Genomic DNA, 72,089 nt, shown 5'->3' on the forward strand with positions numbered 1-72,089 from the left:
AGGCTTAGTTTCATTAGAAATGATAATAGTATAGGATTACATGCACAGTTAGAGAAGCTCAAAACAGCTGCTGAGCCAGATTCTGATGTCTCACCATTGATTTTTCACTGCTGTATTATATCTGATTTCCAGGAATTGTCTTCTCATTTACATGCATCTACATAAATTCAGGATCAAGCCACAAGCTTTTGCTTCTCCCAGTGCTAATAATGAGCAGTGGCTGCTATGGTGTACTCCTAAAGACACTCTGGAAAAGAATGTGTCATCGTTAGTCTAATGAGAGGAAAGAGGGAAAGAGATTGCTAAATGTTTTCTCTCTAGCCCAATTAACAGAGAGAGAGCAGGACAAAGAGAGAGGGAAGGCATGCAAAGGGGAGATCTGTATATGTGACTGATTCCTTCCTGCCTTCAGCTACAAAAGCATTCTTGTTAGGTAGAACTGAAAAAGACAGGAGGATATAGGAGCACAAAGGACAAATCCTTTTCCTGAAATCAGACTATAGCAGCATAGACTTTCATTTCAGGTTGCACATTAACTTCCAAAAATATCTTGCTTGTGAAGAAAATGATATAATAACAAAGTAATGTGCTGTCATCAGGGTTCTTAAAACAAATTATCCCTCTGAAAATGAAGGAGCCAAGCTTATCTGCTTGCTGAGAGCCCCTTTGACCATCCAAAGTCACCTTTCAGGACTGGTCTAAAGGGATAGAGCCACATGTGTATGAAGGACTTGCCCATCCAGGTGTTGCTGAGCTAGCCAAAACCTGCCAACTCACACTTGGTGTGATGAAACTTTGTGCCTCCTAATTGAGCTTAAAACATAAGGCAGATTAGAGGAAGTCAAGGTGCACTGCAGAGATCTGGGAGTGACAGAACAGGAAAGGAGAAAAACAAGAGGAAGACTTCACATGGTCTACTTTTAGCTACCAAGTTCAAGTGTTTGAAATCAGGAACCTTTGTTCCCAGTGTAGTCCATGGTCCTGGTAGACTGAGCCTACTCTAGAATTAAAGTAGTTCACAAACCATTCTCTGGCCCTGAAGTGGTGTGGAAGGGAGTAGCTCACATCTCTGACATTCCAAATTCACACTGTCTGGACCTGAGCATTGTCAGGAAGTGTGGCAGCTCACCTGGGCCAGACCTATGCCAGGCAAATTTCACACTACAGATGACTACAAGGCAATGTTCTGGGCCATATCCCAGGCCTGTTTAGTTTTTTCATGTCTCAGAAGTTTCTGGGGCCATGTTGTTTAGGACTCTGGGGGCTATGTAGGGAATTGAGGCTCCTAGCCCAAGCTAAAAAGTGTGGTGTGAATATTTGCATGAACATCACCAAAACAGATAAGACATTTATTTCCAAACATAGAAAAGATGTATATGCATTACCTCATCTGACAGAAGTCTGCCTGCTCCATTAGGCTGTAGTAGAGATAAAAATGGGCTTGCTAGAAATATTTCTTCCTGCTCACAGCTCTGCTGTCGATTGCACATGCAGCTCACAACACCCTTCTGCTATGTAGTGGCCTCACATTAAAGATACACCCAGTGCATGGGCCTCGATCTGCACACTGCTGATGGACTGCGTATGACCCAAGGTCTGTAACAGGGCAGACATGAGCAGTCATGCAACAGATGAGAGTTCAATGAATGTTCCTTGTGCTTAGACCCTGAAACTGCAGGAAGGTGCAACATCTTTTCCACAGGTGATAGAGACCTGTGACCAAAGCTAACTAGAAAGGTGTGAGTTTCCTTGTCATTGGGTCAGCCACCAGCCCCTGATGGGAGTCTAGGATTATATCCCACACTGCTCGCATGACCTACACAATGGCTTGAGCCATGCAGAGAGCAGAAGAAATTACCTTGCATCTCTATTTATATCTAATGCTCCAGTGCTGAACTGAATGACAAAAAGCAGGCTTGATGTGCCTGTTATAATCCAGACCCCAACAGTTGATTTCCTGTTATTTATTTTAAATCTCCTCGTATTTCTTTGCTGTCTGCATAAGATGTAGCAGCTTTGTGAGCTAAGCTATCTATACCTACCCTTCTACCATTTCAAGTGCCAGATGATTTAGCTGGGAAAAAATGATTTTGTAAAGACTTTCTTTGCTCTCCTAGTCTTATATGTTGCAGTTTCTCCCAATAACTAAAAAATACTTGAGAAAGTTCCTGAGAAAGACTTGCATTACCAGTCTCTTTCTGAATTATTTTTTTAATCTGTCAGTACTGAAGACCTAAACTTTGAGTCCACATCCTAGTACACTTTCTGTCTTTTTCCATCATTAAACCATGACTGCCTTAGATATTTTTCTCCTCCAATGAGACCTATATTCCTTATTGCCACTTACCTGGGCATAGGCAACAGAAGGGGAATATTGACTCCGGCTTCTGGTTGTCCAGAAGGAAACAGAGTGATGTTGCAAGCCTTGCAGTGAGGAGCACAGCACAGGAACAGTTACCTGAACTCTACTACCAGTAAAACAGCCACCTTCCATGGGGAGAAGGGTATGTCTGCCACTAAGACTGGCAGTACCCCAAGCTCATTCAAGTGAGCCCAACTCAGCCTTGTTCCCACAACGGCAAATAAACAGAAGGTGAGAAAAGACCATGATTAGAGTCCAGATGCTTCCTATCTCCTTATGATACTTCTAGTTTATTCAAAGTTTCTTTCTGTATATATATATATTATAAATATTGTAGTTAGCAATGATAGTGTCACAAGATTTGCATTCAAAACTTTAAAAATTCTAGTTACTGTCTCTGGGAGGGCTTTTTGTATCTTAGATTCCTTTCTCTTCTTTTATGGCTTGTTTATTAAGTCCTAAGCTCCCCAGTAAAAAGCTGCCCAACTCACATTTTTAATACTTAAGTTTTCTCTCTTAATTTAAAATTCTGGCCCACTAAATTCTTACTTTCTAGTGGTTCACTCTGTGCTGGGTGCTAGCAAAATTAGTGGACTCATGAATCAGTACTTTCAGCTCCTCTGTCTTGAACTTCAAATATCACAAGATCTGAAATAGAAACATTATCCCTGATGGTTGAGGACATGGTACTAAATTCATTTTGATAATGATAAGCCTGACACTTTGGGAGATATAATGACTATCTAAAGGAATAGTGTCATATTTGCTTACAAATGCCATCTTTTAAAATATCATACATAAAAAGCAATTAATCACTTACTGACATTGATTCTGTTGGGGGTTTAGCACAATGGTAAATGTTAATGGACAAATGTGAGTTCATTTAACTTGAGTTCATGTACAAGAGGCTGAAAACCTATAACGCAACTGGATCCCTCCAAAGTTTACCAGTGGCAGGTCTCCATACCCCAGCTGGAAAACTGGGGCCTTACATTACCCAGAAATCATCTAAGGTGCTGTAAAGAGGAGGGAGTACTATAAATGTCATTATGATACAGAAACTCAGACAATTTCTAGTCACTTTTTTCCCACTTTATCTCAACCACTGCAAAATCTGCCTCACATTAGGGAGTCTGAAGTTATTAACTTCAATACGTAGCAATTTAATTTTTGTATAAAATGCTGTAGCAAATAGGAGAGTTGTCTGCAGAAGCTACAACTAAAAATTCAATCTCAATCAGCGAGACCAACACAAAAGGCCAATCTAGTTTGAATTATCAGACAGCATTTCAGCAACATTCCAATTATTTTCGTCATTTAGAATGACCCTACTAGTATTTTGAAATTATATTTAAACCTGTAGCTGCTACTAATCAGTGAGCTATGGCAAGCCAGCAGAAGGGTGGAGACAGATACTGGGTCATCTTGATCTTACTGCATAAATTGCTTTTAAGCCCAAAATTTCTTGCAGTTCTATCTCTTAATCATTTGGATGTCCGGAATAAAGAGCAGAGTATCTTAGCATGGTTTGGAGGGTTTTTACTACATGTCATGAGAAGAAAAAATGAAATTAAATTGTATCTATTCCTCTATTACCCATCCCCAACACACACGCACGCACACACGCATGCACGCACACATTTTTTATATTACTTTAGATCTAATCTTCATTAAATCTCAATTTCACAGGCTTTAGTAAGCACTGCAGGACATCCAGTTGCCCTGACCATACCAGACCAGAGCTGGAATGAGATGTTAATAACACTTACTCAGAGCTGATGATTCATTACAAAGATAAAGAAAAAAATATCTGTAATTTATGAAACTCCATGGCAGCATTGTTATTTCATTCATAGTTTTACTATATAAAAAGCAATACTGTTAACATTGGTTTAATAATGTTACTTAAATGCTTGTGCTTCTAAGAAGAAAAGCTACATTTATTTTTTCTTTTGAGCAATTTGGTCTTCTACTAGCACCATTTTTTCCAGTGTAGCTAAGTGATGTCCTGATAATGTGGATATTATTAAAAGGAGATGTAATTTTGTTTCATCTTAGTTCTTATTCCAAGCAAAATAGATGGCTAATGGTGGCATCAGAAGTTTCTATTATATTATAAATTAAGCTCCTTTTAAGGAGTTTAAAAAATTAAAACTCCTCCAATGTTCTATTTTCCATGGATCACCAAAATTTTATTAGAACGCTCACTTAAAGAAATAATAATAATAATAATAAAAAATTACAAAATCCAAATTTCCTTCCATTATCAGAAAAAAAAAAAAAAAAAAAAAAAAAAAAAAAGGTCACTAGGGTTATTTCTTCAGCTAATGCTCAGATTTGTTGAGGACCTTAAATATTAAGCATAGCAATTTCTTTTTATGCATTAACAAATGGAACTGTTAAACACATGGTTTATATATGCCTATATATATGCCTGATTAAAGCATCTCACTTAGGCAAGCTAAAAGTGCCAAAACCTGTAGACAATAAAGCATTATCTGAGGAGTATTTTATTTCTCTGAAAAGAAGCAGGTTCAGACAAACCTGCTCCATGTCATTATTCTCACAAAGAGCTACTGGATTCTGTTTCAGTTAAAAAAAAAAACAATCAGAAAAATCTTTAAAGCTTTTCTGCAGCCACAAAAGCTTTTTGCAGCCACTTCAATGCCTATAGTACACACTGAATAAAGCCATGCAAATGTGTCCTAGAAGATCCGTAATTCTGAAGAATAAAGAAGAGAACTGTATGTAGGATATTCTTTCTTTTACATTGCTAACTTTAAAAAGCCTGAGCCATCTTTGATATCAGTAGAAAAATATTGAAGCAGTCCAATTGCTTAATTTCACTTGATTCTGGCCATCATATCTAGATAAGAAGAGCAACAAATGCTCTAAGTTTGGATCAACGTTGAACCTGCTGCTGTGTCGAACCGTAGTTCTAGCAAAGAGAAGCATCTCTGCCACTTACTCCCCTGTGTGCTCCTGGTCCAGTGACCAGAATTTAGCTGTAACTGTCAGAAAGAGTTTTTACCTGATCTCATCAAGCATTCCTCTTGTGAGCGTAAAGATGATTACTCTTCATTTTGCCAGAAGCAACAAACTAATGGAAAGCCCCTTCTCTATCTGTTATCTTTTGGATACTTTTCTTATATATCTGCTACTGGTCACTGTCAGAAGTAAACCTTTGGACTGAACTAAGTGGTCAGTCTTATGGGTCTGCATCCTTTCTGGTCAACTGCTTTGTACCAGCAAAACTTGGTTCTTCTTTCCACACTGCTTTGTGCAGGTACTCTTTATTTATTTTAGATAGATGTAAAACCCAGAAATATTCTTTCCAGATGTTTACCTAGCATCCTTATTACTAGTTGAGTGTTTATTTGCATGGCAGGAGGTGTACAAGCGTCAAAGACACTTAAAAAAAATCTCTAAAATATTACAGACAGAAAAATCCCTTACAGATCAGTTATACCTTTTTCTGTCAAAACAGAGCTGGCCTTTTGGAAAATAACAGCACGTTCATGCTTCATGAATTTCCACTGAAACAGTACAACATTCTCACTGAAAAGAGTTTTTTTGAGACCTCCTCTGATTTCCCAATGATTTGCCATAAGACTTGACTCTTCCTAGTATGGAATAGCATGCAACTGAATGACAAGAAAATACAATATGCCTAAACATGATATTTAAACCACAAAACAAAAATCAATCCAGGCAATGTTAGCAATACAGCATACAGATGAGGAGGGGATATTTAGGGCTATGACAACCAATCTAACCATGTGTCTGGATAGATAATATAACTCACAGGAGAGAATGAAGTTATTTACTAGCTGCAGCTCCCATACGATACCAAGTAATAACTCACCTCTTGTACCCTGACATGTTCATTTGACCATATTTCATCCACTGAAAGCAAGTGGATGAAGAAAGCAGTATCTTACTTATAAGCACGTGTGAGAAGCTTGGGGTTTCAACTGTAAAAAAGGGGGTTGTGAGTGTTTTGTTTTGTTTTTAAGTAAATCTCACTTGGTAAGCACATGACAATACCACATGAGGTAGAAGACACCTTGTCTCCATGATTTTCTTCACAATCATATCAAACTTCATTTATGTTAGTATTCAAGAACCATGTAATATATAATAAGCACAAACCAAGGAGGGAAAAACAACAACAAAAAAAAATGTAACTTCTGGCAGGTATAGTAGTTTTACAAAGTACAATATACTTGACCTTGACCTTGAAATATTGCCACAGTGGCTTACAATCATTACACAGATTATTTCATCCTCTTTATATTTCTGGGTGCTCTTTATGAATTTTTTAAATGAAGTCTTACATTTTAAAAATATCTGGAATTGCTAAGTGTTGCGGGTTAACCCTGGAAGGCAGTTTGCTCATTACCCTCACAGTGGGACGAGGGTAGAATCAGAAGCATAAAAGTGAGAAATCTTGTGGGTTGAGATAAAGACAGTTTGCTAGGGAAAGCAAAAGTTTTGCTCACAAGCAAAGCAAAACAAGGAATTAATTCACTACTCCCATCGTCAGGCAGATGTTCAGCTATTTCCAGAAAAAAAAAGAGTTCTTGGGAAGGTAAACTTCATCGCTCCAAACTTCCCCTCTTCCTCCTCCCTTCCCCTCCACTTTTATTACTGACGATGATGTCATACGGTATGGGATATCCCTTTGTCACTTTGTGTCAGCTGTCCTGGCTGTGTCTCCTTGCAACTTCTTGCCCACCCCCAGCCTCCTTGCTGGTGAGGCAGCATGAGAATCAGAAAAGGCCTTGAGATCGTGCAAACACTGTTCGGCAAATCTAAAACACAGCACCATATGTCTACTGTGAAGAAAATTAACTCCATGACAGCCAGACCTAGTACATTAAGTTTCTGCTATTTTTTTCCATATGGAAACACTGAAATGGATTTTTAAATGTATTGCATTTAGAAAGAGAATTAACTTCACTAAGTCTTATCTCAGTAGGACATGTAATACTCCCTAGAAAATAAACTAGAAATTACTACTGACACAGCTGAAGAAGATGAAAGAAAATGCATATTTAAAACACTCAATTCATAATAACATTCAAGAACTAATGTATTAGAGTAGTCACAGCCATAACATATTCATGTGCTATACTGAGGACTCTGAAAAGCAGTTTTAAATAAAAACAGTTATAAACACTTGGTTGGTTCAAGGAATTCTAACAATGAGGGACTGCATATAAGTGATAAATAGCTAAGCAGAAAGCAAATGATTAGCTTTATCCCCCAAACCAACATATACTCCTTTAGCATCAGAAATACTATGAAAATGGAATATGTGGGTGCATGCTTTTGAAATATCACCTTTTCATCTGATTGAAGTAAACAAACATCTTGCACACTTCAACAATGAATTGAAGAGTTTCCTTTTACCCCTGAAATGCAAAATGAGAGAGAAAATAATCACCACATTCATTCTTTGTGGTTCAGGAGCAAGCAATTCTCTGCCTTGTTTTCTCTAAAGAGCATACAGGAGCTTGCCTATGTAGGTTGTGGAATATAATCCAGAATGCAACTACAGTTAACAGGTTTCAGAAAGCATAACAGTTCCACATGTTCTGCCTGATTTCTGCTGCTGGAATAGCTGGTGAAATATGATGCCATTCTTCTTTTTGGGAAGGGATGAATCTTGAATAGAATAACAAACTTCTTGTTTTAATACTAGCAGCCAAGATGTGGTAGTATTTGAAATGCATGATTTGAATAAATAAATAAATGTATGACTTTATGCAGAGGTGACAGACTGGAAATTTTGGAGAATAAGGCTGACAAAACAACCAGAATAAGAAAATGATACAAGCCTTCTTTTCCAAACCTGGAAATGTCTGACCTTTCTTGAGTGAATGCATGGGATATATTCTATTCATATATAACAGCCGGGCTTTCTGTTAATACTGTTGCTTCTGCACTACCTGCTTGGGGTGCTGCTTCTGTACTACCACCATCAATCAGAGCTGAGGATTCAGATAGTAACATCTCTGCCCACTTAGACATCTGCCTCCAAACCAGATACCATGGGATCATTGCGATCCACAATACCTTCTACCTTAACCGGCTGTACAGCACACCCCTGTCTAGTTCTGTGCAAGAAATCATGATTTGGGGAGAACAAACCCTAGCTTCTGGATGGCTGTGGCATTTCACACCTACTCACAAGAAATGCTAATCTGCTTCCACTTGCAGGGAAATGCCAAAGAGGTTTGGTTTGGGTTGGGTTGATTTTTATATTGGTGCATAATACTAAACAGGTAATCTTCTGCTTCTCACTTTCAGAACATACATATCACTTTTCCATTTACTGCTTCCCAACAAGTACACTAAGTAATGACTATGACTCTGATTTTCATTGCTTTCCATTTTTCACCTTGCCTTTGCATCTGGATCCTTTAAAAAATGCAAAATAGTTTTTTTTTTTTTTTAAGTCAGAAATGTACTTTAGTACATTTAGTGCACTTAAGTTATTATTTCCAAAGTGCCTTCTCTGAAGAGTTAGATTTGATGACCACAAGATGCATCCTCAGCCATATGTAGCACACCAATGGTGGTATTCAGTTGTCAGGATAATCAGAGAAGTGCATAGTACTCCATACAGCTAACACACGGGGGCTTGGGGTCATTTCCTTATCCAGCATGATTCTCTAAATGTGTTGGCCTGAATTCATATCAGATGTAAACTATTTTACATTCCATGCATAGTAGAATTTAAATGTGATGTGACATTAATAAAGCATAAAGGAAAAAAATGTTAACACCAGAAGTCTCTCACATTATATCTGTGCTGGGTACCCATTCTTCTCTATTAAAGATGTCTTTTCAAAATGACTATTTTATTGGTTCAGGTGTTTCTCCACTGTTCATATGAGTTTTTAGTGTACTAAGTTTAGATGGGCCTGAGCTATCAAATAGCCTATTTTATGGAGCTATCTTGATGAGTCAGAAAGGGAATAGGCAGGCATTTTAACACTGTGAAATTGTAAAGTATTTCTTTGCAAGTAAGTTTCATGGACCTTCTTCCAAGAATAGGTACTTACATGCTACTTTTACAATGAATGCATCAGAGATTTGTTTGTGTCAGATTTTGCACTTCGGTCTTCTAAGTTTCATGGAAAAACAAACAAACAAACAAACAACAAAAACAAACAAACAAAAAAGAGTCAACAGAGTCATGACTTCACCCACTTTTTAGACCCATGAAGGACAAAGTTTTGTTTGTTTCAGTTGAAGGACCTGTTGTAATTGCCAGGAAAAATATAAGTCTTGAATGACAGAGCACTTTCTCTGAAGGCTGTTTTGAAAAAAATCTTAACATTTTCAAGGGCATATATATAAAAACAGGACAAAATCTCTGAGTGTGCTTGTAAAAGTATAGTAAAAACATGTACTGTGCTACAATCAGTCCCTGATTCTACCACCCACTCAGCTCTGGGACTGCAGCATCTGATCAGCAGTAGCACATTACCTTGACACACCAAAAGCACACCAGCCAGCTGATTGTTCCCCATGGCCTCTCCTCACTCTTCCTTTGCTCTGACAGCTGCTTTTTATTGCTGCTCCATGCCCATTGCCAGTTATTGTATCTGCCTACCACCGCACATCTAGGGTGATTACTCAAATCTCAAAGGACTTCCCTCCACTCATCCACTAAGCCAGCTTGAGAAGGAGGTGAAGGAGGGGAGAGAGGAGGCTCTACTTCCCTTCTAGTCAACTTACTTCCCATGTGGCATGGACTGGAGTGCTGTTCAGCTCCTCCTAGACACGGATCAAATTGTAAGTCTCCAGAATACTTACCCCAGTACCAGAAGTTTAGATCAGCACAGGCTGTTAGTGAAATTACTTGCAAGTAATTTCTCCCCCCCTTTCAGATTCACACAACTCCCTCCCCACTCAGTGTATGGCCTGGCTGCTTTTTAACAAGCAGTGGGTGAAACAGCGTTCTGACAGCCCAATCTCATAGCAATTGAATCTGTTGTGCAACTAACTGTACTGCAACTACATTTTTCAAAGCTATTTTTTTTCAAAGGCTATTTTAAAATATTTTTTTCCTGTTTGATTTCCCTACTTTTAAAAGGCCACACAGGAAGATTTTCTGGCAATTTACTTTATAAATAGCAGTGGGATATGAGAAGGATGTCACTTGCCACCTGGATGGGCAATCATTCATAAGTCCTGGTCACAGACTTGTGATGCTTGATCCTACACCAAGGCAGAGTTTCATTTCAGTCCATTTCCACCACTATGACTGATTCAAACCCTCCTTTTGTAGTTGCCCTCAAAGGCAAAAGTCTGCTTTCTGCATCATGTTCCTGTGAAGAGGAGAAATGACAGAAATGTGAAGGGGGGTCTGTCAGGATTAGTGCCTTGCTTACGGAAATTGGTTCCAGGACAAACCCTGGCATAAACTAGGGAGCAAAGGTCAATCTTTCTGTCACAATGTTAGGTCCTATTTTTCAGCTTCCTGCACCTTCCTTTTTAGTTATCTGTCCTAAACAGTTTCAGCTGGAAAGGTACCCTGAAGTCATCTTTTTTCAAGAAAGGCACAGCTTCACCAGCTGAAGTTTTAGTGTCTGAAAATATTCTAGACATATCTGATATTCTGCACATAGCTGTTTTCAGAACTATGTGTCCTGTCAGGGCATATAAATTCAACAGGCTTTGTAAACAAGTGGCCCAAAGGGAGCTGCTACCGGCAGCATTATAAATATTCAAGACCCAGTCAGACATAATTAGTTTATTCCCTTACGTTTACTTTAATACTGCCCCCTCCTTCCAGTCTGTATATTTTGTTAAAGTTCCTGCTTTAGAACAAATTCCTGCCTGGGCAGCTTCATCTTCCAAGTACAAAGAAAATCTTCTGGCTGTGTAATAACACAGTAAGTGTATCCTGTATATACAGGAGGGAAAAAATCATCCATCTTTCCTCCCCTCTAATAGGATCAGCAGAGTTTTATTATCCTCCATGTTTCTTCTGAAAGAAAACATCACAATTTATATGCTTTTTGCCTCCAAACCTTGTACACTTCTGCATCTTTGCTTGGATATTACGTTTTTAAACATGAAAGAATGCAACTTACAATCTCATCCGTATTAATGGTAACAGTGTCTTTGCTGCTGTATGACCCAGAGATTTTGTGAAGTGCCTCTGTTCATATCAGAAACATTTCACAGAGCTGGAAGATATAAAGTTGCAGGATTTGCCTACCACAAAACATATTTTATTGCATATTTGCAAAATGAAGCATAAACACATTAAAAATTAATAAGTGATACAGACGCAGAACAATCCACAGAAAATGCAATGAGTCAAAGGGATTAATGAATTAAACAAGAAATTACCTCTTCAAATAGTGTTTTCTACGGTTTAGCATTTGAAGGAAAGTAAGCTGGAACATTTCTGGGTTTAAAAGATTGATTTCAGATAAAATATTTCCTGCCCCTTTCTAAATACTGGCACTGCATCTGAGCAAGCTCACTGCACAGTGCCACCTCTTGCTTGGTCAGAGCCCTACCTCAGATACCTCAGACATGGGAAGCTGACTGGAAAGTGATGAACCTATCTGGTTATATCAGACATCCACTGACTTGTGTGCTGTCTTCCTGTTGTACAGCCATTTCTAATGTGGAATGAACATTATCAAATTCAAGACACCAAAACAGGTATATCAGAGGGATCCAAACTAATCTCCTTTTCCAATGCTCATAGTATTTAATAATTTAGTAGTTAGAACAGCCTAATTTTAGAAGTGACTAGTCAAAATTTAAACCCCATTTCACAATGGATTTACATTATTGGCCATGCTGTTATATAAATATTATTAGGATTATCATACAATTTAATACCAAAGAGGAGTGCTCGTAAATACAGCTGTACGTAGCTTTCTTCAAAACTCACTAAAGTTCAGAACAAATGTTTGGCATTGGCTCATCTCCATTGACAGTAAGAAAATGTTAACATTTTTGCACCTAGAAACATTCACAGAATAAACACTGAGAACACTAAAGCACTCTAAGGTATTTTCTGAAATAGGTGAGATGTAATCAAAACTAAACATGAAGATTTAGCAGTGGAGTGCAGTGAGGCTTAGTCAAGCTATCAGGACCCTAAGGGCACTACCAACCCTTGTTGTCTCTGCCAGCCCACTCAGGGCTTTCCCCCATCCTGCCCATGGACCAGGACCCCATTTCAGCCTCCCTGGAGTTGTCAATACCTGCCCAATCCTGCCCAAGTGATGCCACAGCTGAGTGGTTGGATCTTGGATGTAATTCAGTACTTTACTTTGTCTGGGACTATGGATAGACTTTTTCCATATTAACACCCCAATCCTGATCAATAATTTGGGTACAGTTAGGAAAGTAACATCCCTTGTTTGTGTTACGGTGGCCCTTGCGCAGCTCCTGACTCGTCCTCTCTTGGGGAGCAGTGCTGCTATTGCTTCCACCTGACAAAATCACAGTGAGAGTATGAGGCAGATTGCTTTAATAAGAAATTAACTTTAACTAAGTAAGAGTGTGAATGTTACTCTCTAGATTATATGAATGATGGTGAGCAAAGTGATTTTATTTAAAAAATAAAATCCTAGTTGCCAAAACTGTGCTATCACAGAATTAGCAGCATCAAAAAGCAGTATTGGAAATAAATCCCCTTATCTCAGACCAAAGAGCTTCTTCCTCTGGAAGCAGCATCTGGTTAGTTGTCTCAGTACAAGCTACATGACTGTGCAGCTTCACAAGCAGTTTCATTACACCTAACTGATCTTTTTCTTTGCCTTGAAGCTGAGTCATTAGGTAATAAAACAACCTTTCTTCCAAAGCTTAGCCATTTCAGAAGTACTCAGATTTTTACACTTTAATTCCAATTTTATCTGTTATCCTCTATCCATCAGGTGCTAGCAAATCAATGGAATTAAACTGCAAGTATATATATTGAACTGAATGTACATGGGATTCATCTAATCTAACTTCAGGTAATCTGAGCTAGTCTATATGTAAACTAGTCGTCCTGGGCTTTATTAGGCAAGGGAGATAGAAAGGCACTTTTGCAAGGCAAGATCCATCAGGTCTTTGTTTGACACTATTTTAGCATAAGTTAGATCACGTCCTTCAGGACATCCCTCCCGGTTATCGGCAGTTCCCAGGAGTCAGGACAAAGTTTGGCCCTGTCTCCATTGGATTTGGCACCTGAACATGTCCACCCTCAGAGGCCCCAGAGGCCCCCGGGTAGGGGAATGATGACAGCCTGCCCCTCTGGAGGGATCAGGCCAGGATCAAGCAGTGTTTCAGAGCTGCAAGCTGCTGCCTGTGGCCCACCTGGGAGGTAAAAGATGCAGGATGGAGGTGCTTGCATTTGCACAACTGGTCTCATAAAGGACCAGGAAGCCCATTTCAAAGACAGCTCCTGGCTGAGGGTGGCCAGGCTGAGCTTGGCCCCAGACTGTTCCCGGGGACTCCACAGGCCTTGGCCATGCCAGGGAGTCAGCCCTGCTTGAAAGAAAATCCCCAGGGCCTGGAATAAATGTGCCCTGACAGGGATGCTAAGTGCCAGACATCTTGCCCCTGCTGCCTGTACCCACAGTCCTGGCCATCTCTGTGTGGGTCCTATCCCTGTAGCTGGCCTCTCCCTCCAGCCCCATAGCTCACCTCACAGTGCTCCTCTGCACTTGGCAGCCTGTCAGCAGGCTGGGAGTGGGAATTCACCTCTACAGAGTTCTCTGGGGTCCTAAGTTGAAGACTTGTCACTGACTGCAAGGGGGGCGGCTGCCTCCTGATGGAACAGGTCTCCTGGGAGCTGGCACCCTGCAGACACTGGCCCTGGCAGGGACACAGTCTCCACAAAGAACCCTCCCACTTCTCTGTGTTTGGACAGCAGGTTACCTGTCTTGTCAGATATCCATTGCTGAAGCTCATCAGTGCTGTCACCAGGCTGACTGTGATGATAGTGGAAAAAGAAAGGGAAAAAAGTCCCTTTATTCTTAAGTGGTGTAGAGGGCTAACCTTGGCTAACAGCCAGATGCCCACCCATCCACTCTTTCAATCCCCACCTCACTCTGCAAACAGGAGAGCAGGAAGGGGTATAAATCTGTATCTGTAAGGGGGTTAGAAAATGAGAGTAAAAAACTTTGGTGTCAAGTTAATGTCAGGTCAAGATAAAGTCACTTGCAAAACAGACTTGGGAAAAATTAATTAACTTCACTGACAATTAAAATAATTTGGGTTAGTGAGAAACAAAAAGCAAGCATTAACACACGCACACACACACACACAGGAGTTTCCCAGGAGGAATTTCTGTCAATAGGCAGAATCTGTGCAGTGCCATGGGGAAATCTATTTGTGGTCCATCTGGTGCTACAGAGAACTGGGGTGGCAGTATTTGAGGGGCAGGATTTACTCACTGTCTATATTCTGCCTTATTAAATTATCTACTTTATTATGGCATTTGTTGTTGTGTCACAGTTCCTTCAGGGAATATCAGCCTACTTGGCATGGGATCCTCATGAGGCTCTTCACTGTCATCACCCTCTTCTCCACACTTATGAAACACCTCTTCAGATACTGACTAAGGGCTGCCTTCTCCCTCTTACCTCTCACACGTCTCCTAAGCAGGACCTACCCCCTGTATAAGCATACATTTCCATGTATCTCTTGTGTCTGCTGTTAGTGGAAAGCAATGCATTTGGCTGGCCTGTTTGAACTTCACAGGGCTTTATCATAACAGGATTTGGCTTGTTGCTGCTGCTGTTTAGCTTAGCCTCTCACCTTTCACACTTCAGCTGCTCTGTTAGTTTTGATGCCTAAAACTATATGGTCTCAGATGTGCTTGTAAATAAGTCACTGGTACTCCAGGCCAACTGCTGCAGTCTGACTGTAAATTGGGTCTTTATACTTTCCATTTAATTTTGATTAGACAAACTGAGAACATCTGGGAACTGCATTTCTTTAAAGAACTGTAGAATTAAATGAATGAACAATAAGTGCTGAAGGCAATGATGATTCCAGCTATCAGAAAATCAAGGAATTATTTGATGCCTCCCGTATCTCCCATACTCATCATGGGACATAGCTATGAAAGATTTCAGCCTCAGACATTAGGAGTCTGATGAAATTCCAGTCACTGTTAGACATCTATCCATACGCCATACCTAGTGAATTAGATGTCAAAGAGTGGCAGTTTTGAAGCTATATACATTAAAAATAAATAAATAAAAAAGAATACTGAGGAACTGTTTTCCACATCTCATTCCTTTCTGGAGCTTGCAAACAAACTGTACAACAAATGTAGGACTCATTTCCTTCATCTCAGGATTCATTCAGAGTCATAGCTTTAAATTTCATATATTTACATTCTAGAAGTCAATACATCAGTCTGTTCTCAAATAAACAAACAAACAATAGTAAAATAATTCCTTTCTTTGAAGCTACAGGAAGTTTTGGGGTACAAGGTGGAAAATATTATCCCTCCCACCTTTTAATCGAGAGCATTACAGCATTAGGTTAGAATACAGAAGATATGAGCTCATCTTGTTCATTGACCAAAGCTATCAGGTATTTCATTCTTCCTGACAGAGCCCCAAACTCTTGAAAATATGTTATTCTAGATGGCATCTTCATATTAACATCTGGTACAAAGGGAAGTATTTACCATACACAATCAAATTTTAACTTGTTTTATAAGTCCAATGACAAGTTGCTTATTCTTGAGCAGTTATCCACTGGAAACTTTCCCATTTTCTGCTAATTTAGATATAGAAGAGATTTGTTTTCTTTCCCCATTATACTTTCACTGTCCTTGGATACTTTATGTTTCTTTTGATATTGCTCATTTTTCAAAATTGACATGTTGCTTGGAAATGTAGTGAACAAGCTCAAAATTTCTGTGCCTAAACAGAAATCAAGGAAGTCTGAATGATGAGCTATCTTCCTATGGTGGAGATACAAATCAATGGGGAAAATAACATGGGGAATGTCTGTTGATATTTTGACTGAGAAATAGTCCTGGAATTCTCATTCTGTGGAGGTATTCTCCTTTCCCCAATTCACTTCAGAATATCTTAAAAGAAATTCAATTGATTTAAAATATCCTGCAGAACTCTACTTCCAATCTCTGATCAGTTTCAGCACAGACACTGTAAGAAAAATTATTCCTTCACTTTCCATGTTAGCTCTGTTTTTCCTGGAACTACAACTATACTGCCACACAGGCTGCTCTAGGTCCAGCTCCTATTGAACTCCAGGCTACACCCTTTAAGTGTCAGTTCTGCATAAGCACTAAGGTAGGGGAAGGCTATGTAAGGTTTGTCTATATGCATGATGTAGTTCAGATCAGGACTGAATATCCTGATCATTCTTATTTACCATACTTTAGTTTATATCACAGAGCTGTCTTGGGATTCTTCCATATCAAACTAAACCAGAAAATAATCTCTAAGAACCAAATTAAAGTACAAATGTGTATTCAGTGCATAAGGCCAGACAAAAGCTAGTCTAAAGTGAAAATCCCCAAGACACATCAGGTCTGCATCCATTTCTCTCTTCAGATCTGCTCTCTAATGTAGGCATAGCTCTTTCCCATAAATCCCATTCAGACCAGCTCTTCCTGATAATAGTAGAACAAAAATGTACAGCAACCTCAGTATATGAATTCAGTTAATATAATCTATAAAATCCACCTCATTTTCATCCCTTACACCTAACTATTACGCCTTAGAAATCTGGCAGAAAGCTCTGTTGAATTGAACTATTGAACTCAGAGTGGCAGAAGTCCCTCCCCAGGCAAGATATTTAAATCATTTTCAAAGTTAATTTCCTGCTCCCAGATGGAGAACAAATCTAATCGGGTTTACTTCATTCTTCTGATGAACAAAAAAATGTTGCCTGCATACTCAAAAAGGCAAAGTGTCCTAGAAGGCAACCAGAGCACTTGCACTGCAACAGCCAAAGAAAACTCTTCTATAAAGCGATGTGTGTGGATCAGCATGTAAATAGGGGTTTGGATTTAACCTGTCAGATCTTTTTGGTCTCCTGCTAACCCTTTTTTATAATGAAATTATGAACTGTTTGCAAGCTAAGTGCACACAGGGTAGATTGAAAATAGTCAGAAAAAAATCTGGTATGGGCAAAAGGAATGTTACAGAAAACTGGCTATGCATTTAAAACAACCCATCTCTAGTTTCTCTTGATTATTGGTGGCCAGCACTTTTTCCACAGGTTCTAAGGACATTTCCATGAACATTTCTGAAAACCAAATTTCTCTGAGAATTGGAAAGAACTTAATGAGGTCACTTGATCATTAAATATGATTTATATAAGAGGGAAAAAAGTCTAATCATCTTAAACTGTATACATCTATACAAATGTACATATGATACAGCTTAAGATAATATAGGGTAAGTTAATATTTGAGTTATTATTAAAATTTATATCATCAAAGACAGAAAATAAACAGCATTAACATTCTAAACAAGAGTTAGCTGATTCTATTTTTGCATGTGTTTCTAAAATTCCATTGAAAAAGGTGTGTAATAGCACCTACCTAATAGCACCTTAAATGTATATTTAAGAGTTTTTGAAGCAGGTTGCAGCATTAATGCAACCTTAAATGCAACATTAACTAAACTTTTTACCACTTTTACCACTGAGCCAGATGTTATACTTACAGAAAAACTGATATGATCAATTTAATTTAACAGTAATAAGTTTTAAGTCCGTATAAGGAAATCAAGTGTTCATCACTAACAACATAAATCCTCATTTATTGTTAATTTTATTTTTTGTGTTTTTATTTGTGCATTATATATAAGTATGAATGAATTACATGAGTATAAATTTTTAAGTATTGTTATAAACCAGGTAAAAATTAACTTTCATCAAGGTAATGGTGAATGGATGAACATACATAACAATTATAATCTCATCATTAAAAAAAAAAAAAAAAAAGTTGTTGAAGTCATTGAAAACTATTTTTTCAAGTCATTGAAAGCTACCATTTAAAAATAGCTTATTTCTAAGAAGCTCATTCATATTAGTTACTTTAATCAGAATGCATCTCAGTTACTTTTCTCCTTATGTGTTTCTGACCAGAAATTCTTTTTTCATTCTGCTCTCAAATTCTGCACTTAGTGACAGAGAGTTTCCTTCCTACTGAACAATGTTATAATTTACCATACAGCATGATCAACCCTGCCACAAGGATTAAGACATTTGATGCTCTGTTGCTTACTTCCTTAATTTTACTTTCATTCTCTGACAAGTCCACATAGACTTTGCATATCTAAATACATATATATCCTTTGGGATATTTCCAAACCACTACTCAGTGAACCTAAAATTATTCACTGAACTAGTCTTGACCCTTCCTGCTTTCCTGTCACTTGAAGAAAAAGAAACATTTATTCAAATATGCTGAAACAAGCTCAGCATGAAAAAAACAGGCATGCTAACTTTTCAAAGATCTCTTCTAGAGCCCCGCTATAAAAGACTAAATTAACTAAGGATAGCAGGCAGAACTGAAGACTGAAGGATACTTCTCTCTTATATTGACCTTAAGGAGCATGTAGCAGATGAAGAAGCATATATTTCATTACCGTACTCTCAGACTTTCTTTATCCCTTCTTTCTTTCTATTTAAGGTAGTTACAATTAAGTCTGTCCTCCTACAAATCCTAGACTATTCTTTGAGTTTCATCTGTGCTATATGCAATAAAATAAGTGGCTTTATTTAGTTAATAAGAACATTATATTTAGCATTTTTTGCCCTGTAATAAATCTTATTTGAAGTTTTTCTTTTCTTTTCTTTTTTTCTTTTCTTTTTTTTTTTTTTTGTACGTGAACTTCCTTGGTATAGCAAGTGTTTCATTAACTCAGACTGTATCTTGACAAAAACTGATATATGAGCAATATGCTGTGATAACATTCAATTTATCTATTTGTTCTGTTGTTAAATTAAGTATTATATTGCCATAAAATAAGAACTCTAATTTTAAAAGATTATAAGTTTAAAAATTCTAAGTTGAATTCTCTCTCTTTTTTTTTTTTTTTTTTTTTTTTTTTAATCAGCATTGTCTATTGTCCAGCAGGAGGTTACAGGATCCTTCTGCTTAACATTTTGTGTGCTTAGCAAAATCATTCTTAATTTGCAATAGTTATATACCATAATTTTTTTTTTCTTTAAGAAAATTGGTTGCTTCTGATTTAAAACAAGCCCATTAATAATTGCAACAATGTAATAAAATAAGTAAAGATAAATGCCATTATGCCACCTTTATTGTGCATCATCAACCAGATGATTATATTGAATATCTGTGCCTTCTAGCTTAAAAATGTGGATAGTTAAAAGTTTAAATCAGGATATAAAAGAAAGAATTCATAGGCTGCCTCAAGTAATTTGGAAGGAGTCCACCGTGCTTAAAGTACATGTAAAAATGGAGCTATGTAAACTATTTAAAGAACTGTGTGAGAGTGAATGTATTTTTTAAGAACTTGTAGCAAATATTAAGTTCTCCATACAACAAGTCTTGGCTGCTTCTTTTACTTCATTAAAGTATGTTTTATGGGAAATATATATATATATTATACTTACCTAATTGTCTTGGTTTTGAAAATTGCATTTTCATCCAAGTATTTCATAGGATATAACAGAAAAAGAAACCTCATTTCTTTGTATGTGACCATTCTTCCAGTCAGATGGCATCCACTAAATACACAGAAGCATCACTGAAATGACTGTGTTACAGAAATTCAGGCAAGATTGGCAAGATTACATTAATATGTAATGCTTAGCAGATTATATACAACTACATCATCATTTCAGAACCAGGCTTTAGCATAAAAGGAGAACAAAATGAAAATATGGTCTTTGTTAAGTTGAATTTACCTCTAGATCAAGACACTGCTTTTTCGTTTTTCTCAAAAAAATAAAAAATAAAAAATAAATCATTTCCTCCAAAAAAGTAGAACAAAATGAAAAGCTGTTGTTGGAGGAAAATGGAAACGTTATTTAATTTTGAAAGTAAACAGATTGTTTCATTCTGAAAGGAAAGCAATTTTTTTTTTCCTTTTGGTCAAGAAGCATCTAACACAACACAACAGAGAAAGAAAACAGAAATTATTTTGTTTTCAATTTCAGTACAGTAGTAAGCATATGAGAAGCAAGATTTTCTGGGAAGTATTTCACTTTACTAAAAAAAACCTTGTGTAGTTGAAAATGACAGCTTTAAGGCACAGAAGTCTTTCTTCTAATTTGGAACAAAGGCAGCAGTCTTGCAGTTAAGAGCGCATTGAGGAGAGTTGGTCTAAGCTTAGCTTGAAAGGAAGAGGTGGTTTGAACCTGGGGAGAAGAGGGAGGAAGGGGAGGATGCTATCAACCCCAACATGACAGAGACAGAAACAGGTAACTGCTTCTTAGAAGACATGCTATAGTTCTGAGTATGGTGTAGAAAAAGATATGTTAAGAAATTATGATCTCTATTGATATATAATATCCACTAGATATGAAAAATAATCAATATGAAAAATAAAGTTATTAATTTTTGTTCCCTGGTTTATATTTTGAAGACCCCAGCATGGTCTCTTTTTTATTCTAGGTATACTTGGTTGTCTAATATCTGGTATTACCTTTCTGACTAGCCTTCAAAGCCTTGCCTCTCTTGCATCCTTAAACAATCACAGCTCCATCAGCAACACAACATAAGGAGAAAAAAAAACTGATTCTTCCTGAGTTTAATAATCTGTACAAAAAGTATTTGAAAGCATAGCAGTCTGTTGACCCTAAGTATAAGAAAGTAAGTATAAAAAAAATGACAAAAATGTATATATAAGACTTTTAGTGTGGGATCTGCTAAAATTGGCTGAAGATAAAGGGAATGTTTTCTAAGGTTCTGGAAGTATGTACACTTCCACAAAATATAATCCTATTATGATAAGATAATTTTTCATTTGATCAGCTCCTGTCATTTTGTCTAAAATGAAAATCTACATGCTAAGCTATTCTGGTATCTAAGAGGAAATTCCTCCAGTTTTGTTCTTTAAAGCAAATATCCGTTGTGATAGACAGGTTTGTGAAAAAGTAGGAAAGCATATTGGGAATGCTATTTCTAAATATGAATGAATTAGATATTAGTAGTAGAGATGTCAGACATGACTGAATACCAGAGTTACATAGTGAAAGTCGTCTGTTAATTTCTTCTATTGTTTAGGAAGGAGGCACCAGTGAGCAGTTTTCATTCCTCACAAAAGACCTTCAACAATAGTTTGGAAAGTTGAAGTGACTGTGTCAATATTGATTCCTGGGGAAAGAAAGGAATAAAGTAAGGAAAAGCAAATAGTTATATAGGAGTCCTAGAGCCCCAGGCACAGAAATAACTCTGGAAACACAGTTGATTTTTTATTTTATTTTTTAATTTTAGCATTGATTTTACTTAATATTACACATTTAGGTAACTGGATGAGGTACAAATCTGGCTTTTCATAAGGGTTTCATTGGTTAGGTTCAGGAGAAAATAACACTCAGCCTACATCTCTGGCAGACATTCTTGTAGTCAGTCTAATGAGAGAAACTATCAGAGGAAGGATGTATAGCATAAATTGGCAAACTGCTGAGAAAAGCATGAACAGCGATTCCCAGAAGTTCCATTCCATGTTTTAAGAACAGGGTCTAAGAACTGTAAACACAGAATAAGAAGAAGTTCTTAGTCATACTGTAGAAATCTGGAAAGTCATCGGGGAGTTAAACCTGGGATCTTTACTTTCTCAATTATATTATCATTAGAATAAATAGGGGAATACATCTGTCAAAGTGACAGTTTGCATATGGTCTCTGAATTGTACAGTTGTTCCATACAGTACTATAATTCTTTTTCCATTTTAAGCTTTCAGTCAATGCCAATGATATACTGAAACTTGTTCATAATTTAATTTAGCAAAAAAGGTTATGAACTTAGTCTGAATCCACAACATTCCTACCGCTCCTTCATGTATTCACAATAGTACTTACATAGCCTATGGGTTAAGCAAGAGCATTTCATAAGCACTTTGATATAAGTAATAAAACATGGCACTGCAGATCAGTAATGGAATATCAGTTACTGCCATAAAAGCTGATTTCTAAATAAATCCAATTACAGTGCAGGTTAGGTGGGCTCCTGCCTCATCCACGTAAAAGATGGAAGGAATGAACATGCAATTTGAGTCTCAATGGTAAATGTGTGATCCCATTGTATTGCATGAACAGAGCTCCACCAGGTCATTATTCAAGTAGCAATAGTGAAAAATAAAATTGTTATCTCTTTGAGTGCATCTGAAGTTTGTCCATGAGAATATGTTATCTGTTGGATAAAATCTATATGAGACAATGAGAATGAGAAAGCATGTTATCCATTTGGAGACCAGAAAATTGCCATACCAAAGAAGGAATACAGCAAATATTTGGCAATTGTGAACTTTTTAACCTCTGCACAACTTTTGCCCATTCTGAGTAATACTGCTGCTATGAGCTTTTATATCTTTCCTCTTCAAAAGAATGGGCCTTTAATTCACATAAATATCATCAGGACAGCTGAGGAAGAACTGTTCAATGTGTAAATAAAGCAGTCTTATCTTGAAACACATACAACAGCAAGTGCACAGGCAAAATCATTGGAGTGATACCTGTGGATTTTTGGATACATATTCATGTCTTACAATTCCAAATATAAAATGTTGCACAAAACCTCATTCTTCCTTCTAGAGTATGGAAACTCCTGTGATACTCACAGAATGAATTTGGGGATGGAAATAATTTTTTTCTACCTAACTTGAATCTGATACAACTGCTCTGTAAAATACAGGCTAGGACTATTTCAGAGCAATGTTTCTGAAAGTCAAAGGAAAATGCAATTTCTAAACAAAAATCCTATAAAAAATACTCCTCTGATAATGACTGTTTTACCACTTTTTATTCTAAAATGGTTCATAGAAAAATACTTCTCTTTAAAAACTTCAGGGAAAATTAAATAAAGAAACATTAATGCAGAGGAAAAGATATATTTAAACTATGATGTTAAATGGCAATACTTTATGGTATTCCTTTAGTGAGGTCACTCATATATTTGTTTTCTTTAAGCTGTGGCAGAACATTCAGTCCATCCTCTGCAATAAGCAGCTATCTGTCACTTCACTGTACTTCAAGATTTTTCATTCTATGTAATAGCATATGCTGTCAGAACATATGATCTAGAACATAGATAAATATTCCTCAAGGCTAATATAAACTCTTCAGGGGTATTTGCTGGTGGAAATCATTGCACTTCTCACTAAGAGGGTGAGAAAAGTCCTTCCTTCAAGCAATTAACTGTTAGCTCAGGAAATCTTTGGAGGAGGTTCTGATTCTCCAGCATAACCTTCATCATCCACTGTAAACCAGCCTGCAGGTCAAAGTGTGGTGCAGGTGGTTTTTGATCTGACCAGTCTTAATTTTCTCTCACAAAATGACAAAGGTCGCTCTTTTTTCAGCAAAGTAAACTAGTAAATATTGTCTTACTGAATTGGATGAGTCCAGAAACAAGGTAGGGAGGTAAAAATAGTTTTTAAAGGATTTCAACATTTTACCATGTGCCTAAGGTGTTCGTCAATAGTCTTATTTAACAAGAATATTGAGGACAGATGGGAGAGTAGCCCTAGGGTATCTAAATGCTCCAAAGTTCATTGTTGAAAACCTCTAGTAGAAATTTAACCTAGGTGGCACTGGATTAGATGCAAGGGCAGGGTTTTAAAAAACAGTCATGGTAACTGGAGAAGGAACATCTGGGATTAAGACAATAGTAAACTATTCCTTAAAGAGAGGGGGAAATCCTATCTTTCACTAAAAATGTCTTACAAAAGCATGTCCTTTCCTGAACTTCTACAACTGCAGACCTACCAAATTATCTCTATTAGTGAAAAAGCACATTACAACCTTTTCTGTCCAAAGTGCATCTCATCACATTCTTAATGATTTCATCATAGAATCGTCTAGGTTGGAAAAGACCTTAGAGATCATCAAGTCCAGCCATCAATCTGACTTACCAAGTGCCATCACTAAACCATGTCTCTTGCTGCCACACACATACATCTCTTAAATACATCCACGAATGGGCAATCCACCACTTCCCTGGTTTGCCAATCCCAGTGCTTAACCACCATCTCCATGAAGAAATTCTTCCTAATATCCAATCTAAATCTCTCTTGACACAACTTGAGATATTCCTCACATCCTACCACTTGTCATCTGAGTAAAAAGGCCACCAGCCTCCTCACTGTAATCTCATTTCAAGTAGATGTAGAGAGAAATGAGGTCTCTCCTCAGCCTTCTCATCTCTAGACTAAACAATGCCGGTTTCCTCAGCCACCCCTCATAACTCTTGCTTTCTAGTGCCTTCACCATTTTCCTTGCTTTTCTCTGCATGCACTCAAGCAACTCCATATGCTTCTTGTAGTGAGGGACCCAAAACTGGACACACTATTCAAGATGCAGTCTCACCAATGCAGCATATAAAGGGACTTCCCTTCCCTAGTCCTGCTGGCCACACTATTTTTGATGTAGACCAGGATACCGTTGGCCTTCTTGCCCACCTGGGCACACTGCCGGCTTATGCTCAGCTGGCTGCCAACCAGCACCCTCAGGTCCTTGCCTGTTGAACAACTTTCCAGCCACGCTTCCCCAAATCTATATATTAAAGAATGCCTACCTTTGAAATCTTTGTGAAAAATCCACCAAATGCAGAAAGTGACTTACAAAAGAAGCAAAAGGTACCTGTATTGAAAGAGGCCATTTTTATCAGTTTCCAGGGTTTCTTGAACACCTCAATATTCCATTAGCATTACCAAAGAGATTCATATTAGCAGCAAATGGGTTTATTGATTTTCAATTCAAGGTCATTAACTTATTGTAAAGGTCATCAATTAATCTGAAATGTTACTTAAGAAAAATGGCTAGCCTTTGCTCAGATATCTTAGAGAGATATCTTGCAGTTTTATTGTGTGGTGTGTTTTTTTTCCATGAGCACAAATACGTGATGACATACTTTTAACTTACCTATATGAAAGCGTGGTTAGATTAATGTGATATGATCACAAGCTGAGTCACATGAGTAACTTATTTTATTTACTTTAGGAATAGACTTCCTTTATACAAGCCAACAGAGGAAACATTACTTCCTACAGGTTTACTGTATTAGGATATATTTTGGGGGACTTTCCTGGTCAGTTGTTATACTTTCTGGCATCACTTGTGCAAGTCTCTTAAAATGCAGGTAGCAAACACTATGATTACGCTATGATTAAGTAATCAAAGACAACCCAACAAATATGGCCTTAGTTCATGTCAGTTATAAGTGACATTTTTGTTGATATAATACATAAAGAACCAGACATGAATAACGATACTCTTGTCTTTAGCATGCTTATGTGTTTTCAGTAATGATTAAAGGAATGAACTAGGGCACTATTATATATAGAACAAACTAAGTGGGCAGACCCAAAATATGACTACAAACTTTGAAAAATTACAGATAGTTACAGATGCAGGAGTGTTTTTTCTGTGTTTCAGATTCTTTCCTGTGTTCCCGTTAGTAGACTGCTAAGGGTCTTTCAGGACACTAATGATATATGCCTTATCTTCTCCATTGTTCTGACCTTCAAGGCAAGTTAAACAAGCCAGAGTTCTGCTCTCAGATGTGCCAAAGAGCAAGTCCATTCATTGTCTGAAGGGAGTTTAGCAGTCCCTGATAATATTGCATACAGAGAACATAAGTTCCCACACCTAAATCATTTTATCATCATAGGGGATCTCTTTGTAATGTTAATTAACCTTTTTGACCTGCATGTTCACAACAAGGCAATTAGAAGGAAAAGCTAGCTGTTGATTTATTTTGATTTATTTATGCATTCTGCTGCTTTTATGAATAATGTGCAAAGTCCATAGATGCAGGAATAAGCTTCCAGAGAAAAGTAAGCCTGAAGTTCCAATGTTTTCAGTCAGTACAGTCACCTTGCTCTTTGTGGTTTTTCTCATGGCCACATTGAAGCTCTAAGACATGATGTGTCCTTCAGCCTCTCTCTTAAAGCTTAAAGATATGTTTCCTCTCTTCTGGTCTGCACAGAGCAGAAAAAGCAGAATCCTCCTCCCGTAACTCTCAGCATTCATCTTCATGTTCAGTCAAGACATTTATCTGCATTCTGATGTGGACATTTATACTACTTTCTAAATGAAAATGTTTAAACCCTTCCATGCCATGTTTTCCTTGCCCTTCCCCATGCCAGCTCCTCAGTTTTAAGTATATTTAATCCATAATAGCAAGAAACAAAGATTTAGGTAAAATCACAATATTTTTATGCTGTCAATTTCCAAGCTGCTTGCAGGACACAAAATATTTTTTCTTGTCTTTTACTTCTGATGATCTTTCAGCTCTCCAGAGTATTTCCTAGGCTCCAAACAAAGTATAGCTTAGATAATTGCATGGCAATAGCTGGAAAATGAATTCTGCTATTGTACTGCTGTCTTGCAATTTTCCTGTTGGACTTCTTTTCTTTACATTGGTCTCCCATGAGGTGGCAGATATGTTTTAAGCTGTTTCTGTTAATATTTATGACAAGAGGAAAACTACTTTTCCTCATAAATTACTTGATTGCTTTGCCTGTAGGAGAAAGAGCAGGAAATGAATGGACTGCTCTTTGGCAAGTATCCATTTTTGTGAATGGGGCTTCTTTATGCACAGAGTACTGTGATATGAAATCAACAGAAAAACTGTTAGTTTCTTTAACAGAACCAGTTTTTAAGAATGGTTAGTTCAGAGAGTGGAGGTGTCATGAAAATATGGGGCTGGGGAGACGTATTACCATGTATTTCTATTTTTCTAGTTCAAGAGTTCTTCAAGATTTGGAAGATGATTTCCCACTTACCTTACTTCTTTCCTTAGAAAAGATGAGTGAAGGAAAATATGTACTTTAAAACATGGCTTTGTTTGTTTACTAGTTTTAATAGTTTCCTCACCTGTCATATTTAGGGAAAAACAAAAAATAAAAGTAAAAAAAAAAAAAAAAAAAAAAAAAAAAGAGATTCCTTAGTCCAAATTCCTTAAACATATCTAAGTACCTGAGACCCTTAGAAGTCAGTGGAAATTAGGCACATGAGTCACTGGAGAGTATGCCTGCCTGGCCCTAGTCCAAATAATTGTAGAACATTCTACAGTGACAGCCATAATAGAATAACCTATAGAGATTAAATGAGATAAATCAAAGATTCAAAAACTGGCATTCTCACCAAGAGTTCTTTATGAGAACCATAGACTCATTGGATAATAAGTATGCAAGAACCCAAGGAGGTCTCCAGTTCAACCTCCTGCTCAAAGCAAGGTCAGACAAGTGATCACACCAGGTTGCTCAGGGTTTTTTCTAGTACAGGCTTGAAAATCACCAAATAATAGAGGATAACCCCTTTCCTCTGTGTACTGACTGTGATTCTCTTAATACAGCCCAGGACCCTATTGGCATGCTGCTGGTTCTTGTGCCACTCACTGCCAACTAAGAGCTCACAGTCCTTTTCAGCAGAGCTACTCCCACACAGTCCCAGCAGGTATCATTGCAATTGCTTCTCCAGTGAAGTGCTTTCTGTTTACCTTTAACTACTTGATGTCCCTGTCAGCTCAATGCTTCAGCCTGTTTGTGTTCCCCTGAATGGTATCCCTGTCCTTGAGTGTGATCCAGAAATGTCCTTGAGTTTTTAAAGAGTTGTTTAAAAGCTTTGTCTGCTTTCCCACCCCAGTCTCCCACCACAGACTCCCACCATGACACTACCCTCACTGGGCTTTCCTCTATTATTGACCTACAAGCTCTAACTCAACCTATTGTGTATCCTGTACAAGAGCTCCCTACATCTGAGCTTCTGTTTCACATAGAGAACACCTCCTTTTCCCCAGATCTCACCTTCCTTGCCCGTCTTCCCTGAAGAGCTGTCAGTCGCAGGTCTCCAGCCACGGGTTGCCTCACCATGTCTCAGTCCTCCTTACAATAATGTTTTTCTGTTGGCAAAGATATCAGGGAGATCCCATCCCTAATACTGATGCCCTCAGGGCCTCCTTTGGATGGGTCATTGCTATCCACATGGACAAAAAGCAGGGGGAATCAGCTAGCAGCGATGTGAAGAAGGTGGTATTAAAAAGTGATTGGATTTGTTGTTATGATCATATATTAAAAAACTTTGTTTGGGGGTTCATTTAAATGGCTAGATTTCACTTTCAGCAAATGAATACCTATAGGAAAACAAAAAACTGCTGTAGCCTTCTTGCTACTTCTATAAGGAAAGAACTATTATTAACTAAAGAGCATTTAAGAGATTCTGTATCTGGCCTAGATTCTGTTTTCAAGTTCATGAAGTGTAAAACCACAGAAACCTCATCTAGAAAATGCCTTTTAAGGAAGCTGACAGTTCTCCTCTACTAAATATTTTTGTTTAAATGCAGCTCTTCTGGCTTTATATCAGCGTTACTGAGAGCAGAACATGATTCATTACAGTCATCCCCTCTTTTTTAAATGTCATTATTTTTAATCCTCATCTCTACCAAGGCCTTTCACATGTCATGGTGATGTTTTCAGGATGGTCAAGGAGCATCTTTATTTTTAGTCAAGGTTCTTTAAAACACCTTGCCAGTATAATGTGCCCATGCTTGATTATCTAATCTATGAACAGATCAGTCATCTCAGGAAAAAAAAAAGAAAAAAACAAAACAAAACAAAAAAAAATGTTATCTTGCTCCCAGGAGGCTGGAAGAGCTGTTAAACAGACATATATCTGCAGCCATCTCTCTCTTGCATCTTTGTGATTCTGATAAAATAGATTAGTTAGATAGCAACACAAAACACTTTGCACTTATATCACAGTTTCCATCCATGGATCTCAAAGCACTTCTTCAATGTTAACAAAGATAAATGAATGTTAATTAAGATAAATAAGTCATCCAGATAAGTATGTCTATCAATATTTCATAGATAAGGAAATCAAAATACATGGAACTTAAATGGCTTGCTCAAGGTCATATTGTAAACAAACAAGATGACCAAGGGGGGAAAAAAAAAAAAAAAAAAAAAAAAAAAAAAAGTTGTATATTTTAATTGTTAGGTCATTTTTGATTCCAAGAAATAGCTTGAAAAATTATCTTCACTGCTATTACTATTTGGGCATTTTAATTAAACTAAGCAAAAAATTAATTGTTTTTTAACACACTGAATCCTTTAAAAAATGTATATGAACATGCAAATTACATTTTAAAAATGTTGTACAAAGCTCTACAAAAGTATTGCTTAAGCACATGTCCTTAGGGATATGTACTATATGGGAATTAAGAAGCTAAGATCACAAATTATGTTCCAGTATCATCTTCATCATCGCTATCATATGCAGCCTTTGTGCAATAGATGTTTGTGCCCATACTTACATACACATATGAAGTAACTCAAACACCAATATTCATACACAAAACTAGGAGCTCTGCAACAAGCCATGAGAGAGAGGTTTTAAATTAGATATTCCCTTTCAAATTCATGGTGATGCCTGAGCTCTCAAGGGAAACTCAGAGCACTCATAAAGGAAACAGCCTGAAAAAAAAAATAAAAAATAAAAATAGAGACAGAATCAGAATGTGATACAGTTGCCTACACTTGGCCATTTCAGATACTATGAGATGTTTCATTTGGCCTCTAACTGCAACTCCAAAAGAGTGGAGCTATTCCTTTGATCCAGTGTTATGTTTGCTGGCTTCATGCAGCTACTTAGGCAATTCCATACCATCTGTTCTGGTTCTTACTGTTTTCACTTGAATGAAGTAAAAGTAGGTGGCAGACTTTCCACTTTCATCTCCAAGTTAAGGGGTCTTTGCCGTTTCAGCAGGTATTTCAGAAAAGTTTTGGATACTGTTTTTCATAGTATCCTTCTGGACTAAATGTCCAGAATACATTAGCTAGACAAATGTGTAATACAATGAGTGAGCAATTGGTTGATGGGTTAAGCTCAAAGGGTTATAGTAAATGCCTGGGGATATCAGGCTGGCCAGTCAGTCACTAGTGGGGTTCCATAGGGCTTCATTTTAGGGCTAGTTTAATGTTTTTATAAATGACTTGGATGAAGGACTCAAATGCATACTAAGCAAGTTTGCAGATTATATTAAATTTGGAGGATCTGTTGCCTCCCTTAAGGGCATAGAGGTCTTGCAGAGAGATATTGACAAATTAGAGGACTGGGTAATCACCAGCTGCATGAAATATGGGATAGTGCAATCCTGAATGTATGTACAGGCTGGGGAATGAGAAGTTGGAGAGCAGCCCTGCAGAAAGGGATCTGGGGGTTCTGTTTGATGACAAGTTGCATATGAGTCAACAGTGTACCCTGGAAGCCAAAAGGACCAACCATGAAGCATAGCATCTTTAGCTGGTCGAGGGATGTGGTTGTCCTGCTCTGCTCTGTGCTGGTACAGCCACACCACTGCTGTGTGCAGTTTGGGGGCATCACTGTATAAGAAGGAAATAAAACTATTAAAGAGCATCCAAAGGACAGCTACAAATATGGTGAAGGCTTTACATATAAGTGGATGAATTTACTTGGATTGTTCATCCTAGAGTGGAGTAGACTGAAGAGAGACCTCAGCTTTCTCACTGTGGTGATCAACAGCTTCCTCATGAGGTAGATCAGAGGGGCAGGCAGTAATCTCTCTGTTGACCAGTGAAAGAACCTGAGGGAATGGCATGAAGCTGCACCAGGGCAGGTTTGGTCTGCATGTTAGGAAAAGGTTCTTCAATGAGAGGGTGGTTAACTACTGGAACAAGTTCCCAGGGGCAGGGGTCACTGCACTGAGCTTGCTGGAGTTCAGGAAGTGTTTGGATAATGCTCTCAGATATATGGGCTGATTGGTGAGTGGTCCTATATGGAGCCAGGAGTTGGATTCGATGATCCTTGTGGGTGCCTTCCAATTCAGGATTTTCCATGATTCTATGATTCTATGAAATTGAACTCCTGGCACAGCTCTCAGGAGCATGAGAGATGAGTTCATCTGTTCTCCAAGTCATGCAGAAAGAAGCCCACCCCTGTCCTGAAGTTCCCAAAAGGATACTGCATCCACAATGCTATTTGGGCATAATGCACCTGCTTTTTCTTGATTTCATAATGAAAGTGGGTTGAGATCCAGGGGGTAGTCTGTGAGTCATGACTGAAGAGTCCACTGTGTGTCAGAAATATATTTTAATAGTATAACTATCAATATGAATCGTTGTTAAAGCAGTTTGTATTTAAAGAGAATGCATACTTTATCATTTTTAAATCCACTGCTAGAAAAGTCTGTGAAGTCCAAGTATCCAAAATGTATTTTATGACAGTTACTGAAATACTAGAAGCAGTTTTATGGTTTGCTTATTACATAATTACACTTTAATTCAGCCAATAAAACCTAAATGTGATTTACATGGGCCTTGTATCTAATATACACAGAAAAATCTCAAATTTGAATCTATATAATGTCTGTTACTATAAGCACCAATAGTGTCTGTTACTATAAGCAGCACACTAGGATTATAGGAAGAAAAAATGCCACCTGTTTTTGACTGGCCTAGTTCATGCAGTAAACTGCCCACTGATTTAGAAAGCAGATCATGCTTTCTTTGGCATTTATCCAGTTGCTGTCTGGACTGAAAGGTTACAGAAGCACACATACCTACATTCTGCAAAAAGTAGAAAGGCCAGAGAGTCACATATTTTCAATGCCTGAGGCAGAGAAAATGCTATTCCCTTCTCCAGGTTTCTTTCCACCGTCAGTCTTCTAAGGGAATGTTGGACTTAAGGCATCAACATGTATTAGTGAGTTTGGAGACTGACAGTTTTATTCATTTTTTGATCAGATTCTTAAGTGCAGTGTAGCAGAGAGTGTTTGAGATTTCCTTCTTACCTACTATACCAGAATTGCCACCTGGAAACCTAGCCCCATCCCACTCACCCTTCCTATTAGTTTTACATAAAATGTAGAAAGGAATAAAAACTGAGACAAGAGCTAAAATTCAATTCAAGCTGATAAAGATAATTGTTTGGATTATTGTTTTTTCAATAAGACCATCTATTCTTTAGCCACATATTGATCTGAAATGTTCTGATTTACAGGAACTTCCCTGATTAAATAACACAACAAACAACAACATAACAAATGTGCTGAAAATGTTATTTTTCAGTTTGAAATAGGGTTCTTCTACACTGCTGCATTTAAAAAGCAAAGTCCAAAGAAATCTTCTATTTCAGTGAGAGGCAAACAAATTTTTACAAGTCTGAAGTTTCAAACTAGTGCCAAGAAGTATGCACGTTCGCATATGTCTGCTCAACAGACTGTAGACCCATGCAGTTGCACCTAAATTATCCTATGGTGAATTAGGTCAGCTACCACAAGCAGTGGAGACAAATTATTTTATCAGCCTTCCTAGCTGTACAGACCTTACTTGAGAATAAGAGCAAAGATCTAATATGGCCATGTCTGACATGTCACTGGAAGCAGTCATTCATGGTACTGAATCCAGACCAAATGGCTGGTTGGAAAGAGTAGAGTGGCATTGACTACAGAGGTTTTACATAATGACACTTGATGTGAACTTCCTCCTTACTATCCCCAAACCAGTCTGACTAATAGGCATATCATGACTAACTTGTGGAATTTTCAACCTTTTTTCTTTTTAGTGGCCTCCCTTACTGTGCAAAGTCATAGAATCATAGAATGGCTCAGGTTGGAAGGGACCTCATAGATCATCTAAACTTTGTGTTTATTAGCTTAAAACCGGTGTAGGGACAGAACAGTGATCCTGGCAAGTTTGAATGTTCACATCAATAGTAGATAATTACTTCCCAGAAAGAAATTTAGAAGTGTTTGGTCACTGTAGTAGCACAAGCTCAGTAAGTGTTTGATTTCTCTATGCTGTGAGCATGACAAAGAAAATGGAATATATTTTCTTGGGTGACCTTAATATATTTTCCTTGTCACTTTTTAACTTGGCTTAGAATATGATACAGCAATTTTCAGGTAGAAAAGGAAAGACTAAAAAGCATGTAATTCAGCTCACAATGGATTTTACAGGTCTCAATGGAATTAATTACTGAGAACTAGCACATGTAGTAATTAATTTCATGCAATTCAGCACCATCTGCAGATGCATTATTTCCTTTCAAACTGAGTATAATTTAATGTAAAATATAAATTGTTCGGGGTTTTTAGGCAGCAAAAGCTTTTGTATCTTGTTTATGCCAAAGCAATTAGATAAGGAAATTAAATATTATTTGAAAAACATAACCTATTTTTCCATTGAATAGAAAATTACTTCCAGTTGTTGGTAAGGGAACTGCTTGCAATTACAGAGATTTGGGGAAAAGAAACTTTGATTTAAGACTAGTTTTCTCATTAATATATATATATATATGACTTTTTGGCAGGAATTACTTATCATTTGCATGTAAAGTGTATTACTGCATCAAACTTTGTAGAAATTGCAATGAAAAACTACCAGATCTGTTTAGAAATTGCCTTATATTATTTAAATGCAGGATATATAAAATATGTTTAAGTATTTTTCTCTTCATCGGCTTGAATATATCCTGTCCTGAAACAGAAAACAACTGACCTCAACAAATGACACAAATTTCTTTTATAATATTCAAGTTCATTATCTTTTTTGATCCATATTCAGAACTTCATCTGTACTGAACAAGCTATTTGATTAAATTAAATTAATTTAAATTAAGCTCTCTCTTATGTGGTATACTGGAGTAGTCAAGAGTACTCCTCAGTTCCATCCTTAAAGTATACAAAATTTAAAGCAGAACTGTCAAAGAATAATGTATTGGAATTTATTCAGTGCATTAGCTGAACTATCAGTTGGATGTTGGGACCTCTGGAAAATTAATCCTGAATCTTTCCAGATATTCAAGTAGCACCTAACACAAGAGGTGATTCTGCTATAATACTGTGAATGGGAAAGTGTGTGTGTATGGGAGGGAGACAATATTCAAGTAGCACAGCTTTTTTTTCCTGTGGTACGTCATTAAGCATTCATTGTTCTTTGACAGTAATAATGAATGGGTTATAGACCTATTAATCTATGTCTATTTAACAGAGTCACATTATCATGGAATGGTTTCTGTTTTGGAAAAAAAATAAAAAATAAATGTAACTATTATTTGCATTTGTTAGCATTATAATACTTAACTTCAGCTGAGAGCCCATTGTCCTCCATAAAAATAAACACTGTAGCAATAGAGATCTGAAACAGCCAAAGAATACAAGCTCTGTAACTGCAAGAAGTATGAGACCAGTCAGGCTTTCTATATTTTTGACCTGCTGATCAAAGTCTGGACGCAGTTTACCTCCGTGTCAAGTAACCACTAAAGTCTTTTGTCTAACAAGAGAACTAGATAATAGCATTAAAATTACAGTTGGAGCTAAAGGAGATGCCATCATCAGAGTCATATGTGAGAATGGTATAGGGCAATACAAATGTTTGCTTTTAGTGCAATAGCTTATCAAAGCAAAAAGCAGTAAGTGAGTAAAAAATTTTCTTTTTCCGATGCATTTTACAAAGAAATAAAAGATTTGCAGACAATAAGTCTGTGTTGTTCCCACAACTATCCTTAAACAAGCAGAATATCTTTACCTAGTTAAGCAAAGCTGATGAAACACAAAAAATTACAGTGAGGTTTCCTTATTTTTGAAGAGCAGTGTAACAACTGTACTAATGTAGCAAATGTATTTAAATGGAGCTGGTGATCTCCCCAGTTCTTAGTTCTCCCTAAGAAAAGGAAAAAGAATAACTGAAAAGAATGAGCATGAATGTCATGAACGTCATTTTGAAGGCCTGAATAAGGCAAGAAGGTATTTTGAAAAGGACCCTGAAATCACATTTCTAAAAATGCTAGAGGAATTGGTTATTTTTATGGTGTTCTCATGGTCATTACATTCACTGACAAGAGAAAAGATAAATAGTTTGAGGGAGGAAGGCTAGAGAGATTAGCTCACACTGCAGCCCGAAGATTTACTCAGGCCTTTATTGAGTGCTATCTCCTGGTCCTTTTGTAATGTTTATTCCAATAGAAAATATCACCAACATTTAGTGTTTTATATATTCTCAGTGAATATTGTCATCCTTCTTATTATGACAAAATAGCATATAGTCATACAGTAAATGCAGAAAATATCATGAATTTAATGCATTCACAAAAAATTTTCATCCTATGACTAAAAAGGCTCTGGATATATTCAGTCTGATGATTAAATTGGGAATTGGTAAAACAAGAAAAAAAAAAAAAAAAAAAACAACTTACAAATCATTGTTTCTCTGGACAGCTTTAAGATTATGATCTCCCAGATTTCCTTGGTGCTGCTGTACATGTACAAGCAATTCAGCCTCAAGAAAGTTTGAATTTAGAGGGCTTAAGTTCGAATCATTGATTCATTTTTGTGACTGAAAATAAATTATTTACACTAATGAAATGTTATAATTATTTCTGGCCTTGAATAAACAATGTGATGAATTTGTAGCTATCTGGTTAAAACTTTCATTTTTAGTTGAACACAACATTCAATTTATTTTTCTTCTAGCTCTTCCTTAGTTCCAGGGCCTTTGTCAGTTCTGTCCTGTGATGTAATGAATTAAACATTATAAACATTTTGGAAATGTTTATTTGTAATTGTCCAGGTGAAAATATTACAGTCATAAACCCAATTTGTCCTGTGGTGTAATGACCAATATGGTATCAATTTTTTCTACCTAGCAAAAACTTGTCTTATAATGGCCTCAAAACCTTGAGGAACCATGGCGTAGGGATTACATGGTTTGCTACTATAGATATTCGTGCAGCAGTTAATTACACTGTAAATGAGATGGACAAACTTTTGACTACCATACACACTCAGAGACTAATTCTTTCGCTTTCTGGATACAGTTAATGGTCATATTTTGTTCAACATGTAGTCTTATGTAATAAAGCTAAAATCTGTCTGTGACTAAATCTGCTGGCAATGCCTATTTTATGCAGCCAGATCTTCTCCTCTATCACGTTTTTTAAAAAAGAAAAATATTCCTATAATTTTGAAATGAGAAGCAGGAAGGTTTTATAAGTCTAATGCTATATGAAAGGACAGAAAAGAAACACGCATAAATAAGTATGTAAAAAGATTGGCAACCCATAGAGGAACCAAAATATATATTATATATATTATATATATGTATATATATATATTATATTATATATCACATATATATATTATATATATTATATATTATATATCATATATATATATTATATATATTATATATATTATATATATTATATATCATATATATATATTAACAGGCTTATGAAGTAAGCTTTCTCTTGTTCTGTGAGCCTTTAAGTTTTACCCCTTAAGGTACATATCTGATTTGACAGTCCAAAATTTTAAGTGCCTGCAAGTGTGTATAAAGTGTTCCTTTCCACTTTTGCAAAGTAACAGCTGTAAGAAGATGAAATAATGACTGAATGATTTCCTGTTTTCATTTGGTTTTACATTTCTTCATTTAAAATTCTTCTGTGTCACTTTACACTATAAATTCATTCACAGTTCAACATATAGGAGTACATTTCATTGTGGTTGTAATAGACAGCAGGTAACTTGAATGCAAATATTTTTACTTTTCTGAAAAAAAAATCCAAAGTTAAATGTAGTATTTTATATTAAATGAAGTAGCACCAGATTTTGAATGTTCAGGCATCAGAGAAGAGGTACATACTCCCACAAAATTGTAGGAAAGTCACATTCTACTGAACAAAAGAAATTAATAGCTGCTCAATCAAAAATCCAGTTATCTGTAATGTCAGAAATGTAGGCAACATGATGATGTGCCACAAGGCTTGCAAAAAGAAGCATATTTCAATACTCACCTATGGCTCCTACAAACCATAAGCCAGTAAAATTTTAGTACAAAATTCACAGAATGGCAGAGGTTGGGAGAAACCTCTGGAGGTCATCTGGTCTAAGACCCCTTCTCAAGCAGGGTCAACTGGAGCAGGTTGCCTAGGAAAGTTTTGCTGATGATGACTCTTTCCCTTTTCATTAATTCCTCCTTAATAACTGTCACTGTATTTGTATCTCTCTGGTAGCTGGAAGATCTCAATCCATATAGACATAACATACCATAGACTTCAACATACCATAGACTTCAACATACCATAGACTTCAAGGTTCTTGAAGTTAATGTGATTGAGAATACTTCAGTCAGGGTTATAGCACTGGCCTTAAATTCAGTGGTGGGTATCTTTAAAGAGGTGGAGACAAATTTATGTGTCTTCTGGTCTATGCCTCAACCTTGCTGGAGGTGAGTTAACAAGAAAAACTGTGTGTGTCCGAGATCTTATGTTTTACGAATAATCTGCATTGTCCTTTGTGCACTGATGGTGTGTATTTAAAACAACAGTTTTCAATGTTATAGAAAAACAGTCACTAACTGGCATGTCTCCTGTGTAACAGAAGCCCTGAAGTTCTCAAATTTGCCCAAAGCCTATTTCAAGCCTTTTCAGATCACCTGGTGAAGGTCATTCATGTAAACATGATGCCATTTACCAACACTGCACAAGAGCAATATGTACAGTAAAAAGGCTCCCATGGTTTCTGATTCTTGTAACACATAGGAATTCACAACTGAAAAAAGAGAACAAAGTCTTCATCACACTTGTTACTGTTGACCAAAGAATATGATACTAATGAACCTAGAACATGAAATTAATTGTTTATAAACTATTGAGATCATTTATATGCTTTATTTGACCTAAATTTTCAAAATCAAACTGAATTTCATCCAAGGATACAGAGACAATAAAAGCTATCTCAGATTTATACTGGTTATCTTTAAGGATTTGTGTATGACAGGTGAAGGACAGAAGACAGAAAGGGAGCAAACAGAGAGTAAGGATTTTTAGGTCAATTGACATAATATGAATATGAATATGAGTACCACATGCATCAAGATCAATCTGTTGGGGGAAAAAAAAGAAAAAATAAATAAAAGAAAGAAGAGAGGAGAGGAGAGGAGAGGAGAGGAGAGGAGAGGAGAGGAGAGGAGAGGAGAGGACAGGACAGGACAGGACAGGACAGGACAGGACAGGACAGGACAAGAGAAGGAATGGGATGAGGGTCCCAAGGGAACTTGCTGATGGATATTTAATGGACAGAAAGTGAAACACTAAAATAGATTACCGAGACCATAGCATGTTCATTGATTGTGGTCTTTAGGAAAAATCTGAGTAGACCTTAGATGACAAGACACAAAAGAGGACTGGTTATCTTAGGGAATGACTGCTGATTAGGTGACCTCCTGAGGTCTCTTTCCAATCAATTTTCTGAAGAAAGTGCAAGACTTAAAATTATGATCTTGGGTGCATGTACACTAAAGTTGGTTGGACTCGATGATCTTGAGGTCTCTTCCAACCTAGAAATTCTGTGTAGAAATTCTGTGTAAAACCTGTACCCATTCTGTCACCTTGCTTCTACATATTTTCATCTTATTTATTTTCAAGACAATTTTGGCTGTGTAGCATCCACTTACATCTCACTTGTCCTCTTCAGCAACGAAGCATGTGCACAACAGAAATTTTCCTACACAGCATCAGAAAAAATAGTTTTCTCTCTGTTTCAAAGCTGCTCTACCTAGTAGCAAAATGACACTTTATTTTTACACCAGTGAGGCAATTGTTGTGCCTTTCTGAGGTACTGCCATGCCTGAAAAATTCCTCTCCAGAGGCAGTCCCCAGGGACACCTTCCCTACAGAGCACAGCACCAACCGAATCCCTTGAGAGATACTGAAGGACTTTCTCAACTTCCTTATGAAAGCAATGGTAACTGAAGCAGAGCTAGGACTGAAAAAAAAAATCAAAAAAAAAAAACCGGCATTGCACTTTTTTGTTTTTGTTTTCATATTTTGTTTGTTTGGTTTTGTTTATGTTTTTATGCTGGCTGCTGATTGCTAGTTCATGTAAAAGTGTAATGACCAAAGCAGTACCTTCCATGTATCAGTGCTGCTGGTGGTACTAGCCAAGCACTCCTCCTAGGAGCCTGGTGATTAGGAACAAAATTGCCCTCAGTTTACACACCTGCACATGCTTATGCTTAGCTGCAATCTGGACCAGTGGCATTAAAAGAACACCCATGAGAAACAGAAAATTCAAATACTGCCTCTTTATGGTGGAGTATGAATAAATAAGAGTGAAAGATTTATACTGCAGTAACCACTGGAGAATTCAACCACTGTAAATATAGTGTACTCTTGAAATTATAGTGACAATTTGGAAGTAATTGAAGGATACTATGTGTAAATGTGTCTATTTATACAGGCAAGTCCATTCACCCCAAATTGTAGAGAATAAATAACATGCAATACAATTTCTTTTATACCAAAATGACACTCTAGAGAAAAAGGAGAGCAGAAGCAGGATAATGTGACAGAAAAAGGCAGACAAAGGACAATGTAAAAATGCTCAGGAGGGAGAAAAGGAGGAACAGGAAAAATAGGACAACGTGCTAAGGAAAAAACCTAGGATGCAGAAAGGAGAAATAAAGGTTGGATGACATGATATGCTAAAACAAAAAGATTAAATGAAAAGGGTAGGTGTAAAGGGGAAGAAAAAATAAGATGCAAGAACAACAACAAAACTAATAGAATAGTATTATATAGTACAGTATAGTACAGAAATACAGTATAGTATATAGTATAGTATAATAGAAATATAGTATAAAAACATAGAATAATATAGAAATATAGTATAGTATATAGTATAGTATAGTACAGAAAAAATATATATAAATATATTTCAGTGCTAAAAGAATGGAAAGGTAGGCTGGGTATTTCCTTCTGGAAACAAAAAGACTTCTGTGAAAAAGGCACAAGAGAATGTGTGCAAAAAGTGAAATATGTGAGGAAATGATGGAAAAAATATAAGATGAAAAATGGTGACCTCTGTTACAGTAACTTGATGTTTCTTCTGTGCTCAGCAGTACCTATAGTGGCACAAACACAGCCTTCATAAAGTTTTGCACCAATACCATAAAAGACTGGTTTTGGAGACTGGTAAAGATTATGGTCTGAGGAAAAAAAAAAAGGGGGGGGGTGGAAAAGGGAAAAAAAAAAAAAGGTAGCAAAGCTCACAAGGTGCATTTATGGATATCTCAAAGGATATCATTCATAGCGCTTCCCTTTCTTCCTCCAGTCATTCTCCATGTGTGCCCACTACATCCTAGTGACGCAAGGTACACTGAGATCCAGGATGCCATGAAGTATCCAGGGCACTGGCATGGGATTTAAAGTACTGACTCAGGGTCTGTGAGAAACTGGTGTCTTTTTTTAAAGTAGCTGCTAGTGGCCAAGCATATACTAACTAGATACAGGGATAGTAGATACAGGGATATAGGGATATAGGGATACAGTAGATACAGGGATACAGGGATATAGGGACAGTAGATACATATACTATACTAGATACAGGGCATCTAAAATTGCACTCGATACCTATGCAGCCAAGTACACCTCATGACCTTGTTCTTAAGGGGATAGTGCTTGACTTTGTTGAGCATAATATCTGCATTAAAGGTTTTACAACTGTGTAAACAGAGCTGTATAGAGTCATTTCACAGATGTGTTCTTAGCATACACTAACAGGCAGAGAGAACATTACCTAGGTGCCTTATAACCTGTCTATATGTGATGAGACTGGAAAGTTGCTGGTAGGAAATAGCTGTGACTTTCTCACTCTCTACTACTTCTACAGAACACTGATAAACTAACTCAAACTCAAAAGTTCTTCATAAAGAGAAGGCCAAAAAAAATTTCATAACAAGGTTTCCCTTTAAAATTGCCATTCTGCTTGCATGGCTGAGTAAGACATTCATATGTTCCTCCGAAATTAGGGAATTTCCTTAAAAATATCTCCGTACACAAGAGTTACATTTAGTTACCTTCTGTCTCACCCTCTTCACTGGGTCAGGACAGAAATTTAGATGACATCAACTTGAGATGGAAGAGAAAAGCCTATTTCTTACTAAGAGAAATTGATCCATACCAAAAATGACTTTGAACAGGTTCATATTTAGATTTGGCCATGTCTTCAGTGCATAGGAAACAGCAATTTTAACTTGTTTCATACATAATAAACTTCCTTGGCCAATCCAGGACAGAAATGCTGTAATCAGTCTATTGAACACCTGGCACTTGAGAGTTGGTTCTCCTGGCTGATGGCTCTTGCATAAAAATTCCAACAGGACATAAGAGAACAAGATATACCTCATCTTCTTCATTTGGATTTTCTAGAAGAAAATGACCTCACCTACATCTTCAGTGGAGACTACTTCAATATCCTTTTCAGCTCTGCTTCCATTGCCTGGTGGGAATTTTTTAAATCAGATTAACAACTACTGTCCATTTAGTCATTTCTTACCCTTTTGTTGCTTCTGTGAAAACAGTTTGAAAAACAGTTGTCTAACTAGCACCAGATGGAGCATATAGGAGCAAATTATAGGGAAAAAGTCATTATACGTTAAAGCCCTTAGAATGCTGTACTTCTATCAGAAAGGCACACTCTAAGTGAGGTGATACATTCTGCTTTCAATTTTTAAGTATCTAACATTTTGATTTATTTCAGGAATGTTTCTAACACTTCTGACCTGGTGGAAATCCTAGACAAAAAAAAAAAAAAAAAAAAAAAAAAAAAGCCCTCTTTACAAACAAAAGAAAGCTTGGATTTGTGGGTTATTAATCATCAGACAAGTACAATAGACTACTCAAAATGAGGAAAACACCTTTATAGATTTACAGTAATTTTACACCTCCTTTTTGAATAAAATTGGCAAATAAGAAAGTTATTAAAATGCTTCAAAATTTTGTGCTACTGAGCTGTATCAATGATAAGGATGTGCAGCTTTAATAATCAAGCAGTAAACATACAGACTTTCTAGCTAGTAACCAGGGTGGATTTGTAGAATGTGTTTCTAAATGTGTGTGTTTATCTCTTGCAGTACCTTTTACCCCCAAGCAGTATCTCACTGAAATCATGGCACATTCAACAAGGTAACTTAATGAATAAACTACATTTAGCATGAATGCCAAGCCTGGCTATTTTTTTTCTATCGTTTTAGGGCATATTTCTGTGTACCTTGTCAGTCAGCAGCTCCAAGCTCAAATACATTTCCTAATTATTCCCACTTTGTTTAGAAGCAAAATCTTATTAGTCATATGTACAATGTATTTCTGGGTTTCAGATCTTAACATACAAGTAGAACCCTGGCCCCCTTCTTGTTTACTAAAGCAGAAATTCAAGGCATGCATAAAATGGTGAATCATTCCTTCAATACAAATCCTTCAATTGCCAGCTGCAAAATTAGGACTTTCTTTGAGAAGTTTGCTTTTCTGAAGATGCTCCTGGGCCCTGAATTGAATCAAAAACATGTACTTTAAACTTATGAAGAAATGCAACAGACTGGAATTTGTGAACTGGTTCCATTTGCCATCTGTAGAAATAGATACTTGAAAAAAATGTGTTTGGGGAGGGGGAGTTTAATTTCCATGCATGATAAGTATGGTTATACAGGCAGATGAGATTCATGTGATCAGACAAAGAGAGTAAAAACACCAAGTCAGTAAAGGTATTCTCATGTTCATGTGTACGCTTCTCAAAGGCCATTAGGGACCAGAACAAGTATGACAGTTTGTCTCTTTCTTAGTATCTGCTTTTTCTCTGTGAAAAACATTAAAACAGTAACCATAGCAAGGCAGGAACACTGTTGAGAGATCCGTTACCTTTTTTGCCTCTACTTGTGAAAAGTCTTCTCAACACCCTCTTTAAAAACCTTTGCATAATACTGCATTTTAAAACACTTCATTAGAAGACTATAAATTGTGCCAGCAGAGAGACAGAATAAGATAGCTCTTCTCAGTGGGCAGTTCAGTGACTGGGGTCATATGAATCTGCTATAGTACCTAGAGCTTCTTTAACTGTAATAAAAATGTCTGCACATAATATTTCTATTTAAGAATTCTTTTTTTTTTCAATTTCATTCCCAGTTTATGCTTTCTGCAAAGTCTTTCTGCCAATACATTTATTCTCAGTGTATTAAATAAAAAATGTAGCGTTTTTCAGTGTAATAATACTCTAATTCTTAAAAAATTGTAGAGAAAAAAAAAAAAGTAGTAATCCTTATGAAACAATAATAATTCTAATCACAGAAAAATAAGAAAAACAAGGGATATTAGTGCAATCACAATAAAGGAATTTTTAAACTTGTTTTAAAAATATTATAGATCAGTATCTTCTTGTTGCTGTTGGACAAATAGCATGCTATTGGATAAAATACTCTAGTCAATGTTTTCTGTTATTTTCCAGGAGCTACAATGCAGTCTTTCAAGTTGAAGAATGCCTTTGTGATTTATAATGCATTTGTCATTTGGTGGAGGGAATTCTACTCTCCAGTTTATTTGCTTTTTGGCAATCAATAAAGCTATTTGTACAAAAGTCCTTTTGCATTTTTCTGGTCTGGTATTTTCATTTCTGTGAAGTAAACAAACACGGGATAAATAGGAATTTTTATTTTAGCTATTCCATTTGAGGCTTGAATCACTAGAGACTAATACTTTCACAATTTAGAAGTTCAGAACAGATGCATGGGGTCACTTTCATTTTTTAAAATATCTAGGACAGCAAAAACTAGTAACCTTTACTGAACAAAATAAAAGAATTGTAGATTGTAAAAATAAAATAAAATAAAAATAAGAAGTACTAATATAACTATTGACTATTAACAGAATTTAATATTTTACAACTGGTTTGCATTTTACATTTGGCTGAGAGCAGGCGAGCAAGCTTCTGCAGACTTCACTGTTCCTGTACATTGTGTTTTGTGATGAATTTGCAAGACCAGAATAAACTTCAGTTTGAAAAATTATCACCTACCTCTGCACCACTATTCTTTAGTTCACAGCAAGTCTGAGAATCACTTTTGCAGAAAAATGGATTTTCTGACTGTCCAAGGATACATCCTCTTTACACATCAACACCAAGGCAAGCTCTGCCATCCCATTCCTTCTTCCTGCCTCCAGTAGTGTGTTCTGTATGCCAATGACAAAACTCAGCATCTAGATGACATCTACATGAAAATTCTTTCTCCTTCTAGTCATTACTTTCTGCTCAATTATCTTCTTCTATTATGTGTTGCTCACTTCTCATTTTAGACTTAACATAGATATTTCATGAAGAGGCACTGGATACATGTAAATACATAGAGCACTGTTGTCTTTTTACATCTGAGGAGTGTTACATATAGTTTGCATTAGGGGACATTGTATGCTTTCTACTTTATCTTTGTTCTCCAGCAAGACAAAGATTTTACCAGTAACATTTCTTTTAGTTTTAGGTTTATGCCATCAAATTTGTATATTCCCTCGTGTGTGAACTTACATACATGTTTGTACATACCATCTTTTTGTCCGTTTCTGCATGTCAGTAGCTTCTAAACATGCAGGCAATTTCAAGAGGACATGACAGCAATAGGAATTTCAAAGTGCATGATGTTACCAAAAGCCCTATAAAAAGCAGACAGATGAAAATCAAAGAATGTTTTTACCTTTTCTTCTTTGGCCCACATAATAGCCCAGAAAGAAGAGCTGTCTAATCATTTTCCATTTACTAACTGTCCGGTCAGCATGCACTCAATCTGCAAACAAGCCATGGCATATACTGCTTCTTACCTAGGCAGAAGAGGTATGAGGCATTTGTGCTTAGATGTAAGATGTACGTAGTATGAGGGGAGAGTTATGAGATGTCAATAGCAGCCAGTTGGACATAAGATGAAAAGCCATTTACAGAACCAATTTCATGGAGAGAGGGAGTGTGTTCCTATTATACTGTCTTTTTATCTCTGCTTGAGGAACCATCTGCTTGAAGAGATCATAATTAGTTAGCTGACACCAGGTAATTGGATGGAAAAAAGAACACCTAGTCTGAACTTGAACTACTTCACAACTCAGATTTTTTTAGGTGGTGAGAGATATTTTGATTCTTGAACAATTAGGTTTTTATTGATAATGGCTTATTGAAAAGACCTGTACTAAAAGAAAAGACTGAGATGACTTTAATGAATGTGCATGGTTAACTAGAATAAAGTGCTTTGATGGCTGGTATTCTCAAATAATTGTCTCATTAACCTTAACTATATTAACCGTTTCTCATTATCAAGGTTAAATAATTGAATATGTAGACTTCTGGGGAACTTATAGTCTTACACAGAAAGAGAACAGCCACTTCCTCTTGTGACAGAAACCTGCTGTATAAAGAAGCAGTTTGTGAGAGAGAAGGAATAATCTTACACATATGCAAAAATAGTAAATAATTTTAACTGTGAGAAAACACAACAGAAAAAAAAATTAAGCAGTGATTAATAATTTCCAAGCTGTCATAATACATTTTTGAAACATTTATATACCTATGATATTTTAGCAAAAATTTGATAGTACTTTCAAATTCTGCTTTCTTGTAAAGAGAACAACTCACGGGTTGAGATAAGGATGATTTAATTAAAGAGAAAAATATATATATATATTATTAAGGAAATATTATTATTAATTAAACAATTCAACTAAAGGGAAAAAAGGGAAAGGAGAAGAGGGAGGGGGAAAGGGAATAACTAAACAAAACAAGTAAAGGCTATGTGGAAGTGCAGAGGAAAGAAATTACTCTCTACTTCCCACAAATGAGTGATGCTTGACCACGTCCTTGAAGCAGGGCCTCAACGCACGTAGCCGGTGTTCGGGAGGAGGACAGACGTTTTCGCAACGAGAGCCCACCCCTCCCCTCTTCTTCCTTTTTCCACCTTTTATTGCTGAGTGTGGCATCATATGGTATGGAATATCCCTTTGGTTGGTTTAGGTCAGCTGCCCTGCTGATGTTTCTCTCTCACTTTTTTGACCCTTAGGAGGGTCAGAGAGAGTCCTGATGCTGTGCCAGCACTTCTCAGCAGCAGACACAACACCGGTGTGATACCACTGCTGTTCTAGCTACAAGTGCAGAGCGCAGCACTGTATGGGCTGCTGCAGGGAAAGTTAACATCCCAGCCAGACCCAGTACAGGTACTATGCAAAGAGCCTTGGGTTGATGGCAGAAAATCATGGTCTGAGCAGCTGGAAGGGAACCCAATACATGTCAGTGGGAAGAAGACCAATGCTCAAGCTGCTTGCTGCAACTTTCAGAAAGATTATGAATTTATCTTTTCTTTAGGGCTAAGGTGAGAATGGTGATTGAATTATTCATTGCACACCAGGCTCAGCAGCAATACAAGGACAAATAATGCAGACGGGCGGATTAGAAAAGTCCCCTAGGAATGGATGGAATCTCCTAGGTAAACCAGTGTATTCAGATGCAGAAAAAGACCTAAGAAATGACTGAGAGATGAGTCCAAACAGGCATCTATAAACTAGTTACACAGGATATATATGGAAATTTAACTAAGAAGTGAGACATTTGTCATCCAGAGCCCCTACCTGATACTGCAAATAAAGCTATTAAATAGGAGGAGCCTAAGTAAAAAATAATAATAATAATAAAAATAATAATAATAATATACCCTCATCTCATTTCTTTCTTTTCTCTCTTTCCTGGAACTTCCAAACTATTCTTTTCCTTTTTTTCTTGAAACTCTTTTTGACTCCTGGTATTTCTACAATGCAAACAATATGAAATCAACACCACCACTTAAGACACTGTGGTTTTGAAAATCTATATGGTATAAATGAGTAAATGAAAAAGTAAAGGCCAGAATAGTGTCTTAGGAAAAAGACTGACAGCTAATTGGAAAAATGTATCTGTAGACTCTGAGCTCAAATAAACTCCCTATTGTATTTCTTCAGAATGTGCCTGTTGTTTTATTTATGTGTATAGTGTGTTGTGATTTTGCCTGCTATGATTTGTGTTTGTTTTTCAGCCAGTTCTTGCAGATATTTGGTGTGGAACTAATCCTCTCTCCAGCTCATTCTCCTCCACTTCCAACCTAACTTGAGTTATAGCTTGATGTTTGAAAGATTTCCTGCAAATAATTATGTCCTGAGTAGGAGGATTATAATAATGTTCAGAACATTGATCTCTGAAATTTTTAAGGCAAAAAAAAAATCTCAGACCCACAGATATAAAACATGAAATTACTCAGACATAGTTGATAAATACATAATGATGTATAATATTGAACTGTTTGATGAAGTTAAATGGTTAACAGGCAAAGTTCAAGGAATGCATTGCACAATGCATTGCATATCTAACTGTTCTATTATAAACCTCATATTTTCAAAATGATCCATGTCTATAAGTACTCTTGTTTTATGTATGAATGTGTAACTAAACTGAGTCTCCTCTAACCGCTGTTTTTTTTGTTTTGTTTTTTTTTTTGTTTGTTTGTTTGTTTGACAGAGCTAAGCTTTGACTATCTCAGTACTGAAGCCCTTTAAATTATTTTCAGATAAGCAGTTAAAACACCAATACACCCAAAATATTTTGTCACTTCATTTATTTGGTCTTGACTTGAAAATAATTTAGATAAGAGATTTCTTAGAGGAGAAAGTGAAGAACAGATACTGTTTGTATCACAGTTCATACCACACTTTGACACTACAATCATCAAGGCAACCTTACATGATTACCCTCTAAATACACTCAAATGATAAAGAAAAAGCCTTCCTATACTAAGATATCAATATCATTTGCTTTGAAATCAGAGGAAGTCTTTAATCACTATTAAACTTTTCTGAGCAAGAACTGAATATGAGCTTATTATTTGCTCACAATTGCAATTTTCTATTTAAAACTTACTTTAGCATACTACGTAATAACCAAGGCCATATAAAAGCAAAACTTTCTCCTGCAATCTATTCCTGTCAGCAGCAAGGATGTTTATAAACCTATCAGACACCCAAAGCGCCAACAATTTAACTCTTCAAGGCCACAACTGCAGACTCATAATAGTCACTCTGAGCTGCCAATATGGAGTTTGTGTACTGTAAAGGAAATTGTGACTTGCACGTGCCCAGTGTATGCATCACTGCTTTTTATGCAATATAAAATGTATACATACATTTTATATACAGTATAAGCACATACAAATGATTTCCAAAGGAGATTTCTAGAAGATGAAGGGAGGGGGGAGGCAATCCATTATTTAAACGTTATTAAAACAGTAGAAAATCTAAGCTGAAGACTGACGAGTCTTATGTCTTTGGGGTATTTATCTTCTGTCTTAGTGTCTCTGTTCCAGGAACCAACACAGCTCTGGGTCTTTCACATGGCACCTGATAACATTTGGGCCCCTGGAACTCCCTATCTAGTGTGAAACTAAAAAAAAATCGGCAACTGAGAAAGCAGACAAAACATTACAAAGACATAGAATGAGCTAATAGGATTGCACAAAAACTCTTCTATCTATGTCTGTCTTGATTTAGGCACAGCACTGTTGTATAAAGGTTCCTGGTCTGGAAAAAGACTGTTATAGCAGATATTAGGATGCCCACTACCACAAATTCCCAAAACTCTGATGACAGAGAAGTGGTAACTTTGGAAAACATCTGTAAAAAATATATTTTCATCAAAAAATGTGTCTCCTAACTTAACTGTTAAGATAAACAGACAGGTAGGCAGTCACACAGATAGACAGATGAACACTGTCCTGAAAGTGAGTCTCTTAAAACTAGAAGCTTTCAAAGTAGAGGAGTCAGTGTAAGGTCAAAATGAGCCATCCTAATCTAAACTAGTTTCCTTCCTAAAACAGGTCAAAAGTGCTCCCTGACACTGTTAATTTCTGCCAACAGTACAGGAATACATTTTAAAAAACAAAGCAGTAAGATTTTCATAATTATCACCTGTGATATTTATGAAAGAAAAACTGTGACAATGTACAGTATGTTGTTCCACTAGCTATGTATCATAACATCTAAAAATAACCATCTGAACAAGCTTAGCATAAAATTTCCATTTCGCTGCTGAGGTGGAGCAGTAGTGTAACCCATTCCTTCTAATCTCTGTGATGAGCATCCCTCAAAGCCTGCACAGAAGGAGAGACAAAAGGGTAGGACTGTACTGGGTTGTGACTGACTGTCTTGAGCACACTGAACACTCACACCTGTGCACTGGAACTGTATAGCACAGGGTTTTCTCCCATCTGAAAAATATATCTCAGTATCTGCCAGCTCGACACACTCACAGTGAGGCTGCAGGGAACTGGTGAATGATGTGTGCTGGTCCTATAGCTGCCTGCTTTTGTATCAGCAGAAATCAAAGGCTCACATATATGCTACCATAAGCAGTGAATCGACCTTTTCTTGTACTGTTCTCAAGACATTTGACCTGTAGAAAGCCAAATTGACTAGCTACTCTCTTTCTAATTTTGTTTTACTTATACATGGATGTTGTTAGTTATCTCTCATGCTCCTTGGACACTTATTCCCAGTTCAAGTCATTTCTTTGTGTTACACTGGTTGGTTATTGATCTTGACCAGGTTGTTACCATGCTCTGTTACTCTGTACATTTCTTTGGCAAAGTGTTACGCCATTTTTCCCTCTCATTATTATAGACTGCAGTAACTTTTATTCTCAATGAAGTTATTTCTACTTATCTCTGTGTTTATGACTCCTTTTCTTCAGATGAGGTGTACCTACTCTGTCCCTCAGGACATTTGCCAAGCAGCAGTGCACAAGGCATTAACTAAGTCTGGAATTCCTATTGTTACACAGCTCAAGAAGGTCTTTGTACTTTGGACAAAGGCAGTGTCTCCCACTAGCTATTTATACTCTGAAACTAGACTCATTGATGACAGGAAACAATAATTACAAGTGTGACCCGGGTATAAAAACAGTGCAGATCACAGATTCTCAGATGCCTTTTCTTGTTCCACTAGAACAAGGTTTTACAAGAGAATTTTGAGTCTTTCAGACTTGTAATTAGATTGCCAGAGAGAATAAAATATATTAAAGTAGTTCATACAAATCACTCATAGTAGATACCTCCTACCTAGATTTCTGCTCCACAAAGCAATGGTAATATTATAATTCTGTATGCGTCTGATGAATGATAGCTATATTCACATGTAAACATTTTATGCATCACTCTCTACACCATCTGTGAACTAAAGTATGCATACACTGATTTCAAACTACCTTCCTTTAATCAGGTAGGAAATGCAACCGCCCAACACAAATGCAAAATGAGAATTTCACCAGGAAAGTGTTCAAAATTCTCTAATATATTTTTCTCTGTGAAAAGGATTCAACAGTTATGGGAAATCATTTAAGAAGTTTTTTCTTTAAAATGACTTGTCTGGTCAAAAATGTGTGCATTATAATTGCTGAATATCATAAATACTTAATAAATATATTATTCAACATTTAAATATATCTTTATTAGATCATATCATATCATTAGCAATAACTGTCTACTTTTCAAACAAAAACAAACAAAAAAAAAACACGAGATCTTTAGAGATATCTATAAAGAAAGAATTGGACTGATAATAGAGATACTTGTTGCACATCATTGTTCAATCTTTGCTCCTCTCAGACATGAATTTCCCCCTCAGGTCATGAATTTTCTTCCAATCACAGCAGGGTATTGATCAATCCATTCAGGAGATCAGTTTCTGGAGGGTAAGCAATGAAGAAGAATAAGCAATGTTACTATATTGAATTTATTCTTGGTTTCCAAAATGAGTAATGCATACTTCTGATACAGTGCCTGTTAACTCTAAGAGCTATGGATAAAAACTCAAGGAAAGAACATGATATGGTTGGTTACTCTTCTCTGTTCTTGAAATCATCCAGTGAAGAACAACCACACTGGAGAACTAATGCTCATATGCATCAAATCCCTGTGAATTTCCCACACAACTTGCTATGCAACTAATTTCATATACAGTAGTCAGTGGTAACTGTTAAAGTGCATGCAGAAAATGTGAACAAGTAAAGCAAGCCAGCATGGCTTGAGTTGCCTCCCTTTAGCTGATGGCAGAGCATGTGCACTCATTTACCACAGAGCAGCTAACACTTAGCAGTATGCACACATTCTAAGTCTTTAAACTAATTTGGCTCTTTAAATGCTCTGTTCATGAATGCTCTCAAAGTACTTATACTCCCTTCCCCCCCCCAAATTGCTTTAATAGCTTCATATAGACTTCTCTAGCATGTGCGTTAAAAGGCAGAAGAGGAAATAAAAGCAGAAGTATAAATATCTTGTCTAATTTATGAAATTATTGTGGTTTGATTTTGCCATCCTCATTAAGGTAGCATGAGACCCTCATGTAAACAAGGACAACATTAAAATGTGTTCAGTATTTGTCAAACCAACTAAACACATGGTTTATCTGTTTTCATCCAAGCTATATAATAAACAGTATTACCATGTTAACCACCTTTCATAAGAAGCTTTAGTTTTCAGATGGTTTCTAGACCATTAACTGCCTGTGTAAGATAGTAGTGGTAGCCAGGAATGAATGAGGAAAACTATGTAGACAAATAAAATGAATGTGATATGTATGTTTTTTTTTCATCACATTATATCAAATAAACAAGTTCTTATCTCCAGTCCTTTCCTTCTCATTTTTTACTATTTTGTCAGTCTAAGCTTGGTTGCTATTTTAAAATATTATACCTAATGCATTTAGATTATTTATATCCCCTGATGTAAGAAATACGTCACTAATTTTATGAACATGAATAAAACATTCTGAGTGTCTGTCTTTCTTTATAAAATCACCAGCATGCCAAAATCAACAACAACAAAAAAATGTTCTAATGATATTTTTTTGAATGGGGAGACGAGAGAAAATACATCAGAAATGCTAATAGCTTGCATATTTGTTAAAATTACCTGTTGACACCTGTGAAGAGTGAACAAAAGTATCAGAGACTATATACAAAGCTGACATATAAATTATAGGCTGCAGTCACCCAGCACAATGCTGTGCGTGAACTTAAAGATATATAGCTTTGAGGATTTCCCAACATTCTTATATTTTCTAAAACATTAATGCATTTTATTTGAGACAAGTCATTAATGTAAATTCTCATTACTGTAAATTAAACCCAAAGACTTTTTGTTCCCCTTCTCAGCAGATGTGGAGACCAATATATACTGTCTTTTTATAAAGAATGTTTTATGCATGATCCCATCCATCTTCACTATAAAGTCTTCTTTTGTACTAAACTGATCAAACCTAATATTTTGCATCCTTCATTAGATATATATATATATATATAATTTAGCTTCTCTCAATTATTTCCAGCTTGCATACATCCTTCTCAAAATACGATGCATAAAACTGGCAGAGAGTACTTTGTGAGACTACAGGGCGACTGGATGTCAATGTATATGAAACAGTAGCAATGATAGATTTATTTCTAACATGATTCCTAAAGACTTTCAATGTTATTAATTGCTTATTATATATTAGAAATGAATTTTTCAGCATGCAAGTGGTTTTTCACTGCTGAAGCAGAATAATTATCTCCCTGCAGATGATACTTCTATTAATACACCCTTGAATGTTATATGCCTGCCTTTGGGAAAAGTACCATGTTTGTTGACTTGTTTTCACTTTCTGACACACTGTAACAGAGACCAAACCCCATTGCTTAGAAGGAACTCCAGCATTTATTCATTTGGTTTCTATCTCCACTTTGTATTTTGCAGTTGGATTTCATTTTGCTGGTTTCAATTCACCTCTCAAATTAATCAAAAGAGAAAGCAAAGGGGAAAAAGAGTTTGCTCCAGGTATGCCCCTAAATAGAGGCTGAAATAGGCTCAAATGTATAGAACTATTTAAGTCTAGTTCTTGAGGAGTGTGAAAGCTGAAAAATATCATTAGAAGAAGAATTTCCTCTTCAATATCAATTACCACAAACACTGAAGAGAAGAGAATGTGGGAGAAAGGCAGAAAGGAGGAGGTGGTGTCATTCATGCCACTCAGCCCACCTAAGTTCTACTCATGCCTTCAAATATGTTTGTAAAGCCCTTCACGATGCTGAAAATAAATGGTTTCTCTTTATTCCAGTACCCCAAAATATTAGTGAATATATTGACTCACACTGAACTCATATTAGGATCATATTACATTTGACAAACCTTTACAGTTTGACAGCTAGCAATTGATAACTACTATACTATTACAGTTTTTCAGCCACTTGTACATTAACATTATTGTAATTTCATCACCTGTAATTTCACCATATTTCCCTGAGAGTGTCAGAGGGGATATCATCAAAAGCCTTACTCAAGTCAAGAACTATCACATTTTCTGCTTCTCTTTTTGCTAAGTCAGTTATTCTGGGGAAAAAAAAAAAAAAAAAAAAAAAAAAAAAAAAAAAGGAAAGGAAATTAGGCTGGTTTGTCATTGTTTGCTCTTAGCAAATCCATATTAGCTGTCTTATCACCTTATTATTCTCCAAGTACTTTCAAATTACTTAATAAATTGTTCCAATAATTCTGAGTATTTAATTTATACTGTCTGCTCTACAAGTCTTTGGATTCTCCTTTTCTATGTATAGGCACCATCCCATCTGCTTTTTTCCAAGCTCCTTACATTTCCAAGAATTCTTAATTGTCTCACACTAGATTTTGGAGATAAATGTTGATGGAGTATTCAGCTATGAGGATTATTTAAAATAAGTATTTCAAAGCAAAGTGCTTGCAAGATTATATAGTTTTATCAGCAAGTTAAGACCATAAAAAAAAAAAAAAAAAAAAAAAAAAAAAAAAAAAAAAAAGCTCTACAGAAATATCATCACCCTCAGGAGGGGGCATTCCTTACTAAGATGTTATTTTACCTAAAATAAACAATTGAATGATTTTACAGGAAAATATGGAAAGTTGGAAAGAAAGGATGAAAAAAGGAAAAAAGAAAGGGAGGGAAGAAGGGAAGTAAACTTACAGAAAGGAAGACAAAGGCAGATGTGAAGAAGCATCACCTAGAATGGAACTAGCAGTAGGACAAGAGGGAAAGATCTCAAGCTGGGCCTGGGGAGTTTCAGGTTGGAAATTAGGAGAAATTTCTTCTCAGAGTAGTTAGGCATTGGAAAGGGTTGCCCAGGGAGGCAGTGGTGACAGCGTCCCTGAGGGTGTTTAAAAGGTTGGACATGGTGCTTAGGGACATAGTTTAGCGGTGGCAGAGGGACAGTTCAATCTTGGAGGTCTTTTTCAACCTTAATGATTCTATGATTCTATGATTCTACCTAGCTAAATCTCTTTCAATACAGTATCCTAAAACAACAAAGAATAAAAATAAATCAGAGCTCCCTAGAAACAGAACACATGCAAATAAGAAATCTAGAGTAAATCTTGACTGCCTCAAAGAATCTAATGTGGAAAAACTAAACTAGGGTTTCTCCAAAATATAGGTGTCCCTACAGAGGTGTTTCCAGTTATTTTGGCTTAAAATATTTCAGGCCTTGTTTATGTTTCTGAAAACACCCGTGAAATAGTTGCCCAGATTATATACATACAAATAAACAAGCAAATACAATCAAAAACATAGCTTGAAGATAAAAGACTGTAGGCTGATTTACCAGACAGTCTTGCCATCGTTTAAAGTTGCCGTTCTGCTTTTAGGTAAGAATGAAGTACTCAGTATATTTTAAATATATCTGTATTTAAGGAATTCTGTAGGTTTTTATTTTTGAACATAATCACTAATAGCTGTTACTTTGTGCATATTACTCATTCTCATAACATATTTTTTGTGCACAAAGCATTAACTGTAGTTTACTCATACCAGTAATATTATTTGCATTCATGACTGCAAGACCATGGTCTGCTATTATCTTCACCAGTCTATGAAAATAGGATTCTTCCAGAGAAAGGCTTCAGTTCAATAGCAACTCGCCACAGGAATATCAAATGTACAAATAAAGTAATGTTTCAGCCACATAATAGAGTCATTGTTGAAATTCTCTATTGATATTTATTTGAATATAGCCAATAATACCATCAAGTAAATACTCGCTGTATTTCAGAAACTGTCTTGGGTAGGTGTAATACATAGGGAAGAGTTACTCTGTAGACAAAAGGTAAACATTAAGGTCATTTACCCAGTTCAAGGAATACAAAGTGGAAACATAGCAAATACATCTGGCTTTCAACATTTCCTTGTCCTTAGAACAAATTTGTCTTCTTATATATTACAGTAAGCAATAAGGAGTGTGAGATGTCAGGAAATAGAAAAAAATCCTTTATGGAACTGGACAGGGAGACAGCGATGACTGGCAAGAAGTCAAGACAACAAAAGTGAGGAGGATATTTTTAAAAGCCCTTTCTGCTTGCAGTATGTCTCTTGTGGATATAAAGAATGGCTTGATAATGAGTAAAGCTCAGGTTCCAGATGTCCAAACCTGATGAAAGAATGCAAATTCTGTTTCATTCCTATATTTTCCTATTTGCTTGAAGGTTCTCCCGTGTCTCATCACATCCAGCTTCCACATAGGAGAGCCTCATGGTGGTAGCTCCCATCAATGACAGTATTATGTTGTTGCTTTAAAAAATTTAACATAAAGCATGTTATACATATTCTTTCCTGTTTTCTCAGGCATGAAGAATCATAGGACTACATTTAAGGGGACATTTTTTTCCGTTTACTGCTAATTATGAATTCAGCAGCATTTACAGCTAATTATGAATGCACACAATTTCTTCCCAAAAATAAAATTTCATCCTGTCTTATTTTCTAAAAGGCTGCTAAATTCAGAAATAGTCTCTGTTTTCAAGCAGCTTTCATTAGCTCTCTCTAGGATCTGCTCCTCCTCCACAAAGTGTCACTGGTTGGAATTTCAATTAGATCACTCCATTACCTATTTAGATGTTCAAATCACCACTGAGGTATGTCAAGATTCAAAACTTGGAAATTGTCTCATTGCCTGACTGTGAAAATGAGTGAAAATGTGAACATTACAGCCAGTCATTGAAAGACTAACTGGGAAAGTTAAGAATGTCGAATGAGATTACTGGTCATTGAATGAAAAATCACCAGATGAGCTAACCAAAACCCAGACAAGGGACTGCTGGTAGAATCTGAAAGGATAACTTTTGGATATCAGTGTCTGTGGCAAGACCCTAGTAGTTGCTTGGTATTTCAAAGACTGTGTGCTATATATGGAAAAATATTAAGTTCATATCAAACTCCAGCAAAAATGTGAATGTAACAAGAAGCTATTTGATTCTGACAAGTAGCATGAGAATGGACCACTGAGAGAGGCTAGCATGACAATGCCCTGCAGTATGTCTCAGTCCAATTTTTTTGCATAAATCTCTCCAGAGATAAGGAGAAATATTTGAGGAAGCAATATAATAGAATTTCAGACAGTCCTTAGAAGACACAAATAGGACAAAGAATGAAACAAGCATATCAACCCAAGGCAGGGAAGAAGGAGAGGAGCGGAGAGGAGAGGAGAGCAGAGCAGAGCAGAGCAGAGCAGAGGAGAATGCTTTTAGAAAAACAAATGGAGGTTTAGTTAAAAAAAAATAACAAAAAAAAAAAAGAGAGAACAAAACAAGCTATGAACATTAAATGCATAACATATTAAGTTACTCGGAAACACCATCAAAAACAGAGTAGAGTCTGGAAAAAAAAATGAGAGAGAGAGAGAGGAAAAAAATTTAAAAAAAAAAAAAAAATGCTAATCCCTGCTGACCATGTATATACAAGCAGACCAGACACGCTGGAAGGACAGGATAGCTTTCAAAGTAGAAGGAATGTGAGCACTACACTGCCAGCTGAAAAAGGAGGCAGAAGGAGCAGTGATGTAGTTCAGTGGAGGAGAGCTGATGGTGCATAGAGCATAACTGCTGAGCTGTAAATAGCTAGAAGGACAAGTGTGAGCAAGAAATCAGAAGTACAATCTTCTAAGCTTTTAAGCAGAGGTGATACTCTTGACTAGGAAAACACAGCAGCTGTATCAATCTATAAGGCCACCTACCTAATTCAGGCAATGACAGATAAAAATCTCTTTGTCAGTTTCTGGAAAAAAAAGGATGAAAAATGAAACTTCTAACAGATTCAGACCAGTTATAAAGAAAGCTGAAGAGCATAATTTAGCATTGAGTTCTAAAAAAGCATTATGGAGAGTAGCAAAATCATGTGATGTTCTAGGTAAAGCAAATTCTATTTCAAAATGTCAAATACAAAATCTTCTCCAGTGAGATTGGTAGGTGGCTGTTTGACATTTTTCTGTGCTAAATTAGTAAGGATGCTGTAAGAGATTGCAGATGAGAAATTTGATGATTCATAATTAATTATCTAGTGTGCGAAGAATACTACAGAGCTATTGGACACAATTTTCAGCTTGGACTTGGACATGCAGGAACTGCTAGGAAGGCAAAACCAACAACATCTTAGGCTTAGGGTCAACATATGAAATGCAGCTGTGGTGAAATCTGAAGTGTACCATGGAAGTCTGATTAGCACTGATGATTCAAGAATGAGGTTTGATGAAGAAAGGAGGGAGGGAGGCAGGGAGGGAGGCAGGGAAGAAGGGAGGGAGGGAAGGAAGAAGGAAGGGAGGGAGGGAGGGAGGGAGGGAGGGAGGGAGGGAGGGAGAAAGAAAGGAAGGAAGGAAGGAAGGAAGGAAGGAAGGAAGGAAGGAAGGAAGGAAGGAAGGAAGGAAGGAAGGAAGGAAGGAAGGAAGGAAGGAAGGAAGGAAGGAAGGAAGGAAGGAAGGAAGGATTTTTTCCTAATATCCAACTTGCCCAGAGAGTTTACACAGTCTCTGTCCTTGAAGATTTTCAAGACCCAATTGTCCTTAGCAACAAGGTTAGACCCAAAGCTGGCCCTGCTTTGAGTAGGAAGTTGGATTAGAGACCTTCTGAGGTCCCTAGCTCCACATAGGATATGAACAAATGAACAAATTCTCTAATAAAATCTATAATAATAATAATAATTAAATTATTTAAAAAATTAGACCAGATCTTATTTCAAGTCTAAAATCTGTAGCCTAACAGTCTAAGACAACTTCAGCAAAATCAGTTAATACAAAACACACTTCAGTAGAATGGGAGACAAAATAGCTGTGATTTTCCCAGCATTTTTACATCCATTTGCAATATATTAGTGAGGACCTAGCAGAAACAATTAGATCCACGCTTGCTGAGGGTAAAACTGCATTTCTATAGTGTTTGAATTATGCATTTTGAAGTGCTTTAGCAGAAACAATATATCCATTAAGAACAACTTAAAAGGCAAAAATGCTATTAGAGTTTAACATATGCATAGAAAGTAATAAAGAAGCAAGTAATTCTAGGGACCTATTTCCCCTGTTTTTCCTCTTGCTCCACATGAATTTAAAGCCATATTAGAAAAGGTATCTTCAGTAGGATTGAATTAACTCTGAACATTTTGGGCATTTGGAAGACGTCGAGAAGGCAGAGGTACTGAATGCTTTCTTTGCTTCAGTCTTTGCTTCAAGGACACTCCCCCGGGACTCCTCACCCCTGGCAATAGGACAAAGGGTCTGGGAAATGGAGGGCTCCCCCCTGGTGGACATGAGAGTGGTTCGGGAGCATCTGAGTGGGCTCAACGCACACAAATCCATGGGTCCCGATGGGATGCATCCGCATGTGCTAAGGGAGCTGGCAGATGTGATCGCCGAACCGCTCTCTATCATCTTTGAAAGGTCCTGGAGAATGGGTGAGGTGCCTGAAGACTGGAGGATAGCCAGTGTCACTCCGGTCTTCAAGAAGGGCAGGAAGGAGGATCCGGGAAACTACAGGCCAGTCAGTCTCACCTCTGTCCCTGGAAAGGTGTTGGAGCAGCTTGTTCTGGATGCCATCTCCAAGCAATTGGAAGAGAAGAATGTTATGAGGAGTAGTCAGCATGGATTCACCAAGGGGAAGTCATGCTCGACCAATATTGTTGCCTTCTATGATGGCATCACCAGCTGGGTAGATGGGGGGAGAGCAGTGGATGTCATCTACCTTGACTTTAGCAAGGCTTTCGATACTGTCCCCCATGACATCCTACTAACAAAGTTGAGAAAGTGTGGGATAGATGAGTGGACAGCAAGGTGGGTTGAGAACTGACTGACTGGCCGAGCTCAGAGGGTGGTGATCGGCGGAGCAGAGTCTGGCTGGAGGTCTGTGACTAGCGGTGTTCCCCAGAGGTCAGTGCTGGGTCCGGTCTTGTTCAACATCTTAATTGACGACCTTGATGAGGGAATAGTGTCTGCCCTCAGCAATATGCCGATGACACAAAGCTGGGAGGAGTGGCTGACACGCCAGAAGTCTGTGCTGCCATTCAGCAAGACCTGGACCAGCTGGAGAGATGGCCAGGAAGAAACCAAATGAGATTTAATAAGAGCAAGTGTAGAGTCCTGCACCTGGGAAGGAACAACCAGAAGTATCATTACGGGCTGGGGGATGACCTGCTGGAGAGGAGCTCTGAGGAGAAGGACCTGGGGGTCCTGGTGGACGACAGATTGACCATGAGCCAGCAGTGTGCCCTGGTGGCCAAGAGGGCTAATGGGATCCTGGTGTGCATTAAAAGGAGTGTGGCCAGCAGGTCGAGGGAGGTGATCCCCCCCCTCTACTCTGCCTTGGTCAGGCCTCACCTGGAGTACTGTGTCCAGTTCTGGGCTCCCCGGTACAAAAAAGACAGGGATCTCCTGGAAAGAGTGCAGTGGAGAGCCACAAAGATGATACGAGGCCTGGAGCATCTTCCCTATGAAGAAAGGCTGAGAGACCTGGGTCTGTTCAGCCTGGAGAAGAGAAGACTGAGAGGGGATCTTATCAATGTGTATAAATATCTGAGGGATGGGAGATAGAAGGATGTAGCTAACCTCTTTTCAGTGGTTTGTGGGGACAGGACAAGGGACAATGGCCGCAAGATAGAACACAGGAAGTTCCGCACTGACATGTAAAAGAACTTCTTCACGGTGAGAGTGACGGAGCACTGGAACAGGCTGCCTAGAGAGGTTGTGGAGTCTCCTTCTCTGGAGATATTCAAAGCCCATCTGGACACCTACCTGGGCAGCCTGCTCTGAGGAACCTGCTTTGGCAGAGGGGTTGGACCCGATGATCTTTTGAGGTCCCTTCCAACCCCTTCAGTTCTGTGATTTGGGACTGATTTCCTTGTATCACTGACTCAAGTTAATATTCAAGTTCTGAGGCTAGGAATATAGCAAAAATTAACACTTTTCACTAATTTTCACAGTAGAATTTCAGTGTGTATGGATTGACTACAGTACAAAATGACATACACAGACTTGGCTACTGGACAACTTTATGAACAGTTAGGACAGGGGGTAAATACTTCAGTGCCATTTTAATGTTGATGCTGTTTCAATATTCCATAACTCCTTCAAAACTCTTACCTGCCAGCCCTTGAATACAAATCAACTGCAAAAGCTTCCTTCGAGTTATTCTTGGAAGAACAACCTGCCTTACGTGTTTCCTCTGGATGTAAATGTCAGCTTTATCGTCAAGGAGACCATAGAGAAACTTGGTCTGGAAATGGCATCCTGCTCCTTCATGAACATAGATCTCCTGCCAGGATCAGAGCTCCAAGCACCATGAGGTAGACTACATGCACACCAAAGTCTGCCAACACTCTGACTTAAAGGTTTATGAGGGAGATTTCAGTACTATGTCAACAGTCAGGATAGTGAAGAAAATTTAATTCAGTTTCACAGTATCCTCACCAGTTTCCATGGTGATGTATGGACTGTAGTAATTCCTCCCTGCTACCAATATCTTTGTATAGTCCAGAAACCCATGGGAAACAGGTGGAGCTTTATGACACGGAGCAGAAGCCTCCCAGACTTTTGTCTGCCTACCCTGCTGCAGAAATAAATGCATGTAACAGATGCTGTGATAACAGATACAACCACTCAATCCAGCAATGCCAGAAGAAGACAATAACAGTCTACTCCTGAGCTGTTGCTGTCACTGATCCATACAGTGGTACCTCTTTTAGTAGTATAACAATATGGTTACTTAACACATACAGTTACGTGTGTATATTTATTCCAGAAATTATCTTTCTAAAAGGAAGATGGAAGTCCAGCTAGCAGCAGATTCAAACATTAAACTAGAATATTACCCTCAGTCTATTTTTCATCTCTTCATCCACCTGTGTTAGTCAAAAGGAATGAGACCAGCTTTAAAAATATTTATTGCTTAGAAAGCAGCAGAGGCAGATCACACACCAAGGTCTTATGCACTTCTCTTTCAAGCCATGATTATTCCAGACAGAATGCCTCTGTAGGACAAAATAATGGGCTATAATGGGTTACATTATTTTTTAAAATATGGATTATATTCCCCTGTGAATCTCTGCAAGTCAGGAGTCTGAACATCTACAAATCTCACTAGAATTCTACAATCTACACCTGTCAGGATGTTCAGTACCCTGGAGAATTCGGCTTAAGTATTTTAAAACAGTGTGTTAGGAGTGTTTTCTTTTTTCTTTTTTCTTTTTTCTTTTTTTTTTTTAACCTAATTTGAGAGTTTAAGATCTCATGCTAAGGACTGTTGGCCATTTGCTGTTCTCACTAATAGCTTAGCTATTAGACATGTCTTGTAACTTAGTTATTAAGCAATCAAATAGATAATCTTTGAAGAAAAGGAGTCACTTGCAGTTTTTTGAGATGGCACTATGGTTTTCATGGTATAATGAATATAATTTGCAGCCTTTAAGTGCTATTTTCTACTTTTCCTTGCCCAACAGAAAACATGAATATCACTAAATCTTTCAGAGGGGTAAAGAGGAGATGGAGAAGCAATAAATGTTACTTAACCCCCAAATTAAGATTATCAGAACCATCCATTAAAGAAAAGCTTTTTATCAGAGGACTAGTGACTGACACTTCAGCTGCAATAAGATACATACACTGCACCCACTCAAAAACATAAAAATAGCAAATTTGGCATTCAAGCTTATATTGTTGACAGTATAAGAATGCAATCAAAACACTTCTACAGAGAAGTAAGTAATTCCGCAAAGCCTTTGCATCATTGCAAACTAACACCCACTCCATAAAGATGTTTATGAAGGACAAACTACTCATAAATATGATTTGACGGTACCCTCCAATAATTTCCCAATGTAAATATTCTATCAATTTTATCCCCCCAAAAAATAAAATGTGATTAAACAAAAAAAAAATAATAAACATTTTTTGGAAAATCAGTTACTTTGTAATAAAACCTTGTAATATTCATTGCACTAACTAGTCTTTAAATAAGCAGGATGCAGAATGTTTTATCACCACAGAACAGAACAAAGAGCAAAAGAAGACAACACTGAAATATGGTAGATAAATAAAAAATAAAGGTGCATGTTATGTTCTTCCAACTATTTAAGAACAGCCATCTGAGTAAAAGCAGTGGTCACAACATCAGAATGACAATAGAATCAGAACTCCCTAGAAATTATGACTTCAGGAAGAGCTTGACTCTCATTCATACCTGTCACATTACTGCAGCTAGAGAGTTTAGAGAAACTGCAAATAGTTCCCCAGCAACTAAATTTTATCATCACAGTTCTGATGTTGGAAAAATCCAAAACCACTGGTATTAAAAGCTGTTTTGTTATTTTCCAAAAATAATACTTCTGTTGGCAGTTTAAGACAATTGGATAAGTGATATCCAAGAGCCAGAAAAACACACATTGTGCCACTGTACATGGCTTTCCCACTGAGGATGCTGCTGACAGCCTGTACCAGCATAATACCATGAGCACAACCCTCAACCATTCAAGACAAAACTGTCCCTCAGAGAGGAGAGATGTAGCTGGGAAAACTGTCTTTTCTCTTCCCTTTTTTTATTTAATTATTTTTGGAAGATTTCTTAAATACCGATTATAAATCAAAATCACACACACATAAAAGTATTTAAAAATTTCACCCTTGGCACATTATGTCGAGGAGAAAGATGTTCAAACAATGAAATTATTCTTGGTTTGTTCAATATGGAATGTTTTAATATTTTGAAGTTGAAATATTTGTGTCCTGGTCCCTGACTTGGTCCAAAACATCATTTCATTTTGTCCAAGATAGTCACATAGTGGTCTGAAAATTAAAAAACAACTTGATTTTATATGTATTCTCTAATGCAGTGCACATCAAATTATGAATCACTGCTAGTTTTGAAGGCGATTTCTGCTTAACCCTCAACTTTATCAGCTCTTTGCTGTCTGTTTCAGCACTAGACACAGGTTGGCTCTTACTGCAACAGATTGCATTGGTGCTGTTGAAAATCATCTGCAATGCAAGCACATCGCTAACCCTAACCTGTTCCACTGCTGCTGAAGCATTTATGCTGAAGCTTGTGGTTGAATATCTGAGGTATTTGTGGCCTGCCTTCTCACTGTCACAGTAATGTTGAATTCAAAGCTGACATAGGCAATAATAAGTGATTGGGGCTGTTGCCCACTGTTCAGTGTTTCACACATGGAAAACAAGCTTCCACCCATGTTGTAACTTCTATCTTGAATCTCCCTTTAATGGGCTCACTGCTTCCATGCAGTTTCTTCATGTAAAACAACCTATTTGGTACTCCTTGTCTCCTGAGAGCCTGTAAACCACAGAACCACTTTTTTTTTTTCTCCCTCTGTATTGTATTCTCCCCTTCAATTTATGTTCCTTTAAGAAGTGCTGCTAAAGCTACATGTGTAGAGATTAAAGGCAGGTCTACTGTGGTTTACAGACATCAAAAGCCAAGAACAGTACGAGACCGGAGTAAATTGCATGGTACCGGCTTTTGTTAGCCTCCAAAAGCGTCTCATTATCATTCTTGTTGTAAGTGCTCTCTATTGCTTCTCTAGTGATTGTAGATGCCCATCAAAGGTGATAAATACTATCTCTGGAGAGAACACAGGTGATTTAATTGACATGTGAGAGGAGGAATTGAGGTGGGTGGGTGTAGTGACCTGTGAAAGCAGTTATTCATGACACATCACACGTTACATTTCCTGGTTAATTTATTGTTTTCAGAAACGATTTCGTGGGCAGGTCTAAAACCAGCTTGCAAACAGAATAAACATTTGGTGGTAGTTTAAATGCACTGTACAGCCATGCTTCCCAGTCTCTATGCAGTTACACCAGTGTGAAAAAAAAAAAAAAAAAAAAAAAAAAAGAGCTTTATAATCATAAACCTCTCTTCCTTAGAGAGGCAAGAACCTATTCCAGTGTAAGCTGCCTTCAGAGTCGTGTAACAAAGTGTGTGTTTCCATAAAATTACAAACCTTGAATGCATAACAATGAGCATATTGCTTTTTTAATGCCCCATCCATCCCAGAAGCCCATCTCCAGCACTAGCTGTTAGGGAATCTGAGTGGAAAAGTGTGAGAACAGAACAAAAGCATACATTTTTCCCCTGAGTACCATCCCATCTCACTGATCCTTACTGGAGGGATATTCTGAGCCCGATGTGCTTTCTATATTTAGACACATAGGTTATATATCATAAGATAATTTTACATAATAACATATACAAGTTTTTTCCACTTCTCTGCATGATTTGCTGCAATTTGCAGGATCCATACACCTGCAGTTCTCATTCCAGGTTTCCCTGCTGGTATTTAGGATGGTTCATGGGTTCTTTTCAATCTCCTCATATCTGGCTCATCAGACTCCCAGTATTTCATTCCTTTCTGTTCATTTCCTTTAATTTTTAGAGGAATTCCACCATTATTTGTTCTGTCATGGAGATCTTGTTTTGCTCACCCATCCTTTGTGTGTGAGTGTGTACCTGTGTGTGTGAGTGACCTGCAGCAGAAAACCCATGTAATTCTCTGTATGAAAACAGTGGATTTTTTTTTTTTTTTGTACTACTAAGGAGGAGATTTTCTTTCATTCTTGGCCAAATTGTTGGCTGTCCTCTGAAATAAGAAGGTATTATGTATTTTTTTGTATATTTCAAGTGTGCTTCTACACATTCATTATTCTTGAATGTATTGTAAAAATGTTTGTAAAAGATACATTTTTTCACTTTTACAGGTAAATTAAAATAAATTTATGCAGATTATGACATCTTTTAATGTTTTTAGGGATTAGTTTGGTGTTTTTTTTTCCTTTTACTTCTTCCAGTTCAGGGTAATGGTAAATGAAATGTATTTAATTGCCATAAAAAATAAAAATAAAAAATGGTTTAAATATCTGCCTCATTGAAAAATACGTTTGATTAAAACTTCCAATTTAATATCTACTTTTTCCAAAATTTTATGTTTGTAGAGGAATTTAGTTAATTGTAACTAGGTATTATGCTGTAGACAAGATTATATGGCAAAATATGGAGAAAAAGTAAATACTGAGTGACAAGAATAGCATGAATGCAGGATGATGATGATGACATGAAGAAATGACCTGGAGAACGATGATTCACGCACACATACAAAAAAAAAAAAAAAAAAAAAAAAAAGTGAACATTTTGGAATGATTTATTACTTTTGTACGAGTTGTCCTTAATTCACACAAAATATTATTTCTACCCAACCTCTTCATTAGTTTGTGCTGGATTTAGAGATTCTGTTTACACAGATAAGGTCACTTGCTGTAACAAATGATCCCCATCCTAGGCCAACATATACAGACTCTCTTTACCTCAATACCTAAGGCTGTAGGCTATGTTGCCAAGGGGAGCATCGTAGAACAGATTTCCTTGCACATCTGCTGCATCTCACCCGGGAAGCTTCCTCAGTGCCGAACCTTCTCTTAAGATATGGACATACCTTTAGTCTCAATAAGTGACCTCCAGCAATTATTCCACAAAAGTACAGGAATGAACACAATCTATATGAGACTGGGATGATGAGGGGCAAAATAAGGAAGGAAATTTTTGTCAGTGTAGGTATACTTAGTGAGCTCTGTATACTGCAGTTGAGTCTCAGATAGCCTCAGGGGTTTCCAAAGAGGGCTTTTCCACAAAAAATTTGGTGTTATGGGAATAAATTAGAAGCTTCAGGTAGTGAGTAGCACAGATTTGTACAAGAAGGAAAATGAAGTTAACAAATTTGAAGGTAAAAGGAAAAGTTTTGCAACATGGACAAAGCAGGAGAGGAATTTAACAGGAACAAGAATTCTGCAAACATATACAGGAAGTTATGGTGATCTCCTTGAAATAAGTTTGCATCCAAAAGAAAACTATATCAGACTTGACATTAATAGGTTATGAGCTTGTTTATGTTATTACAGAACTTCAAAAAAAAATGTGTAGAGGAATCTATGAGCACTGTGGAGTAATACCACTCTTTCTCACTCCGTTTTTCCTTTTTTCCAGTGTTTCTCCATATTTATTCAAGGTGCACAGGAGTATTATAAGCTTATATTTTTTTCCTGTTTCAGTACTATATACAATGAACAAGATAAATATCAAATTTCTCTTAGGCTGTCAGGCTAGTATAGCATTTTTTCCCAGAGACTATAGCTGCAGTTTCTACAGCCATGTCCTGTCAACTCAGCTGTGTGTTTTTTAAACAGAGATGGTTCTTTATCAATATCATGCAGGTTTTCCTATGCATCTGTTTTAGATTATGGAAAAAGCCATACAGTCTTTTGCAGAATGTATCTTTAAATCTACCCTTTTCTGTTAAGACCCTAGTTAGCCTGCCAATTAGGTACTCACTCCTGGATCTTTAGTTGCTAACGTTTCTATTTCACAAGTAGAGATGTCATATGTCATATCTTGTAGATCCTACCTGACGCTACATTTTTCAGGAAATGAACACTTCTTAATCATCAGTGTCATCAAATTGGTCATCAAATCAATCAAGCCTATTTATTACAGTATTTGAAGTTCTTAATGTCATATTCTTCTCCAAATCACCCAAAGAACAGTTTGGGAAGGCAACAGGATGTAGGCAGTCACTGTCTCATGAAGACAAAGAAATGTGTATAGGGTCTGTCACTGGCCTCAAAGCCAGAGAGCCAGCCAAAACTATGCCTTGGCAAGTGCAGGTACAAACTTTGCACCCACAGGGGAGGCCTTGGTTGAGTACATGCAATGATTTGAAATAGGTATGATTGGAAGATATCATCTAACTTGAATATGATCTCTGGAAATTGATATGGACTTAACTATCTTGTTTGTTTGAAACTCATGTGTTCTAGTTGTCTAAACTGAAATATTTAAAATGTAAAACATATGGAGTGGTCCAGATGAACTAGTCTGCAGAAACGCCTTTATACACAAAGAAATCAAGCTTAGGTACCTTTTGGTGCTACATCAACATCAGAAAGCTGAAAAAAAACCACCTCTTACCAGTTCCCAACTTCTGTTCTGAATTCTTTCCAATTTACTTCCCATACATACATTGGAGAATATATTAATCCTAAAAACATAGTGGAGTAGCAAAATAGTTATCTAAATAATCCATTCTGGCAAATTCCTTACTCTGCATGGAACAAGGCACACAAAAGAAAAGTTCAGTAATTACCCATTAGAAACATGAAACATAAGGCAAAATAAAAGTAAACACAGAAACAAATTAAATTAGAAACACACATCACACACACCTAAAATTGCTGGTCTCTGCTATTTGACAAACCCCAGTTTGTTAATGAAGAGCTAAACAAGCATTATCATTACTGGATTTCAGGGTGGTAAACCAAGAATGGAGAATAACATTTTGCTTACTTGACAAGTCTAATATTTTGAGAATATATTTTTGCCTCAGAATATTTTACAAAAGGGTGAAATGAAAGAATACTATATAATTTCTTTTCGTACCTTTCTATGTCCTTCATATGACTCCAAAAATGTGAGAGGTTTTAATGTTTTGTTTCTTTTTGGATCACCTCTTTTTCTGAGCTTACATTTTTGCTTGATTCAATCTAAAAGTGCAGTTATCCAAATTTAACAGGTAAATTTCTGGACAAAAGATCTTTCTAGGTGATAAAGCCAAGAAATTCCTTTATCATACTGAATAGCTGAGTGATCATTTTTATCATTTTTTTAACCTTATCTTTAGAGACATGAAGTACAGAGTAATCTAATAGTTTTTAGGGAATTATTTTTTTAATAATATTCTGTAAAATCAGACTTCTTAAATTTGGAATCCAACTATATCAGTTTAGATGTAATAACAACATAAAAACACATATTTATATAAGCCTTTGACTGGGAAATTAGAAGTCAGGAAGATTAATTTTTCTCATTATACTATTTATTAGAACATAATCTTGGACTTAAACTGAGCTGCACCTGATTCTTTTGAGGATATTGAGGATAATTTCTGGGTGGGTACAGGAGAAAATATTTTTTCATTAGACATTGTCTGTCTTGGTGCTACTTATAGCAAAGTCCTTCCACCACTCTACAGCATTTATTTTTTAAAACTTCTTTTGTCTATTCAAAAGGGATTATAATTAGCACTTATCTGTCATTTTGAAGTCTAATTAGTTAGCCTTGCATTCTTATTAAATTATGAAGAGTTGAAGGTCATGTCATACATCATTTCAAAAGTAAATGTCCCCTCTGTTTTTAATACAGTCCTGAAATTTACCGCTTTTACAGATATGACATTTGGCATTAAAGATTTCAACATTGTTAGAACATGGGTTAAAAAGAAAAAATCCAGGTTTTAAAAAGTGTGATGATTTTCTTATTTTATAAGGAGGAATTTGATTTATTATACTTACTTTCTAAAATCACTGCAGAGGTTTATACTAACACATCTCAATTGCTTTTCTGGAGTTACTCCGATATATTTTGGAACAATCAAACACAGAACTTAGTCCAATTACCATGTTTGTGAACATTTGCAAGGTCGTGTCCTCTTCTCCCTGTCCTACAAAATATAGAAGCAGGATCCTCCAGTGGTAATGGAGGGATTTTTTTGTGATGGAGGAAGATGGATTTGGGAAAGGGTCTGGAGACCAGGCAGTCATGGCAGTGGGGAAAAGCAGAGGCATGGGAAGCAATTCCCAGGCCCCCTGAAAAGGGCACATGGGGGCAGAGCCAGGGGAGAGCTCAGAGTTATCCACAAGAGAGAGGTGGGAGACTGCAGGCTGCAGGTTTCACTTGTGGAAGGCCCTGGGTAGGACAGCTTTTTAGGAAAGAAGATTGCAGTCCACAGACATTGCCTTCTGTTTTCATGACCCACACTATGGACGATACTAGTTCCTTTACGGCCTTGGCTGAAGAGTCCTGGCTCTTCAGCATCTCCTAGGTGCTCCTTAGCCATAAAGGCAGCCCCATGGTACCCTCTCCATGCTGCAGACAGACTGTTTAGTATGAAAAAAAGCTCCACATCAGCCTGCAAAGGAATAGGTCACTTCTGTGTGTTTCTCTCTGGTTTCCAGGTCTGTGCTCAGAAGCTGCACCTGCAGCTCTTGCAGGGGCTGCTAAGGGAAGAATTTACACTTGGAAGAAACTGGACATTTAAGAATCAGTTGCAAAGGTTTCAATGACCTTGGTTGTTTTGCTTATTACAGCTCTTATAACTGAACTCAGAATATTTGTTAAAGATGAAATATCTTGCAGCAGAATTGTTTCATTTTTCAAAATAATTTAGAAATAAAAATTCATCCGTGTTCTGATTTGTATGTAGTCAGTGCATTAGACATTACCTTTGGGTCTGTATCAGTATAGCTCAAGCAATAGATTTAAATGAATACAATATTTTTTTCCTGTGGTTTCTTGTTTCTGCAAGGCTCTCTGATGGATTTTAGTTTTAAGGCTTCGCTGTGCATTTTGCTGCCAAGTTAACAAAACAACTGGGATTCTTTCCAGGTAAATCCACATGCACCTCCACCATACTTGCCTTTAAGTTGTAAGCTCAGAGGGAAGGGGGGAGATGTGAAAGATCTCAACAAAACAAGTGCAAAGTGTTAAATCCAAATACATGTCAATGTTGTGAAACCCTGGAAGCCCTTCATAAGGAGGTTTGCATAACTCACTTCTGTCTTAACAAACTCACAAATATCTTGATTGGCTTGAGCAGAGCTTCTAGTAAGTATTCCAGAAAAATTGTCTGTGGTGGATGATCCATGTCTGGGGATCAGCCACTTCTTTGATAGCTACAGAGTTACCACTGAAGATTATTAACTTGCTCTAAACTTACAGCTGAAGATGGGAAATAGGGCGCACACCAAAGAATATCAGTCTTATGTTTTTTTCAGACTGAAATGTGGGGAAGTAGGAAGCAGAGGAAAATTAAAGATTGAAATTGGAGCACCTGGTGGGAAGCATGAGCTTATTCCAAACAAAGAGGAAATTCTAACTCTTCTAATAGGCTATTATAGTGACTTGGAACAAAAAATAAAAAGCAACAACAAAAAAAAATTTAAAAGCAACAGCACCCACTTTTCAACTTCATAAACATTATTGTTTATGAACTTACAACTACCTGAAAGATAGCAAGTCTCCTGAAGCACCCAGGAATATACTAATTTGATGTAGCCTCACTATTCCCATACAAGCCCACATTTTTACTTGCTGTAATACTCTAAAAAACAAGTAAATCATTCTCAGTCTCAGTTAGATCTCAGTTCAATCTCAAGATCAGCCTCAGGTCTTACACTGTTAACTTTCACATCCGGACTTTAGACAAAACAAGAAACATTAGGTATAAGTATAAAAAGGACAACATTTTTTTCCTGTGACATGTCCATAAAATTTTGATTCCCACTTTTCCAAAAGCTGTGGCAAGGTAAATGACATGGGCCACCCCACAAACATGGAAGCTGAGTCCCCATGCATCTTTATGTAAATAATAATAATAGGGAGATAATATTAAAAAAAAAAAAAAAAAAAAAAAAAAAGCAAAATGCAATGCTTTTTACCTGCTCAGCTGAGAGGCTGAGGATGCTGTCAATATGCTGAGTCTACTTTTTCCCCCATGTGAAAAATTTGAACTAAATAGTTTTTGACATTTTTTAGTGCAAGTCAGAGTCAAAGTAAACCAATCACCTGGTTTATATCTTAGGCATATCCAAACAGGATAACCAGAGGACAACCATTAATCATCAACAAATTGCAAAGCAATCACCAAGCCAAGTCAAAGGTAAAATCAATTACAGTGACAATTAAAGTGGTCAGTTATCAGATGTGAAAGTCTTGCATTTAATAGCTTTTCTAATACAAAATAGCAGAGCCTATAGACTTCAGAGTACTCCCCAGAAGAAGTAAAACAGTTAGTTAATAAGATGAAAACAAAACTATGCGTAGAAATTAACCTAGTGAACTGACCTCTTCCTTGGCAAAGAATAACTGTTAGTCAAAGCAATGACAATATTTATATTACAAAGCTTGTAACAATTCCAGTTACTTTTTGTTATAATTACATTTCTAGGAAGATGAGGAAACAAGAAATCAGCACTTTTCTCTAAAACAAATGATGAAAAGGCAAAGTGTGGATTTCAGAGTGGTCAGAGTCAAAAGGATTACAAATTCTGCCTTCTACTCCTATTCCTGGAATGAAGCAAAATCTACCTAGACTTTTCTAATCTACTATTCTGTGCAGCTGTGTTCTTCCATTTACATACTATATAGCATGCATGTTTTTTAACTTGGGTTGAAGATGTTCAAGAGAGCTGAGTTCAAATGTGAATTCCAGGTACAAAGAAAAGCAACACTCAGTAAGGAGAAAGAAGATCCTACCATGTGAGAGGGACATGAAAGTTCAGGTGAATGAAGAGAATTCAGGTATC

At 36.9% G+C, this 72,089-nt stretch overlaps 2 long non-coding RNA genes across 2 annotated transcripts in view; one reads left to right on the top strand and one right to left on the bottom strand.

The window, feature by feature from the left end:
• The window catches only part of LOC118165120, a 25,412-nt gene extending 8,645 nt beyond the window's left edge, over nt 1–16,767 (bottom strand). Inside the window, exons 1-2 of the long non-coding RNA XR_004749883.1 lie at nt 16,756–16,767; nt 7,005–7,012 (exon numbers count right to left, since the gene is read on the bottom strand). This is a non-coding gene — a long non-coding RNA (uncharacterized LOC118165120). The remainder of the gene's footprint in view (nt 1–7,004; nt 7,013–16,755) is intronic.
• A 13,901-nt stretch (nt 16,768–30,668) lies between these two features.
• On the top strand, nt 30,669–52,801 carry LOC118164838. Its single transcript, XR_004749693.1, has 3 exons — nt 30,669–31,305; nt 37,111–37,116; nt 52,790–52,801. It is a non-coding gene; the product is annotated as an uncharacterized LOC118164838 (long non-coding RNA).
• The last annotated feature ends 19,288 nt before the right edge of the window (nt 52,802–72,089 follow it).

Source organism: Oxyura jamaicensis, chromosome 3 (assembly GCF_011077185.1).
Source record: "Oxyura jamaicensis isolate SHBP4307 breed ruddy duck chromosome 3, BPBGC_Ojam_1.0, whole genome shotgun sequence".
Lineage (NCBI taxonomy): Eukaryota > Metazoa > Chordata > Aves > Anseriformes > Anatidae > Oxyura > Oxyura jamaicensis.